The sequence below is a fragment of the Notothenia coriiceps genome, unplaced genomic scaffold, assembly GCF_000735185.1.
Source record: "Notothenia coriiceps isolate Sejong01 unplaced genomic scaffold, NC01 NC01_scaffold00018250, whole genome shotgun sequence".
NCBI classification, from domain to species: Eukaryota; Metazoa; Chordata; class Actinopteri; order Perciformes; family Nototheniidae; genus Notothenia; species Notothenia coriiceps.
In genome coordinates, this window is record NW_011350951.1 from 1 (window position 1) to 72,089 (window position 72,089).

Here is a 72,089-nt window from a genome sequence, read left to right on the forward strand (position 1 = left end):
TTTTACCATTTTGAAAAGTGATCGTGTTTCGATCTAATGTTGCAGAAATTAGCTGATGAGGAATATTTAAACCTTTCATGCTCTTGTTATTCAGGTCCATGCCTCTGTGTCTATCTCCAGGCTGCATTGACCCTGACATTTATTCCAGGTCTGCGGCTCTCAGATTGGATCTCTCCTGGATCTATTCTACCAAACATTCTAAATCCTATTATATGCTATAATTACAAGACACTTCATATCATTACTGGACACAAAACAATTGTATCAAAAGATACTTCTGTTTGTCTGTAGGAATTTTCCCATGTCTTCTCCCTTTCCCACACTTACATCAGCCAGAGCTTCAGTCTCAAGTGATTTGTGGTCCCCGAGGCTGCTGTGGCGAGTGGCCCCAGGCACCGGTCTCAGAGGGTGGCCCTCAGGATAGGCCTTCCTTTCTGGGTAGTTGATGCTTCCTGAACTGCCAAAGGTGCCTATGCGCCTCTTTTCTGGGCTCTCAATACGCCCCTTGCTGATGGAAACCTTGTGGGGGCTGCTGGGACAGGCTGCAGCCCGTGGCGGGGTGTCGGCCCCTCTGGTTGGGCTGTGGGTCTCTGCACCACTCCGACGACGAGGGATTGCAGCTCCATCTGACCGTAGTCTTACCCTGCAGAGTGATCAGATTACAAGGTCAAACCAGAAATCTTTTCAATAGCACTCAAAAGAACGTTGGGAACAATTTTTCATTTAATTTAATCGCTTATTTGGCAGGGACAATGCACAGTAATAAACACTTAAAACATTCAAATGTGTCAAGTGTAACAGTGCCAGATTTAGCTTTGAGCTAATTTCCATCCGCAGTCCCTCACATAAAACATTTAAGAAAATTACATTTTACAAACATAGCAAAAACAAAATACATGATATGCAAAAAGTGCAAAAGAGCAAGAGCAGCATACACGAGTATTTACCACATGGCAGTACAATATAGCAGCAACGACATATAACAAAATAACAAATAGGGAACAAATAGGTTTTACTCTTAATGTATCTACCTCCCCATGACTCCACCAAAGTTGTAATCAGGTGATGGTTCACAGGGTGAAGGGGCATCATTTTTGAATGAGCCCTTATCATCCAGCAGTGGTCCACTGCTCGCTTCACTATCCGCTTTCTGGCTGAGGTTATCAGAGAAAGCATCATCCCTGAAAGAGCAGAGGCATTGATAGTGAGTATAAGATACACACATAAAGAACAGAAAAACCAATTAAAATAATTCAATAAAGGAACAGTATCTTAATCAAAGCCAAGAGTTTTGTGAAGTGAGAAGATTACATGACACAAGATAAACACAGTACAAAAACACATTCTGCCATTACTCACAGATCTTGTACCACAATGTACTGATGTGGGATGAGGCCATCCACACCATTGTGGCGTCCCTCCCACCAGTCTTCAGACGCTCTGTGGTACAGAAGCAGAGATGCTCCCTTCTTGAAGGACAGCTCCCTGGGAGTGCGTCCCACGTAATCAAATTTAGCGATGGCCTCAATCTGTTCAACCTCTGAAAACATAAAATCCATACAAACCTAATCAACTTCTTGACAGACCCCAACATGGCTTACTCAACAACACAATTCAAAATCCTGGACCTTACAGTACATATATTACTCAAACATTAAGACATAAGATGTTTGCTTTTAATTTCAATCTTTGCCGCATGTCACTCTGCACTGTAAATCAGACATACTACAGAGCCACAAAGCTGCATTTTAACATGGGAGTAATAATAATTGTACTAATGATTGCATGACAAACGGTTTTTAAGTGATTTAAGTCTGAAAAAATTAGTATTTTTGTGATTATATTACAAAAGAAAGCTCTTATCTTCAGTGTATTTCACCATACCAGCCAGCAGGGGTCAGTAAGAGTAAACTGTACAGTTGACAACATTCAGTTATCTTAAACACACAGTTTTGTTTTTGGGCACAAAGATGTATAAGAGAACAGTGATTGAAGATAAAAAGCGTATTTCTTTCCAAACTTGGTATGAGTTTGAGAGTTATTAAAATAGAAAAGGTAGAGTGTGGTTGCTTGGTTTTAAATCTGACACCAACTTATTTTTTCTTCCATGACAACTAAAGCTAAGGACATCGACCGCTAAAGAAACTACAGTGAAACACAGAAGCCCATGATTGCTTTTTCAAATAAGAGCACAAAAAAAAGCAAGGGTCAGCACTCAATACAAAAGCAACCAACAGCACAAGCTAAGCTCAAAGATAGTGTGACCCCAGTCCGACCTCACACACTCCATACTTCTTAGACCAGTCCACTGACTGTTCACATGCGGCAAAGGAGATATTATTCTGTGTATTACCCTTGATTTGGCTTTTGGGCCTGGCCCAGTTATGCATTCAAAGCTCAGAGGAGAATTGGGTAAATCCCGCACAAAGGAGAAAGTCTCAGGAGAATTGCTGACTAACACTGAACAAAGAGCGAGCAGGGGAGGAGAGAGGAGAGAGACTCACACACACAGAAAGACGGATCAAAGAGGCAGTGCTGCATGCCAACACTGTTTACTCAACTTGCCTCCAGCTTCAAACATCACATAAGCCATTGCAATCATAAGCTGTTGCAGCAGAAACCTCACTCACCTCTCAGACAAAAGCACTTCATAAAAAAGGTCAGGTTGTATTGCTTTCTTATCTACGAAGGCTTCTAAAATCAGGTCATATATATTCTCTTGTGAATAACATGTGAGACTATTTGCAAAGATTCAAACTTCTCTTTGTTTATTTTTTGTATTTTGTATGCAAAGTAGTATAGTAATACAAACGGTTACACTTCTCAGTGAATGCTGTAGAATCAGAGCAAATAATCCTAATATATTCACTGGTATTGACTGCACAGTTAAGACCTAGAGTTCAGATGGCTACTAACATTGGACAGAATAAATCAGAAACATGGCTTGTTGACCTGACGATGGCAAATTGCCAGCAAATTCAGTTAATCTCCAAAGTTGTAACAATTTATTCTTAGAGGAAAACCTGAATATCTGTACCAACTTTAATGGAAATCCATCTATTTGATAGAAAACTTAGCTCCAAACCACAAATGTCAACTTACAGGTCGGACAAGAGGTCCAATCCATCCGGAAGTTGAAGAGTTAAGTCTATACCACAAAGACCAACATTTCCATTCCCTGGCTGTAACTGGGTAATAACGAGGCCCATTCATAGGAAATAGATACAAAATGGCTACTATGATATGCTGACCTTCATCACTGGTGTGCGGTTCAGTTCCATTGTCAGCCTCGTCAATAGTTCCTGGTTCACTGTGTGGGCTGTCACTGTGAGAGCAAAGGGAAAGTAAAAAGACAACTTAGACATTGGAAGATGACAAAATGTGTTTTCTGAGCATAATTCAAGATCTAAGAGAAATCTAGTCTCAAATGAATTGTACTAACCAGTACTCCTCCCCCCCACTCATGCACTTCTCGTAGACGGGGCCGTCCAGCTCACGTTGATTGGGAAAGATGAGTTCCTGGTGCATGATGATGGTCTTGACGACCTCGTTGACATGTGCCTGGTACGATACAGGATCATATCCGTCCGGGATTGGCATCAGGGTTGGACCAAAGCAAATTGCCAAATTGTATGGATCCATCATGTTCTCGTCGCTGTACTGGGAGAGACTGAGTGGACAGGAGAGGAGAACATTGTGTGTTGAATGATGAAAGCGAGCTTAAACATCACATAAAATAAAGTTTGTTTAAATGAAGTTGCCTTCTATCGGTAGTCTGTGTTAGAAGACTATAGTTAATCAATTTGAAAGTTTATATTTTGTGATTGGGCAATCCTTTTGTTTACTTTTAAAATATGTATATCAATATCATAAAGCACTTATTATTACCCTGCTACAATGAATGTATTGTTGGTAACTTGTGGACAGTGCAAACAAGCAGCAAACCCAATAAGGACATTTATTATGATGCATGAGTAAACAGTATCTTTATACATTTAGCAGACCAAGATCAACATTACCATCTAACTGGGTTCATGTGTTTGGGCACCTGGAGAAATTACATTGAAGATCCCCTCTTTTTGGTTTGGTTTTTGGTATTAAAAAAGAGTTCAGGGAAATATCTGTCTCTTTTGCAGCTAAATGCTCCCCTACTGTATGTTCACCAGATAGTTGCTAAATGTGGTGTTTGTGTCTGGCCACGTTGCGTACGTCTTCTTAGCTGAAAACCACAGCCTTCTGCGGCCGAAAACAAGACTGAACCAGAAAAGAAAGGGGGAGCCAAATAACAGTAAAAAAGCTACAGAGAGCTGAGGAAAACTGAGACGCTGTTTTTATCCAAGCAGTCACGTAATCCATTGTTAAAAATACTGAAAAGAGTTGCTTTAAGTGATCAATCCTGCCTTAAGCAGAACTATAGAGCAGTCAAATCCAATAGAGAGTCAGAGTTTGGTGTCACATAAATTCCGCTTTGACGTACAGTGTTACATGCTTTATTGCAGAGCTTAGTTAGAAATGTGCTTGAAAATCTCCCTGATCAGTCTTCGCCTATCTGGAAATGACTAGCGCATGCCACAGCCCACTATGGGTAACCAAATCATTCAATGCTGTAAGAGGAAGTCATAATCAGTCCTTGCACATTATCAACAAGCTGAGGCTGAGCAGTAAAACCACAGCTGGAACAGCTCCAGCAGTGAAGGGGGGTACAGAAGAGCAGAGTAAAACCTTGTGTTCCAAATCAAACTCTTTGTTCTGCAGGCAACCCCAGTAAAAAGGACCATTTAAAACATCCATTATAAGAGGACAGGTATACTACTTCAGTGAGACATGAGTTTCCGAGCCCATAAATAACTCCTAAATCGCTGCAGACAGACGTAGCAATAAATTACGTGTGTTATTTTCCCAACTATATTTTCGAATACTATTCTTGATTGAAATAGATTTTCCCATTTTTAAGTACATTTACATGTAAGTTAAGTTTATGATGTATTAACTGTTAAGCACTGATGTCTGTCCAACAATACACTCATCTACATGCTTGTCTGTACATACCAGGACCTGTGGATTCAAATAAAATGTGAATTTGTACAAACTTACTGATTGAGAAAAGCAAAAAGGTATCTCATGACGATGATGATGGTGCGGGAAAGCGTCACAGTAATCTGTTGGATGTGATGAGCTCTCTCAGCTCCAGTCTCAAGCTCTGAAACAAAAAAAGGGATAGAAAGGTTAACAACAAGGCTTTCCACAGCAATAAAAGAAACAAACATAGCTTTTAAACTTTTATATATACAGTAGGTACCAAGCCTTTTACAATACTGTACACCGAAAGACCATACTAAACCTTAGCATGTAGAATTGATCAAAGTAAGCAGAAGGAAAAGGCAGGGAAGTTAGAAGTCTGTTATTCGACACTTTAATAGTTGCCCTCTCCTGCCTTTCACCAGACCCCTAAAGCACACTGTGTGATCAAACTATTACTGTAGAAACAGCGGGGAAATGATTCTGTGGTGAACTCGCACACGGCAGACTGATGCGGCCCACACTCTCCTCTTCCTACTGGCTTTCTGTTAAATATCAGGCAAAGGGCAATGGTGTTGAGATTGCTTCCATGTGCTGCCCTGCATGCCTTTTGCTTTTTCAGTAAAGCTGAGTTTCTGCAAAGTGTGTTTTCTCTTTTCCATTTACCAGGCACAATCATGACGGCAATGGCTTTAAATATGTTCTGCTGTGTGTGACTCACTGATAGTAGAGATGAAGTCCAGGAAGCGCTCCTTTGGGAAGATGGGGTTCTCCAGTCCCCTGAAGTAGAGCTTCAGCACCCCTGCCACTGAGTTGATATCATGGTCATTCTGGTCATCAACCAAGGGATCTTCACCTGATTTGGAAAAATATGCATGCTTTCATTGTGACATTAGATGGGTTTATGCTGTACATGATTTGTGACCTTAAAAAAGTGTATGTGAACGCTGTCTTCCTTTGACTCACCCCTCTCAAATGAGTTCTTAATGTCATTGACTTCCACCTGTGAACCCGGCACACGAAATATGCCTTGCTGCTGCAAGCCTGAAAGAAATACAACCCAGAAATTGGGGATTCAGGGTTACGCAAGCTACCATTATCTTCAAACCCCAGTGCCAGCTTCATGAAAGCCCACTGGAAACACATAACACAGAGCAGGAAATGTAATCTAGTCATAAAGGGAGATGCGTATTTTTCCACCAGAGGGCCCCTTAGTGAGGCTGCAGCATATGGTTTCAGTTAAAGGGTTCCTAATCAGTTTTCTGTAGTTTCATTAGGTCCAGATCCAGGGGAAAGGCCTCCAGGCCACAGCAATGAGCTGAAGACAGATGTGAAGGTAGACAGGGAGGAGTTATAAAAAGGGTTGAGGGGGGTGGGGGGTGAAATAACTAAACCAAGACCAATGGGACTTTCAAAACTCTCTGTGTGTGATCTATTGTTATAAGCTTGTCACTTCACTGGGAGGCAGCTGAGCACCTCAGAGGCTGGAGGTGCAGAGCAGGTCAGGCTCTGTACCTATTTGTGGAAATAGATTGCCTCATCCAACAGCTGCTGTCACTTCTTATCAGGCTGAAGGAGGACTTTATATCTTGCTTTCCTTTCTGCCCTTTCGCTCGAAAGTAAAGTCACAGCAAAATAATGTAAAACTCACCGTATAGGTTGATGTGTCTTACACAGCTTTCAACAACCAGTGGGATTGGTTGACCAGAATCCTGAAATGAAATATTGTATACAAAATTAAAAAAACAAGCAAAAAGCAGGACAAAGTAAAGCAAAACATATATTATTTTGTGAAAACTTTATACAGCGCAATTTTTTGACTGTACGATTTCGGAATGTTCTATATTTAGACACTGAATAATTAATCATGTCACAATATTCACTTATCTATGCATGGAAATCACAAATCCCATGTTCTAGTTCATATTAAAGATATACAAGTATCTTGCTCCATTTAATCACAAACTTGTTTAACATTTATTAAGCAAATCCTGAGCACTGTTAAACAAAGAAAAATAAATATCCAAAATACAAGCAACTGTTATTAATATTAAATGTTTGAATAAAACCCGAAGCAGTATGATAGAGCAGCCCAAGCAGAAGCCAGTATATATATCTACTATTAGTCTAAAAGTTTAGTGCCCTTGTGTCCTGACCTATACTCTCTAACAGCAGCGGTACCTGAATGCGGGCGCGGGCATTCCTTCTTCCTCTGGGACATAAAGCCGCAAAGCACAGAGTAGCAGAGGAAGAGAGGGCAGAGAAGCAAAGAGTTAGAAAAGCTCAGATAACAAATGACCCCTCTGGAGGTTAAAGAAGGCTAAGCACAGCGAGCGGCAATAGGAAAGCTACAGAGATGCAGTAAAGGGTTGGTGGGTGCAGTGAGGGGCAGAGCAGATCCACTGCTGCCTCTCAATCGTCTAGAGAGAGTCAGGGGTCTAGAAATAAAGTATGAGATGGTGAGTTGTTCTGGAAGGGAATAAAGAGAGAGCTGACTGTCGCTGCATTGCCACAACCATGAAGGAACGAGGAGGATTAGAGGTTAAACAGAGGCGTTATATCATAATCAAGGGCAGCTGGAAGAGGGAGGGATATAAGGCCAAAGTTAGGAAGAGAATAAGATGAAATCATCTTGCTGCCTTCCCCTCCTGCTCCACAGTCATACACTACCACCAGAGGTACCTCAATGAAGGTCTCCATATTGCCGTTAAACAGCTTATGGTTATACGAAGAGCGTGGCCTAGGCTTCCGCAATTTCTGTGGTTTAGGGGGAAGTGTGGGCGGCCTGTGAAATGGTGGACAAAGGGTACAAAAACACCAAATACTTTGTGAAAAACTTTAAAACCATGGAGGTTCAAACTCAGGTATTACAAATCTCCAAAACCGTCACTCAAACAGAGCAGTAAAACAACCCTCTGTTTTATGAAATTAGTGAAAGAAAGGTAAGAAACTTTTGAAAAACAATCGCTTTTTAGCTTTTACTAGAGATTTAACCAGTATAAAATCATGAGGGCATATGTAAACTCTCTTTCTTTCTTTTGAAAAATTCAGTGTGACGTTTTTGGAACCACAATAGCATTATGTTGATGTATAAGCAAACATGTCATTTTTTTAAAGTGAAAGTAAAATTATTTTTTTATTTTTTTGTCTGTAAACAAACTGAGCATGGCCTTTGTTTGGAGATGTTGCTTGATATGTATTGACTGCAATGTTGCTATTAGATTTAGTTAAATATTTAAAAAAATTATAATTATTGATGTTTTTAAATTATTTATATAATTATTTAAATATGTGTATATCGATTGGAGTGTTCAAACAACAGCTGACAAGCTTTTGTCTTCCTTTCTTATATGTTCTAGCTATCTGAAGAAATGCTACAGATGCTGTGTGAGTGAAAGGCAAAGGACACCATACCTTGTAGTTCCACACTCAGCCCTTTCCCCTGTGGAAAAAACAAGACAAGAGGGACATGTTTGTCACTGTGGTACATATTATACAGACTCCAGTGTCCACTGTCACTGAATGGTTTGATGGTACACAACATGACTATTGAGAGAGAGATGAATGGAGCAGTGCTAACACCATTCATTGGACAAAGCTATTGAGCAGTCGTCGCTGAATCCACAGGGGACCGAGAGGACCCTGTGGGGTTAGAGGCCTCCTCGCAGAGCGAAGGAAAGGGGGGGTTGCGGCTGCAGTGTCTATTTGTTGGGGAAGTCTGCACTGGTTCACCGAGTCTTTTGTTATCAGTTTCCAACAATACACGCACATGTTATAGGCATATGTATAGAGAAAACTCTGATACAGTCTGAGGTCATAATTAAATCCAGCTATATTGTTCTTCACTTATTTAGGAATATGTCAAAAATATGTTTCAACTGATAACACAGTCCTTTGGTCTTAGGTTAATTGAAAGATGACCTAGCTTGTCTTTATGAACTCAGAGTAGGAGTGTGTCTTTGTCCGGCAGTGACAACTGGATTATGAACTGGAAGGCAGTCAATGTACAAAAAAGCACTCCAACATAATTTCATCTCTTATCCATCTACCAATGGACAGAAAGAGCAAAGGCGAACCCATTTCTCAACACATCATTCTGGCAGATGGGACAGGGTCTCTGAAGCATTCATGTGGAGAAACAACAGCACATTTCCCAGGCACCATTCCTTTGAGTGATAGCCTCTGTCTACGTCTGGCCAACCAACCTCAAAATTACACACACATTTTCTCAAGCATGATCCAAAAAGTCTATGTTGATTTTCCCCTAATTTCATCAAATAAAGTGCCTCAATGATAGAGAAATACGTATTATATAAACTTAAAATATGTACAAATAAATGTCGCTGAACAAAGGGAAATGGTGATTCCTTATTTGGAAACAAGGCCTGGCATATATCCTAGCCCCATCTTGACTGGTGCCAGTGATTTATATAATGTTTTTATTAATACATGCAGCAAGATGTGAACGCCATGTGGCACTCACCAGTCATATCTTGTTCCCTCTGTCATGCTCACAAACAACCACACGCATACTCTAACGCTATTTTGGGTGTGAAACGACAAGCTAATGAGCACAACACAACCCTGATTGATCATCTGAATAATTAAACATGGGTGGTACCTAGAGACGCCATATGCCTTGTTTATGCACTCTATCACCTGCTCCACTGCGGACATACAAATAGAGCTGTCCAGAGATTTATAATGTGAGTTTTACGAGTGCAAAAAGCATTCAGTTGGTAGTTTACTACAGAGTGAATAAAGGAAAATAAATAATTAAGTAAAGACTTGAATTCATTAATCCAAGGTGTGAAATGTAGAAGTATTCATTAGTGTCACAAGGCCTCAGCTGTCTGTGCCTGATGCCCTTTTCTATAAGGTGAACCCCTGATGCAGGAGCAGCTGCAGAAACGGGCCTGGGTTTGGTCCTGCTGATTGATTGGGCGTAAACTGTTCACGGCTGAGGTGACAAGGGGACCCCTGGGGAAGGGAGGGGCCAAGGGAAGCCCTTCTCTCAGAGGCTGGAAATGGAAACCCTCCCTGCGGCTTTACCATCAAGACACTAACCGGATAATACTTCAACCAATGGAGATAAGTAGAAGGGGGAATGGATAGCTCAAAGTAGATGTAGCCTGCTTTTGGTGTGATAGTTTCCCATTTGAATATCAGCTCTCATTTCCTCTCTCCTTCCTGCTTCCCTAAAAAATGTTGTCTTTGAAGCCTCCCACACCTCATTCCCTGCTGATGTTTAGATAAGACCTGCACCACTATAACCCTGAAGGCATTGATTTAACAGAGCTGTGTGATTCTGAGGGTCATAGAGGAAGACAAATGGAGAATATTCCCTACCTTCGCCCAGCGTCTGCTTCAGTAAGTCATGCTTGGCCTGCAACTTAATGATGAGGTTACTGCCGTTGAGGTACTCCTTGAATTTCTGCAGAGACCGATAAAGGCAACAATCAGCGAGCAGCACTAATCCAGTGTTACATTAGCCCAGTTAAACAATTCAATTCAGCATAAATTCAATCTGTTCCAGCTTTAATTTAATTCCTATTTTTAAACATGTTGAAATGATGACTGATGGCTTGATTTTTAAAAGTGCCGCAAAGCTGTAGTTCATAGCAGGCCGGCGGACATTAACAGTTCGGAAGGATAAACAGATCGAAATCCACTTGAACTCACAGAAAAGTAAAACATTTCAGTCTCGTGTTGGTTCGACCTCCTCTTGGCTACATTCAGCTTGCTCATGTAGGACTCGGAGGCCACGGACTTAATGGATTCAGTGGAGCGGCTGTGTTGGAAGGCATCCGACACGTCAAAGTCCTCTACCGTCAGCATGTCCTGCAGCGTCTGCATGGTGGCATCCAAGGTCTTTCTCACCTGCACAGATGGGGGGGAAATAGAAAGGGACGAAGATGACAAATGGTCATCATATCTTACCAATATGTCTTGCTCATATTTCCCTTTTTGTAGCTATTTATTCACAAGCCTTGATGGAACCAAAGAAACTGATGATCCTTTCAAGGGCAAGAGTGAGTGATTTACAGCACTAGCATATTTATATCAAAGACAAATTGTCCCCAGAACAACAAATGACCTTGAATTACACTGAAATGACATCAAGCAGCCTTCAAATATCACTCCAGAGCAACCTGCACATCAGGCATACATCAGACTAAGACATAAAAATGAAGCGTGCCTGGCACAGAAACAAATTGTATGTGAAATTACTGAAGGAGGCTTTTTGTTTAGGGCTGAGATTGATAAAGCTCATTCACAGTAATGGCAGCGCTCGTCCATTATCCTCCGAAGCACAAAACACGGGGAGACAGGGAAGAGGCAGAGCCATTGGCACAGAAGACTCTACATGGCCAGGTTATTATAACATCCATTTGCATATTTGTCTCTGCGGCTTTTAATGAAAAAGTCCCATTTTCATTACAAAACAGACAGTTTTATATATAACTTCATAGAAAACATAACATTGGTGCTGTGATGATCTTAATATATTCTTGCCTCCCGCAGAGCAAAGGTCATTGGAGAGTAATTGCAAAGAGAACAGATGGTGATGTGGCCCTCCTACTTGGCTCTGGGGGAAATGAGCTGGGCTTTTTTGTTTTTTGGGGGGTGGGGCTGAAGGAAGTGCTGGATTGGACGCTGGACAAACACAGGGACATCATAAATCCTCACCTCCTCATTCTCAATCTTCAGCGTAGTTAAGCGAGACTGCAGCTGGTGGTAGCGCATTAGGAGTTCAGTCTGGACCGGCTGCTGGGCGCTCACCTGGCACACCTGAGGAGGAAGAGGAGGGTTACAAGAGACATAACTGATCCATCTGAGACCTGAATAGACACTTTTTAAAAGTCAATATTAAGATAAGATAAGATTGACCTTTATTAATCCCCGTGGAGAAATTAATCAGTTTAAACAGCAACAGGGTAAGATTGTATAACAGGACGGCACAGATTCACACAAGATCAAAGATTAATCAAATTAAAGATCAAATTAAAATGAAATACAGTTAAGTAACTTTAAAATAAGAAATAAATTAAATGAACATAATTATATACATATTTGGGCCATATATACATATTCAATATATTTACATGTACATACGTGTGCCGGTAAAGTTATTGTGAAAAACAGTGTATATTTGATGTTTATGTGTTACATTGTTGACCCTTTTTTGTGCAGCCTGATGGCTAAAGAATCTCACCTCATCTCCCATGTGTGGCAGGTAGTCAAAGCGCATTGGAGGGCAGAACACCTGGTTATGCATATCCATGATCTTGTGCTTGTCACTGCGGTTATCCAGGTTGTCCACCGCATTCTCTATGATATCCAGTCCCTCATGGCGTGATGTCTCCAAGTTGTACTCGGCAGATAAGTAGGTCCTGAGAGTGCGTGCAAGGCTAGCATGGTAGCCCAGGTCACAGCACTGTGGAGATAAAGCAAAAATCGTTATAAATATTTCAGGGAATGTGGAAGAATGTGCACAGGTTAAGTTGAAAAGTATGTTAGCTTGAGCACTTTCCATCATGTTCAGACCTATTTAATGAACTAAATTCCAAATTACATCCTGCTACTTGTTACCGTTCTAAAATAGAAGTAGAGTTCACAGAATTACAGGAGCTAGCACAGTAGGACAGTAGGGATAATTACAGAGTCTTATCACACAGAGCTGGATGAAGTAACCTCATTAGGCAGAAGATGGTAGTGAGGAGGTTCAGAGCGAGCTTGAGGCAGCTGACAGCTCTGTGAATGACTAAGTAAACACTCTTTAACACTCCAGAGGACCGAGGAAGAAGTCTCTCTACTTTGGTGCACAAGCATCATTGCACCACTCAGTCAATAGACTAAAGACTAAAGGCAGCCAATTAGCTTCTTTTAAACAAGTACAATTTGTCAAAACACATTCATAACTGCAGTGGCTGCCTGAAGGAAGCGGGGAGATTAGATGCACTCTTGAATCAAAATACTGTTGACCAATTTCCTTTTTTTTTTTAATATGTCTTTTCTTTCTCATTAGAGCTATGCAAACATATTATATTCTGGCTGCATGTTATTACTTGCAAATATGTGTCATTTGTTTAACATGCTTCTTATTCATGTTTAAATTAAGGGCTGTCTCTAATTTGGTTAATAAAGTTATATACAAGTTATTTCACCCTCAGCAAAAAAAACTCAAACATGATACAATTACTACATTTAAACGCAGTTGGACAGTTGGCCCCACAATAGATGATATGCATGCAAAACCAAAATGTACTGAATTATTGTGTTGTTCTTTTTTCGTTGCTGTATACCTTAGTCTACCTCATGGTGCTGCAAGAATTACATTTCTCAATGGAGGTAATTAAAGTCATGTTAAGCTTATTTCCAAGCAGAATTTTAAATAATGTATCAAGCTGACACCACTGACCAAACTCCCTCTTCACAGCATTCATCAGCTCCCGGCAGTAAAGAATAAGCTCCACATGTTGTCCAAATTACACTTTAACAGTTTAAAAGTCTCTGATGCTGACTGACAAATCTGACTTCTTGCTGCGTGAGCGTCTGGTTTGATGTGTGGTGTGCAGTTACTCTGACACGACAAACCTCTGCACCGCTTGTGGCAGCCAAACCAGTCAAGCTCACAATCCTATTCCCTGCAGCTCAGCAGGATTTGGAACGACATGGACCTTTCAGTTTCAAGAGACTGGATCCATCACAGCTGCTCAGCAAAGAGGCAGGGAAATCTTTGTATGTCCACTTACAAAACAACATACCACCATCACACTGCATACATCAGAGACATACTCTCCATCCTATTTCAACTGCAATTTGTTTCGAATAGCGTTCATTAAAATGTAGAATTCTCACTAAAATCATATCTTATCATGCCTGACCTGGAAAATGTCATCATTGTGACTCCGTATGGTGGTTGGCCCTCAAGCAAAAATGTGAGAACCAGGCGGGAAACATTAAAGGGCTGAAAGGTTTATATTGATAGAAATCTTAGTGTTGTGTTTGGTATTGTCAGCAACAAAGCCCACACATACTGCCATGTGTCATTTAAACTCTGCGACATAGGCCTGATATGAAAGATTGTCTTCATGTGGAAAATAACACAGAAAATGTAATTTTATAAAAAAACGAATTTGCTTCACAACTAACAAATCCAATTACAGCGTCTACAATAGCTAGCAGCACAACCCAAACAGTAAATAAGGAAAACATCAGTTTGGGATGGGAAAAACTCAATAGAAAGCAGTCAACAGTGGGTGCCCTTTTTTGTTGCACAACAAAAGCAGACAACATACTGTATGTATTGAGAATAGGATTAAATAGCAAATTAAGTCCCAAAGTCCAACCTCCCTGAAGAGAGATATGTGCACGAAAAAAATAAATACAGAATGTTAAAAAAATGTAAATGGTCAATAAAGGCTTTCCCATCTTAATGTTCATCTGTTTGTCGGCAGGGTAGCAGGTCACCTGGGGCTGAGAGCTCTGTGCCAGCCACATTAACCGCATTCATGGCTGCATTAACACAGCCTCTGCTCACCAGCTGACTCTGATCGACTTCCAACCATTAGTGGTTTTCTCAACATTCACCCTATTAAATCCTGGTAATCAGACCTTCCAGCTGTGCCACTGGTTCATCATTTGAATAATAGTGACTTCATTTATTTATAGGTTCTCTGGACAAACACAAATGGGGACATTATTGAAAGTTATATTGAAGGGAATATTATAGTGTCATAGTTACAAAGGCTGTTCCTCTACTCTGATCCATGAAAGGAGAGACAACAGAAGGCCAAATAATAGAGACAGACTGCGTGTGTCATGGGCCGTGTTTTTTACTTGGTGACAATCAGAGGCAGACAATCACAAGGACATGCTGTGTTTGTCCCGGCAAAGCTCCCGAAAGCAGCATCGACAAAAATAAATGAATGAGTATGAGACGAAGGTGTCAACACTGATGGAGTCCCTCGAAATAATTTGTCAAATATAATCTTCCTGGAGCTGTGTGTTACTGCAGATTGCTGAACTAATATTCATGAGAAACAGCAGTCAGTCGGTGTTTAGTTTGTTTTGCAGAACTTAATAATGAAAAAATGATGGCATAACATTCAGTGGGGCGACAGAGCAGCTTGAAAACAAACAGCTAACAGGCTGAGAGCGAATGAGACTCAGGAACAGATGGTGAGAAAAGCGACAGGGCTGCAGAGTTAAATCAACATTAGAAATCCCAGCTGAGAGATGTAAACAAACACATGTGCCCAGCGCATACTTACATCAATCATATCAGAGACGTCATGGATGTAATATTTCGCCACAACAGCATTTGTTGCTGCGAGGTTCAACAAATAGTCATTCCGGGCTTTTGTGCATTTCAGCTTGTTCTCGGAATACTTTGCTTGCCTCTGGGGAGGAGAGAAGAGACGGAGCAGATGAGAAGACAGAACATCAGTGTAGGAAGGGGGGGGGGGTTTGAGTGTGTGCTCAGTCAGCTGCATCTTTGGGACCATCAGACAGGTAGAGATGGCAGGGAAAGTTTGGAGAAACAGGCTGTGGAGAAAGTCCCTCTAGATAGTAAGTGTTAAGTGCCACAGCCAGGCTTTTAGTCATTATTCCGTCTCCAAACACTTAAGTAGCACAGACTGCAGACTGTGGATGCTCACAGAGGAGCACTTAAAGAGACTCTGGCTTCACTAAGTGAAATGAAGCTGGGGCCAGCAGCTGATTAGCTTAGCTTTCATAAAGAGAGTGAAACAGCTAGCCTGCCTTTTTTTTTTAATGGTAATAGAATCCAGCTACCAACTTCTCAAACATTCAGTTATTAACATGTCAGAAAAAAACAATTGTAAAAACAACAATATTGTGTTTGGACTCATGCTAGTTAAACCCCTCCCCTCTTTATGATAGGCTTAAGGTAACCATCTGCCGGTTAGCACAATTTGTTTCTTCAACTCTAACTCTTAATTTATGGTTGGCTAAATGTGGGACTGTATCTCTAGTTTGAATTTAGAAATGCATTTGCACAATTGTACTTCTCTTGTTATCTAGAATAAGGACAAATGACAGCATTTTCCATTAAGTAACTATTGCTCTGAATAGAACAAAACATATTGATTTTGCAAATGTGTGCTTAACAGTTTTGACAAAGTAGTTTCCCTTTAGCAACTCAACAATTTAGTGACTCAGAAAGGCAATACTGTAGTTTGTAATACAACACAAGCATAATCATTTTTGAGCAGAGAGAGACATTTTGCCCATTATTTGAATAGTTTGTTTGTTCATTTCATTCCACATGGTCATTTTGTTTCCAATTTAAAAGAGCCATTATGATGCAAATGTCAGCAGTGGTTGAGAGGAATATAGATTAACTTTTATTTCTTGCTATTTCTACTCTAACCTGTTTGAAGGCAGAGTACTGAGACAGAAGCTTGGAAACGAGAAGCAGGAAACAACTTTCATTGCCACTTTGCATTATAAATAGTGTTCAGTTCAGCCTGCGGCGGGAGAGATGCCGTCTTCCTGACAGCCTTTTCATTTCCTGCACCTGAGAGATGATGGGGGCTTCATTTGCATAGAAAAATTCTGGGAGAAGATCCAAAGTAAAACATGCATCGGAGCATCTGAAGTACATTATGCTCCAGAGGCCACCAGCCTTACACTACTGGAAGAGAAGATTTTAAACAAGTGGAAATCTCCATAAGATGAAAAGACAGTTGGATTGTTTGCTGCTATTTTCTCAGTGTGTATCTGGCTGCAGTCCTTCAGGATCCTACTGAGACTTTCTGAAATGTTATTGCTGCCTGTTCGTGACGTATCCTCCACTCACTCTGTCCAAATAACCTTAACGGCCCCTACACACGGCGGCACGCGTGGACGCTTCAACGCTTCTGCTTCAACGCTTCTGCTTCAACGCTTCTGCCCATTCACTTTGAATGGGGTGACGTCACGCTTTGCCGAACTGCATTGTGGGAGCAAAGCATAGCTTTGTTCGCTTCAAAAGTAGAGCAATGTTCTACTTTTGAAGCTTCGACGGAAGCGTCAGCCAATCGAATCATATGCCAGTACAAGCTCTAGCCAATCAAACCGTTGCTTGTGTGTCCGGGGCGGGAGATTCAGGTGATTGGTTGTTGGTCTAGCTTCAGACATGCTCGCCGGCAAGCGTCAACGCACGCCGCCGTGTGTAGGGGCCATAAGAAAGAGCTCCATTTACAGAAGTAAAGTCCTCACACCTACTAATTTGGCTTTGAGAAGGAGCTGCTTAACATGCAACAAACTAAAATAACACTTACATATTTACATACTTAAAGTTGATATGCTCAACTTGTTAGCATGTTCCAGCAGACATGGTGCAACATTGTCATTCATCCTCTGTCCAGTTTCTGACCACTTGGCAAATGCAATTCCCATATTCACTCTCCAGTTAGCTCTGCTCTAGGCCTTTACTAACTCCTGAGGGCAATATCTGACTCTTTTATCAATACAGCTGCCTGCTTTGGCCAAAAATGACAGTATGAGAGTAGTGACAGTGTTAAGGGCCTGAAAACCAAACAATTAGCGAACATAACCAAGCTGAGAGAAACTGCAGATTCACTGTTAATTCCCTGTGGGTTCCCCCTTTCACATTTCAATTAAATACCCATTTAATGGTTCAGTATTTTAAAATTGAAGCTGAATTAACGAAAACCTTAACATCCCTTAGACTCACCTTCTCTTTTATTTTTTCTATTTTCCTGACAAAGCTGCGTCTTGGTTGGCGGTCCTCGTGGCGCAGGAGGTTAACGTTGAGATCTCCGGACTTGCTGAACTGCTTCTCCTCCTGCTTCTCAGCATCCTTCAGCTTGCTCTCTGCACTGATGCTCTCAGTGTGGTACATGTGGTATGTTTTCATCACCTGCAGCAGGAGGATAACAGACATTCAGATTGACCAATAACAGGGCTGATGATCATCACATTAATAACAGATGCTTTTCAGTTGCAGTCAGTTTGCATGTTAGCTTAAAGTGGACCTATCATGCTATATTTGAAACATATGTTGTAGGGCCATACCTATACAAAATATGTCTGTGAAGTTTTTTTTTCAAAATACCAAACAGACCACCCATTGTAGCCATGCCTCATACTGCTCAAACCCCTCTTTTGAAGCCCTGTTAGAGAAACGCGGATCTTGGGTCCTTAGCTTGAAAAAAAGAAAAGAAGAGGGGGCGGAGCTAATGCCTGATCAGAATTCTACCGGAGATAAAGTTAAATTCTGCTGTGATAAAACGCCATCCTGTTTAAACCACGTCAATGATTATTTCTGAAATAGTATGGATCTCAAAGGCTTTTTCTCTTGCGGGTTTATCACAAGGTGAGTTCTTTTTTTATGTCCTGCTTTTTAAACACTGCTCTTCAGGACAGGTTAGCTCTGAGTGTTAGCGAGGCTTGCCAATGNTTTTCTCTTGCGGGTTTATCACAAGGTGAGTTCTTTTTTTATGTCCTGCTTTTTAAACACTGCTCTTCAGTACAGGTTAGCTCTGAGTGTTAGCGAGGCTTGCTAATGTAAACAAATAGACGTCCAAAACACGTCAGGCATTGTTTCTGATAGCAACTTTCTGTTGGTCCGCTGCCGATTTGACGTCAGTTCGGATGGAATCTGTATCCGCTTGTTGTACACCCGTTTTAAAAAGATTTGGGTAAGGAGGGAAAGAGAGAGGGTTTTATTTTCTGACGCTGCGTGAGTTCCCCGACGCACCGGGGACATATATGTATGTCTAAAAGACATCACAAAGTGCATTTTGCATTATAGGTCCCCTTTCAGACATAATCAGAGGACATATTGGTTTTAAAAAAGTACATTGAGTAGCCCACAGGCTGAGAAAAGTGAAAATACTGTACGGGAAACAATTGCTTAGTGTGGTACATTGAAATCAATGCTGTATATCAAAAAAAGAGCTGCAACAATAAAGTAATGCTGATAAGTCGAATTGAACATTAATACATTGGGAACTATTTTGATAATCTATTCATCATTTCAGTCATTTTTCAATCAGAAATTCCAAACGTTCTTGGGTTTCTACTCATCAAATGTAAGTATTTATGGCTTTTATTTCTCATATATAGTATGACGTTATAAGATTTGGGTTTTGAACAGTTAATCAGACAAAACAGGTTAATTGAAGACATCACCAGGGGCTCTAAACAAATTCAGAATGTGATTTTATTTCACTGGTAAAACAAACACTAATATAAGTTAATAAATAAGTATAGACTCGGGATATGTGCACAGAAGAAGGGTTTGATTGCTGAAATCATAAGAAGAAAGCCAACACCAGTATTAAGTCCTTAATCTGTGTAACAACTGAAACCAACAGAAACATTAAGAATATACTTCAATATAAAGAATATATTGTTTCTTTCCAGGACAAAGCGCCCTAATTGAGTAACAACAGCATTACTGTTTGTGTTAATAATGCCATATTCCCTTCAGCATGCAACCAACATAAGGAGATACAAATAAAAGATCATATTTTCCACGTCTAGTGTCATTTCCTTTAAAAAACTGGCTTGGCTTGAGCGTTTTCATGGTGGCCTGGTGGATCAATTTGGGCGTCGATGCAGCGCTAACACAGATGTCACTACATGTGGAATATTTTAAGTTAATCCAAGGGCCCAGGGCTGTGTGTGGTGAAGCCTTGGCTGTCAAATCTTCAACTCACCACCTCATCCCCTCCTCACTCTGGCATTCCAGAGCCTCTACATCATACCTACTGCAACTCATCTTCACAACAGAGTTCTTCATCTTCATCTTTTTTGTGTGCAGCAAAGTGACAGTAGTATTTTCGGTTTTCTCTGCAGTTACCTCTCCACTTTGATCTCTACGTACACACTGAACGTGAAATTCAGCCCCCCTACCACACTCCAACATTATGATGACAAGACTGTGGTGACTGAAAACCTTCATTATAGAAAACAGAAGCACCGTGCGTCTTTAACCCATCCCAGATGCTCATTGCGAGTTTTTCCTTTTGGAAGCCCAGTCTTAAGCCTCGTAAAGGACTGTCCAGATGTGAGCACGTCTTCAAATGCCTCAAACATTCAGAAATCTCATTGAACACCTCAGGATGTTGGACAGTCAACATAAACAGTAATTTATGTGTTTCCTGTGTTCAAGTAAGTAATGCTCACTTGGTGCTAAACTTAAGCAGTGGGGTTCCTTTTAACTCTGAGAGCTACTCATCAACATCAGGTGTTTGCCGTCACAACTATAATCTTCCACAGACCTGCAACCCTGCGACAGTATATTTATCAGTGCTGCCACTTTAAGAGGCTCTATTTATTCCCCTTTGTGTCATGTGTGAATAAATAGTTTTCCTCTCCAGGCAGTGCAGGAAATCTTAGAAAAACAAGAACAACAGAGTGACAAAGAGCTGCTAGGCAAACACCTGAAAGTAAAATAAATAGATAAAATGAAAGCCAGTGGTCTATTCTGAGAGAGACAAAGCTCAACATCGTTGTTGCTACTCCGCCAAGAGAGAAACTAGGCTAACACCCTGTTCCTCCCCAGGCTTTAGCACCGTTTCTTTTACATTTCTCTTAAAATGTGCTGCATTTACATTGAACCATCTGACTACAGGACCGGCAGCTAGAGACACAAACTCATTTGCAGGAAGACTGAGCTTCAGCTGTGTCTACAGGAGGTGTGTGAATAGTTGAGTCATCTGCTTAGGGCTATTTAACTCCTGCAGTCTGTGAGCTGGTAAAAGAGACCCAACAGTGAAAGGATGCCTGGAGTTTTTCATAATGAATGCAAGCAGGGGCGGCGGGTACTGTAGGGAAGGCTAAGCCTTCCCAAATATGTGTTTCACTGCATCCTGGTAAAATACAAATATAATGTTTAGTGTCTTTGACATTAGCGCTGCTATGCAGCCACCTGTGCCCTGTACTACGAAGCCAGTTCAACAGACCCTAGATATCTTTGAGTTATCTAAACTAACCCTAACAAACGAGATCTCGCTAAGCGGTCCTACGACGCTGGTTAGTCGGTAAATCAAGCCAGGGTTTCTCTCTCCAGCTGAGAGCGCGTTCACGTGAAAGGGGCGGGGTTAGCACATTTTGACCAATCACAAATAGGGACAACGCAGCGTCATACTTCATTAATGAAAAGTAAACTAATATTAGATAAATATGAACTTTAAACNCCAGGATACAAGCCACATAGTTGCACCTGCAAGGTGAATATAGAAAAACTGGTTAAAAAATAACTACAGAGTGTTTGAAAGCGTACAACAGTTTTATGATATCACTGCCCCATTTAAGACACGAGTGGATCTGACTTTAATTACATTTGAGTTGAGTATTTAGTCAACTTAATGTGTTGCTTAAAATAATACTTCTGCATACAGTATGTGACAATGTAGGTGATGCACGGCCAGATACGGCTCGAGAAGCTGACTCATAAGGAAATGTGATATATTATGATATTATATGAATGATAAAGTGCGACACGTCGGCGTCTTCTCTGCATAAGGCAGTTTAAACTGTATTTCCTTTATCCTGTGATATCTGATATGACTTGATAGATTTAAACTCCGCACACTGAGCTCTGATTGGTCAGCAGGCGGTGCTTTCACTGAGTTGATCTCTTTTCTATAGACGCGCAGGAGGCGGGCAGCGTCAGGTAAAAACAGTTATTTAGCATTCCCAAACCTGAGCCTCACACGCCGCAAAAAGCACATAGGCCTACTTCTATTTTACTGATATCCAAATATTCTAGGGAAGTCCATGAGTAATCACTAATTCGCTCGTTTGCGTTTGACTGGACCTTTGTTGTCTTTCCTTATTTGTATTCTTCTCTCTTAATTACACTTAATTAAAAAGGGTTTGTATTTTAACAATGTCATGTACAAATATGCAACTTAAATATAAAAAACTGACCGATACATTAAGATTAATATTTGAAAAAAGCGAGATGCAACAAGGTGATTTCCAAATGTCACAACATAATCTGTAGGCCTATAGTAGCCTATATCGTGAAGCATTAGCAAGGATGAAAACAATTGGAAAACGTAAATGTAAGAAGAGACCAACAATGCATCAAATACATCTGTGATGTTGTTTTTCCCAAATATGCAACAGCTTCAAACATTTTGTGTTTTTTTCAGCACTAACATGGTGTGAGTAAATGTTGTTAAATATATCCCTGAGGAATTAAGTACAACTGACTAAATTAATGCATTTAACCAGCACCAGCCCTTAGAGAGAGGTTGTTGATATTGTTATTAACAAAAGAAAAAGCGTGTATAAGACTGAGGAGCAAACAACCAACACAAGGTGGGGGACCAGAAAGATAAGATAAGCTTTATTGATCCCAGTGAGGATATTAAGGCAGTGTAGCAGGAAATTAAAACAGCTTCAAGCTAAGAAAACTGAATTTCACATTGATATATGTTGCTGGAAGCAGGAAGTGACGGGCTTTAGCTCCTATTTCTCATCTCAGGTTTGCTATTATTGACAAGCCGAAACAATGAAAACATGCTCTGCAATTTCAAGAATACTCACGCTACAGCGCCATACTTTAATCTACGTTTGAACAATAGCTTCAGCCCACAGTTTACCTCTCACTGAGCAGACTGGGATCCTAATGGGACTTCACAGTTTTCCTTGAATAGAATTGGTTGGCAGCCTGTGAAAACAATTACAAAATACCACAAGGCAACCACCATGAGGCCAGGCTATTGATTCAGCTATTTCTGCACAAATACTAACAAGGTTGAAGTCATGAAAAACAATCCTTCATTCCCCTCAGACAATGAATGTCACTGCTGCCTGAGGGTCATTTGTGAAATAACTTTTCTGCCGCCTGTGCATTGTTAAACCTTGTCAGAGGTTATGATGGAAACTAATGCTTAAAAACAGAAGTTAATAAACGGAATAAAAGTCTGAGAAAGTGTCAAAATGTACAGTTGGTGCTTTTTTGTCCAACCTGAAGCTTGTAATTTGAGGAAGTGATTTTTGTGTTGTTGCAACCATCATCATTTTCTTTTCTTAGCTGTGAAGATTCCCACAATTCACACAATCCTCATGTTCAGAGAGAATTTTAGATTTTTAATTTTCAGCCAGATTGCGGCTGAGGCCAAGTATAGCATGATAAGAGGGACCATCTGAGTTTCATTATGCAGCATCGTCCTCAGCCGGAGCCGGAGAGGGCAGAATGGGTGAAACAGACATTTTAAAAAAGTATAAAAAGGTGAATAATAACAATATATTTCCACAGGATTTCATAAACCTGAAACCCTAAACCAAACTTTCTGTCAGACGTAGCCTTCAGAAACAATACTTGCATTTTATAATTGATATACAGTTAAGACATAAAGTCAAGTATAGCAACCTCGGTATTTATACCTTTATATTATTATACCTGGCTGTCCATAACACTTACCTATTGCAACTTCAAAATGTACAGATTGCAAGCTCGGGAAGAATTGCCATCAGTGGCCTTTAACAGTTAAACTCTCCTTACATTGCTAAGATGATTTAGTAATATAAAGCAGCCATGCCATCTCTTGTGTTTCACCTCAGGGAGCAGAAGATTGCTGAAGTTGCCTGGGGTTTGTCCAGTAAGTGGGCATGAACCCTCCTTCCTACTCATCCTACCAGCACCAGTACATTATGTCCTAATTCCCAACATATGTTCATCTATCTGCAAGGCTTACTGCAGGAAATCCCATTATTAACAATTCAGTTTTGAATTAGTGTTAAATAGAACATTTTGAAGGGTTTTAGAAATAGTTTCAGAAAGTAAAAATAAATCGGGGATACAATGATGCTGCTTTTCCATTAAAAAACCCAACTGAGAAAATGTGGGTTGGGAGACATGCTGCCTTTAAATACTGCCCTCTAAAAGTGTTATATACTGTAGATGTTTTGAAAACCAAACATCTTGGTTATAAAGCATGACGGGAATCATCCATACATACATTCAATCCGCTATTTTTGTATATTAAAATGTATGGGCAGCAGCTGCAGGATGCCTGAGAGTTATTGCTGAAAATAAGGGAAAAGGCTATTTGGGCTGCGAGAAATCTGAGAAAAAAAAATCTGCTGTGTTGTGCTGATGTTTTTTTCTCCATCTCAAAATGAAGCGGAAGGAGATTTAACCAAAAAATAAAGAAAACAAATTGTACCAGTAAAGAAACTTCTCCCTATAGTAACTCTCCGAAGAGGAAAGCATAGTGGTGACATCCAATGCAACAAAGCAGCAGAGCTATAGCAGGTGACCTAAAATGAATAATAACTGCAAACACACTCTGACAGGACGATACCTTCATGTATTAAGGCATGCAGGTATTTCACAGGCCTCCATAGACACAACCAGTCATCTGACCCTTTAACAGGACTAGAGCTGAAGAACCCACCAGATGTTGAAGTGACTCAAAGCCCAGAAACTGTCCAACTTGGAGAGAAAGTAATGTTCCATTTCATCATTTACAACAGCCTCTATCATTCTCTCACTTAACAACATAAATCATCATCCTAACCCCCTGTGTGCTCAGCAGCTATAGAGTACATTTAAACAAACTATCTTTATAAGAAGTCCCTTTCAAATATCTTATGTAAAACTCTCTCATGAGCTTCTCCTCTCAGTTTAACAGAAAAGAGTGTGACAGCACCACAAATGACATGCTTCAAAATGACCATGAGGTTGCACACTTAAGATTTATTTAAAGGCAGTTACATTTGTCTGCATTCATTTCAGTTAGTTGTACCTAATAAACTGTAAACTTGGTATATATCACAAATAGGTGGTCTGATGGCAGTGGTGTTTTAATGAGACTTAATCTAAAGATACTCTTGGTACTGGTGCTTCCAGAGCTAAACATAGCCATATTGGCCGTGACAGTGGGCCTCGTATTTGCTTTACTTGGTAGGCTCACCCAAGCCAAAGTCTAATGTTGAAAAGAAAATACTCATTCATTCAAGAAATAGTTCATAACATGCAAAGCAAGGTAATAAAAGAGAACAGAAAAAGAGAGACGTGAAATAAAATGTGAGAAAGACAGAGAGAGCAATAATACCTGGATGAGCTTTGTGCCGCGATAAAGTGAGTGATCAATCAGGAGGAGACACGTGTGTTACTTACAGTGTAGAGTTCATTCGTCACCTTCACCAGCTCCTCGTGCATCTGGATCCCAATGTCCTTGCTCTGAAACACAGCAGGAGGAAAGGACAAGGGTGAGCCAACAAACAAAGCTTGAGCCTTCAGCTGCGACCAGCAAACCCAAGTGGTTCTGCTGACACTGTGACTTTAGTGAGCCATAGTGAAGTCTCTCAGCAGCTAATGGATGGATCGCCACACAATCTGATAGTTATTCAAAGACATCCAAGGATGAATCCCAAATACTTTGATCAGAATTTTTACTAGACGACCACTTCAGATTAAGGCTGTCACGATATAACATAAGTATTCCACAGTGATGATATCAGGGCAATATCGATTCTCACTTTTGGTTATTTTGTATTTGCTATAGAAATACAGTTTGACTTGATTTTAATATCTTTCAAAACATTAAAAAAGACAACATGTTACATGCTCTTGAAAAATAAACACACCGTGTGTTGAGGTTTCACTGTTCTCTACAAAAGATTCATAAAAATTGATGATATAGCATGCTAGTGGATAACAAGCCATATTTCCCCAGGGAAAATATTGCTTATCCTTTCTTTCTACCTTCAATATGTTTTGCAAATTTAATTCTACTCTTGACAACTGTACACTCAGTCATCTCACTGCACAGCAAGCCTTGTAATAAAAAAAACTCTAGACACACCTGGACTTTAGATGACAGAGAGAATCTAATAATGTCTGTTGTGTGGGAGAGAAGCGCAAAGCCTTTATTTGAAGACAGTGAGGTGAGAAAATGCACCAACAGCACACGCATGTCTCAGTGTGACTGTCTGACACATTCAAAAAAACAGAAGCAACACCTCTCACAACTTCCCAGAGCTATAGGAAGATATGGTTGAGATCGAATTTTTAAATGTTAACTATTTAGTCTTCTAATACATTTATACAGGTTCATATTTTCTCTTTATTGTTACCATGAGTTGTGGTTAACTTTGAAATGCTATTTCTAATGTAAAAGTGCTCATAATTTGTATTCTATAACAAATGTGTTCTTCTCTTCTCTACATTTAAGAAGTTAGCTTATTCTTCTAATGTATGCCTCTTTATACCTGCTATGCCACTTTTTGCTGTAACACTGTAAATGTCCCCGCTCTGGGACTAATAAAGGATTTCTGATTCTGATTCTGAAAAGTGTTGCTCTGCAGCTAAGCTCTATAATCTTTTGTTTTTGTTCTGTTTCCCTCAGAGGTGTACAGCCCAAGACAATATACACTTTATGGAGAAATAACACAAGCAGCAGAGGACATTAAAGAGGTTACTGACAGTCAAATGCTGTATAACACTGTATTATAAAAAAGTGAACCCCATTGTTAGCATGCTAGCCATGCTAACTCTGGCACATTATTTACAACCCTTCCCATGTTATTTTCTCTCTCTGCTTTTAGTCAAACCATGCAGGTACATATTTCTATATTATGGTCTTATTTCACTTTGAGTCTTTAGCAGAGCCTGTAACCCTGCATTGGAGAAAAAAAAAAAGAGGAAGATTTTAAGGGTCTTTACGGGCGACGGACAGGAAAAGAGAAACTGTTGAGTTAAAAGTAAAAAGGTCAACGCAATTGATGCCATGTTTATGAGTGATAAGTGTCAGTTTCAACAACGTCAACAGCTGACTCGTCACTCCTGGTATCATAGTGACTCAGCAAGATGCATAATGGTAATTTCAAACATGAATCATTTTATAATATAATATCATTTTTATTTTCTTACAGGTTCATTAAACAAGGAGTAGCTTCTTTGAAAGAAAAACACACACACACAAAACATGTTGTCCGCACCCTGATGTGAATAACTCTAACTGTGCTTGAAATAACATGTTACTAGTGAGTCATAAATGTAACGATTCATCCAAAAAATAACAATCATCAAATGGAATCTTGCACCAACAGGTCTTCACTAAGCTACATAATAAAACTAGAAGCACATTCAGAGAGCACAGACCTCCGCCAAGGCTATGCCATATCACGCAATGGTAATGAAAGTGAAAGATAATTTATGTATTTGTCCTGTGATTAAGATCTTCTGCAAAACTGAATTGGTTCTTTTCCCTATGCCCAGGTGTCGTGTAAATTAAGCCAGTGGTTTTCCATAATCCTGCTGTTAGACAAACAAAACCAAAACAAGAACATTCTTGGCATAAGAAAGGCATGGACACATAAAAACTAAATAACCTTAATATCACAGAAGGGGTTTTATGTTGTTACTCTGTGTGTATTGAGGTTTTAAGTCCTAGTCGAACAAGCATTGGACTGAATGTGATAAATGGGAATATCCTCAAAGGGCTTTGGCAGCTGGTGAATGGCATCTGTATGCATCGGTGGCTCTGAAGTGAGACAGACTGCAGCATGCACTGCAGAGAGAGGGAGAGCAGGGAGGGTTCAACCAGCAAGTGAAGCACCATGATGCAACACACTGTAAGAGATGTGACGGGTGGTATTGTAGCAGCTCTTACAGAAATGCCTGTTAGTAAACATTCTTATAATCTTCCCTATATGAAAAGGCGAAAAGAAGCAGAGTTGCACCTGCTATAGTTTATGTTACGATGTTATCTTTGCAATTAACTTATACTGAGAGTCATAAAACAGGCTTACATTTGACACTCCTACATTCATTGCATTAATATTTAGTCATTTTAATGTTTGTCATTTATATGCTAAACAGGCCCTGGATACATTTTTTGACGAAAGCTCTACCTTTTTGTCCTTGATCTCCTTGTCATGTCCAATATGACAAGCTATTTCAGTTATTTACATTTAACCTTTTTTAAATGTTTTGCAGTGCACCATGATGTTTTTCATGCATTATGTATTGCCTTGCCTTATGTCTGCCAGCTATGAGCAGCAAAGCCATCAATTCATACTTTCAAGTATTGAAAACATATCTGAGGACACTGAGGACTTAAACCAACGGAGTGGTAATATCTGAATGGAGCCCAGTAAGCAGAGTGCAGCTCCCCTACAGGAAAAGCCTGCAAGGTGAAAACAGGGTTCTGGTGTTTGGATAAGACCTCAGTCATCCCTGCTATGTGCTGACATTGAGCCAGATGTTGCTCACACTTATAGGGGGTACAGGGTGTTGGGTGAGGGGTTTTCAGCTTCACTATTCCCCATGCTGTTGTGCAGGCCAAATACAACTCATACACCTTCTACTAAATGAAAATGTGCTGGGACAAAGCTCAACGCACCACATTTATTTGGGCTAGCATCAGTTTGTATGCTTTGGATACATTTAAGCACAAAAGTAGAGAAGTAGATTTTAAAAACAAAGCGTTAAAACAAGTCTAAAAGCTAACAAAAAGGGAAAGATGAAAACCACAAACAATGTATTTAAGCATTTTGCTTGGCATGCTTGTTGTATCTGACCTTTTGAGCACTGGTAATAAGAGAGCAGCAGAAAACAAATGCAGAAGGATGATAGTTGTTCTGACCTTCTTGAACAGGCGGATGATGTCCTCGCTGATCTGTGCAAAGCGGAGGATGACGTTGTTAGTGTAGATGTCGCTGAGGGTGGCATGGTCACGGCTCTCTCGCCTCGTCTGGTTCAGCACCAGGTACCAGCAGTTTACTGAGGACAGCAGGTGCTGGTCTTTCCTGAAGAAAAAGAATCCAAACAAGAAAAATACCGGACTGTTAGAAACTGTATGTAAAGGTGGTTATACATGTTTAGTTTATATAGTATTATCCTAATTTAAAGATGAATAAGAGTCAACAGCATAAGGAGGATAAAATCAGACACAGCCGTGTTTTGAAATGCTAAAATCAGCATGCTATCATGCTAACAATGACAATGCTAGGATGCTAATGTGAAGTGACCATCTTAGCATACGGCGAAAGTATACATATAAGGTTTAACCAAAGTATTGGAGAATGTAAACTTTTTAACAGATTTTGATGCCCGATGAACGAATTGTTAGGAAATCAACAAAGTTAATACAGTACAATTCATACTGATGTGGGTGATAAATGACTATATCAAACTTATTTTCTTTACTAAGTGAATGTCCTCCTTCCTCACTTCATAATTTCCTGCAACCACACTCAAAGACAACGCCTATAAGGCATCAACTTGTTGTAAATATATAAATTAATGCTGGTGACCATAATGACCAGAGAATCATGGGCTCTGATTGCTGCATAATCAGTTTAAATTGTCTCCGCCTCTGGTGATTTCCAATAAAAAGAGCAAGGCTGAGACAAGGAAGCTGACACATACACAATCCCCTTAAACCCCATACCCTTGTCTGGATGGATCCTATCTGAGCGTTAATCGATCAACCAACCCTGAGGAGGGAGAAAAAGAAAGATGGGAAATGAAAGCAAAGGAGGGAGCGAGCCAGGGCAAGGGTTGGGAGATAGTGTTTCACTGTGGAGCAGAAAGAGGAGATGAGCAGCACCAACATCAAAGAGCCGTCCTTCAGAGAGCTTCCTTAATGCTAATCACATCTAATGAAGTTGATATCCAGCTACTCCAGAGTGCTTTACCCATTATTCCTTAACTCAACTCTGCCCATAAACGCACTTACTGTACATCAGGCTGAAAGGACACAAACACCAACACATGGTTCTCCAGGCATCAGTGCACGGCAGTAAGCTGGAGGCAGGATGGCAAAACATCTTATGTACATTTATTACTGGGCCTGCTATATTAGATAGAGAAGTTGTCCTGAGATGCCTTTTGCAAGTCAATTAATTGGCTATTATGGAAAATCCAGCACGCCCCATTAAAGCCTTGCAATAATAAATTGATTAAATTGAACATTAATTTGCTGTATTAAAAATGAGCTGCACCAGACTTGCTGGAAATCATGGGTTTAGAGAACCAGATTCTCCTTCACTACTCTTGGATGGCCTAATGTCTCTGTTCTGCTTGACTGACATATCTTCCTGTAAGCAACACAGCTCCTCTGTGTTTAATTGCTGTTTGTGGTTGAAAGGTTTAAGGAAAAAAAGCACCTCTGCTCTCTGCTAATCCCTAAAAGTGGTCAGAGATGCTTCATCACATCACTAAGCAGGCTCCAATTTGTGTCTCTTTTTATCCTCTTCAGTATCAGTACTTCAATCTTCTTCTTTTTTATCAGCAGGAACTACACAAACACATAGCATAAGTATGTTCATAATGCATCAAACAAAACCATGAGTCTATAGACATGATGTGCCTTTGGATAACATAAGGGAGCTTTAAGCTAACTGCTAACATTAGCGTGCTTGCATGCTGATAATAACAATACTACCAAGCTGATGATCAGCAGGTCTAATGTTGATTGTGGTCCCCATCTTAGTTTAGTGTGTTATTATGTTCACATCAGCTGTTTCAGCAGTCATTAATTAGCAAAAAAACACATTATATAAACCACAGAAGCAGACCGATTAAAGTAGTAAAAACGGGTTGAAATATCAGAGGATCATCAAAGTTCATCCTAATTGGGCATGAATGTACCAAAAGTAAATCACAATCCATCCTATGGTTTTATGGTGGTTTAATTCAAGGTCACATCTCAATCTCTTGGCGGCACTAGAGGGGAAAAAACTGCGGATTACTTAGTTATTTTTGATGTATCATCTGGGGACTATGACTATGTCTGTACACATGGAAATCTATTTAACTATTGTTGAGGTAGTTTAGTTCAGTCTGGACCAAAGCGATGAATTTGGCAGAAAATATTTAAAATGATGGTAATAAATAACAAGGTCTGAAAATGTAAAAACGTACATATTCCTAATGCTAAGGGTTAAAGCGTGAAGACAGAAATAGACAAAGGACGCCAAACCTCTCTTCCCAAGTCGCTGTCCTCATTTCGCAGGAATTAGGAGCAGAAGGTCGGTAATTAGGCCTGTGTACTAGCAGCATGTCTGGGAGTATTTTAACACTGCAATAAATGTAGCTCCTGTACTCGTTTTACGGGAAAGAGACAATACTTTTTTTGTACCAGCTCTTTAAACAGAGGTCAATCTATCACAAAATATTGACTTCAGCATGCAGCAAAACTTGAGCAAAACTCATTAATCTCTACTCTGTAACCACTTCTCCTTGCCGATTTCCTGTAAAAGGCTGTGTATCAATCGTGAAGCCCGCGGGTCAATTAATATAGAGGGCTTCAAAAGGGTTGGATTTGGATAGCTCCATGCCCTCGGTATTTATACACAGGATATCATTAACATACAGGAGGCAAACAATGAACTCTGAGAGTCTCTAGAGAAGTGAGAAGGAGGTGAGACGAGTGCAGCTTTCTGGCATCCTATTACATCCGTCTCATTCTGCAAAGCACTGCCTGGGTGTCTCTATGGTTTTAACAACTTCTGCACTGCATCACTGTCTCTGTGAGGCAGACACATACATGCAGTATCATCTGTGAATGCATGATGAAGCATGAAGAAGATCAGACAGAGACAGTGAAAAGAGAAACAATGAAAGAGTGTAGGGTTGGACAATATTGCTCTAATCCTTTGATTCAAGGACAAAATGATGGCAAGCTGTCCCCATAATGTGCATACCCTGGACAAGTGAGCATTATATGGAATAGTGCATCTGCTTTAGTCATGGCTGCAGTGGATGCCACCATCTAATCACCCAGGGCCTATGATGTGTCTGAGCCAGGATTTCCAGAAGGAAGTGTGTATTTATCAAACCAGGACTCGGCTCTGTGAAGGCCTTTAATCCCCTCCACGCTGCCTGCCTGCTGCTTATCAATGAAACAGCTAAGGAGAGGAGAAGGAGCCAAACACAGTTTCAAAAGACAAGGGGAACGTGGGCACATGCAGCCAGCTTTGCTATTGAAATTCATTTTGCCCCTGTTTTCAAGCAGGGCTTTAGTGCTGATCTGCACATCATTTAGCACATTTTTGTGTGAGCAGACATACTGCCAACACTTGATAACGCACAGCTGCACAGACACAGGAACCAGAGCAGAGTGGAGCAAAGCACGGCTTCAATGAAGAGTTGACAAGATCTGAAAAACATTTACTGATGTTGTGCATGCTGACTTACATCAACTTGATTTGTCAAGCTGACAAGAGCATGGACTGTAATGCTGTGTTGAAATAAATCAAGTCTTAAAAAAATATATAGTTTAATATTTTTTGCCTTTGGCCCCTAAGAGCAGCCATGGTTCAACTGCATTCACACATTAGGTCAAAAGCTAGTAGTAGTTGGAATACAGCTATACTGCCAGTGCACAAAACATCATCCGGTACTATCCTACTGCAGCAGACATCATTCATCATAATCACATCATAACTAAAGCATTCACACTTTTCATGGTGGCCCTTTAAAGACAAATGCGTTCTGGACACAGGCTGCATAACTCTTAACTGCTTTTAAAAGAAGCAAGCTGAAGTATCCATTGATGGTTTTCAAAGCTGTACCCTGCTGACCATGAAATGAACAGAGACATCACTTAGAAATAAGAAAAAGTAGCTTCAAAACTAAAATATACCGTACAAAGATCTGGCACTGTACGGATACACAACACTTTTCTCCCCCAGCTCCTCCAAAACCAATCACTTGGATACACACAAAGAGATTAACAAACACACACACACAGACACACACCAATCTGGGCATTGCAACAAGCCCAGTCTTATCTCTACCAGACAGGTTATTGTCCATATCAATATTGCATGAGATGTCTTTTTAATGGTGCTATTTTATGTCTGAATATGTCTGTATGTATGACAGATGGATCATACCAATCGACTCTAATTTGATGTGCTACATTATAAATCACACACATTATATACCCTGAAATGTCTACCCCATAGTTATAATCAAGTTATCTGTTGTCTCTCAGGAATTGTGAACCAGAAAGAGAAAGGAAGTGGTGCACTATTGGGCGTAGCAACTGCAGCATGGAGCAGCTCAGTAACCCTTCAGTGTTTCTTTTCACTGTGGCAAATGAGGTAAAGGGGAAAAGCAAAAATGATCCTTGGTCAGGTTGCTGCGGTGCAGCTGAAGCTGCAGTAGCTGTAAATCACTGTGGCATTCAGCTTGCTAATGAATCTGCACTGGGAGGGTTCAGCCAACAGACTGTAACTGTGATCCAGCACATATGGAAGTCTGCCCTGGTCAAAATGACTCAAGTTTAACGCTCAGTTTTGATAGCTCTCTAAAACATATACTGTAAGTTTAACTGGCACAAGATGCTATGATGTTCTGAAGTACTCCTGGGACGATGTGAAATGTCTTGTTGTAATTATTCTAAAATAATGTGGTTTACAAGATTATCTTAATAATCATCAAAATATATTTAAAACTCTTAAAATGCCACTAAACCTATTGGAGTAATTCTTTTTTATATTTTCCTAATTTTATTTAATCACAAGACATGGGAACATCCTTTTAGTGAAAACCAATACCAAGCAAAAGATCATTAATATCAATCAAATCAATAAAGGGATCAAATCCAAAAGGCTTAAAGGCCTACAAACTTTTGTTTTTTACTGTTTTTGATTGTGCTTATGGTTGGGATTTATGCACAGAGAGTGTTTTTTTTTGAAAAACCCACAAATTGTGTTCTAGCAAAGTTCCATTTTTGGTGGCTTGCTATAAACTAAACTTCACTAAAGTGGGAGGGAGGGCACAGTACAGGGTGTGTCACAGCTGATTACAAGGATTAGTGGTTGCCTGTCTGCTCACAGGAGTGCACAGTACAAGGTGCAAACACGTTATGAGCATAAAAATACTCTCTTTGGATAAAATATTAGTCAGTTTGATACTAATGCATTCTGTAAAGAGTGTGTGTTGTACGAAGGACAGGCAACACAGATGTTAAGTGTGACTGATTACATCATCTATATATGTCAAGTATGGGTGGTAGCCTCTCACCCACGTTTCCTCTGTGGTTTCACAGGTCCAGTTTAGACCTTTAGCACATATTGTTCAACTGTGTGCATGCGTGTGTATGTTTGAACTATGTGTGAACTTGGACAATTATTGGCTTCGGTTTTTATTTTATTTGCCATGATCTCGGATAAAGGGTAATATATTTTTATATGCGGTATTTTTCTATAACACCTGCCGCCAGTGATTGGATACAAATCTACTGTGCAGTCCAAAGGTTTAGCCAGTGTGTTGCAGCACAGCTCTGTCTAATATCAGCCATACTACAAGATTAAGACAGCACAGTGAAGCGCCTCAAACACATCTGGACTCAATTACGAATTCAAATCCTCATCCACTTCACACACAGCTCTGCTGCGTACTGTACATTTACGTTCTATACACACACTTCTACCGTTCCTTATTCTGTGTCAGAGCGCCAATGAGCCCTTGGTGTGTAACTCCAGTAAAAGTTTTTAATAATCATCATAAGTAAACTCACAGAGAAGCTCTACTGGCGTTGTCCAAACTCTCCAAATAAGAGCAGAAAAGTACTGCATGCATACACTATGCTGCACAACCATATGTAGTAGTTTGCACTACCCCCTAATGTAATTAAACGTACCAATTGTTGATTCATTTACTCTATTTTATTGAATAACATACAGGAATTATGTTCCTTCTGTTTTACATTACTGTAGTATTCATATGGTACATGCATTTACTGTATCAGACTAAAAAGTCTGTTCACACCTGATAACAAAATGTGTTAACATATTATTTTGTTTTCATTTGAGCATGCTGGTTATAATATTGTCGTGCCGCATAACCATGAGCATTTAAGAGTTGGATAGATGTCTTCATATTACATACTTTAAGATTCAAAATATTAAATGTGAGGATCGCAGTCCTGCCAGTTCCATTTTCAAAATCAGAACGTAGACTAAATAAAGGTCAATGTAGATTATTGTCTAAGATCTGCTGCCAGGTCACAGTTGGGTAAGTGTCCCGTTTCCAGAGTAAACTAACAGAAATAAACTTGCCTGCTCGCCCCAGGTGCTGGACTGTTGGAACTGCAGTGCTTCATTTCATGCCCCGTGTGAGTCATGGTACCAAAGTGGTGGTTTCTGTGCAAAAGACATCTCTTTTTTTGCACCAGCGTATTTCAGTGTTTCTAGAGCTGAAAGTCTTAACAGTCTTTAACCTCTTTGATAAACTGCATCCTCAGCATCGCCCCAGAACCAACCAGCTGAACTTTGAAGACACCTTAAAGATCTTGACTGTAATAATGGACATTCTCTTACAGTACATGATCATGTTGGAGTAGTGTGTTGTATAGTTCTGCACTGTAATCAAACAAGGCACTGTGATTAGCAGCAGGGCTGGGTCCTACAGCCAGGTTATAAATAGAGAAGTGTTGAGAGGGGGATAAAGTCACTTTCCTGTGGTCTACAGTACAGTACATGTTGAAAGGAGAAAGGATAGTAGCTTTATGAACATCAATCAGATATTATATTTGAAATATAGCAGCTGAGTACAGTGTTTTTGTGGAGATGCACATAGAAGAGGATGCGTATGAGGTCAGTATTTTTATGTTTTTTGTAGACCATTCAATTAACCAACCCGACGCCCTTGCACACACACAGCACCTGTAACAGTTTCAGCAGCAATTGGCTGCATCTCCAGCCTGCAGGGAGGGACACTCACTTGAACTGTTGGTGCTCCCTGGAGCTGCGGATCTTGGAGGAGAACCTCTCGGCCAGTTTGTCTAAGCTGCGGGAGTATTCCAGTTCAATCTCTGACTTGCGGCGGAAGAACTCCTGCAGGTCCTGCAGCAGCTGGATCCGAGACTCGGACTGTTGCTCCAAACATTTGAACTGCTCCACCAGCTGGTTACGGATCTCTGTGCATCGAAACACCAAACAAAGAGCATATTAGAGGACTGTTTGTACTGCTGTCACAACATTGCACAACATTCTCAAAAACATATCATGATGAGACATCATTATTTTTCTCAGATATTCTTCTTCGACAAACCAATTTCAAGCTGTACATTTTTTTCTACATTGACACATACTGAAAGTGTTTGATTGAAGACAAATATGTTAAGAGGGATTAAACACTACAGGTTATATAAATATAAAGATAGTAGAAACACTCGTTAACACTATGAAGCAATCCAAAAAAATTGTTCAAAACACAACATGATGACTCATCTTTAGAAACCTGCTGCCTTAAGACTTACATACATAGTTAGTTAATATCAGTTTTGATACACTCATTAGGATGGGACTTTTTGCACTACTCAAAATGTGCACTAATAATATTTAAAGGGAAAATACATGTAAAGCATGACTTGTATGTGATGTCACTCCGAGCAGTCCTGCAATCATCTACAATCTTCACACACTTTTGGTGAATGCAGTGAATCATCATGAAATGCAATGTTCAGAGCTTTGTTCATTATACTTCTTCAGACCATCAGCAGCACAAAGCCTCTTGCTGAGCGTGGGAATGACCACTGAAACTCCATGCCAGGCTGTAAAGGGACGGTTGAGTGTAGGTCTGTGAGATCAAACTGATTTATTGAGAACCTAATGCACTCCCCCACTTGGAGCGAGTATAAGGGTTACATTTCGCCTTAAGAAGACGCTGCCAGGCAGACTACAGATCCTTCATGCCAGTAGAAACCCAGGAGAGAAACCCGATTCGTCTTTGTAGTGCTGTCATCAGCATGCCTTCACTCAGGAAGAGAGAAAGGCCTATTTTGCAGAACAGAAATGCAACCTGATGGAAGAGGCTACAGCAAACAGGATGAGTGGTGTCACTTCCCATGGGAAGGAAAACTCCCACTAATGAGCATCTCTTATTAGAAACCAAAATGTTGTTTGATCATCTCATATAAAAGAGGTTTTGTTGTCACATACAAACACTGCCTCAGTGCAGTTACTGTGTCAAGTGTAAAAGAAAACTACAAGAATCCAAGATTACAGTACACCGAGCGGCGCTTCATCAAAGCACCTTCATGCTTTCAGTGTTTTTCTTGGTATCTTTTGGAATTATTCATGCAAACTTTGTGATGATAAAAGTGTGTATATCGTATGTGTGAGTCCTTCATTTAAAGTAATAGGAATACACAATCGTGTTCTGTGCTGCAGAGAATTTATTTCCACTATTCCTAAATATTTGTTTGTATTGTCTTCAAAAAGGTCTTCATGGCCATGCACTTGAAAGCGCCAGTTGAAAAATGGACTTCCTAAATCTAAGTCATTGCATGTTGTAACATCCTTGAGTTACATTCATGAGTCATTGAAAGGACTAAGGATAGATTTATACATGAGCCATGGCAGCACCACTCTGCCAGGCAGATGAGCCGCTGACTGAATGGTGAAACCACTGCAGCGACACAGACTGTGTTTCCATAATGTCGGGGGTGTGATTTGGTCAGCCTTAAAGATGATGCATGCAGACTCACACTGCCATCACTTTGAATTGCAACAGTGATGCTGTGGGGGCAAGCCTTTTTTCTCCCTGTGATGTCGTGCCGCCTGTTCTCTGCCTCGAGCGGCATGCTTCACTCTGTGGTTAACCATTGTCCCAGCCCTCCCCTTCACCCGGGGGCCTCCCTTTCCCTCTCAGCTCTGAGGGCTTAAAGCTCAGTTTTTAGTGGGACATACCACTTAACTTCTTCAATCCTGACAGAAATACTTTCCCAAAAATGCAGTTCCTTGTTTGATATGTTTTTTTTCGAGAAAAAAAGTGTGCCAAAACAGACGAGCCAAGAGAAATGCCCCAGGAAAATGTGACACCGATGTGCATGAGTGAAAAGGAGGACTTTTGAAAACACTCTTTCACAAAAGGGGAACTCTGAACCACCAGCTGCAGCTCTGCATTTGACAGATGAGTTGGAAAAATAGGTCATGCACACCAGCAGTGTGCCCTTCCCTCTCAGGAACCAAGAGAAACTGGAGAATTATTCCCTAAGTACTCCCAGCTCTTTGAGTGGGTTCAATGGCTGTGGTTTAAACAAAGTGAGGGACCCCTCTGTGGCTCTTTTACATCTGTGAGGAGAATGTTTATGTAGTCCTGAAGTGAAAGTGAAAAAGACTGATGTTCATAATTGCCTTTCCTTGATTTGCCATGTAAACAAATACAATGACCACGGTTTATGGCATAGATAAAACTCTCAGTTAGGATTCTGATACTCAAACATTATTAGTGGGGCAAACCACAAAACATAAAGTGCTTCAAAAGATTAATGTTTGATATTTAAGATCTTTCATTTTCTATATTATCTGTATAATACATATCCTTAGCATAAAGGTCTTTGTATCTGCACCCACAGCCTCATTCCTTGCTTCCTTTCTGACATGTATGTAGCAAGGCTTTGAACCACAAATTAAAATGCTACAGTAAACATGGATGCCCCACTTTCAGTTTAGCGGCTCCCTTAGATGAATCTAGATAGGTCACATAATAAAATCCCATATGCGAACATCACTGAATGTATGCAATGAAAAATAACTAGCAGCCAGTTAGACTATTACAATATTAGTGAGTCATGTATTAAAGAGCAAAACAGTAAATGTATTAAAGTTATTGACCCCATTATTTCAAACTGTGTCTGAGAACAATCTGAGTTGATTTCAAGGCAAATTCTCAAAGTCCAGGTGGGATTATTTGTGCATCCTACCAAAGAAACTATGTATTTGATTCAAAGTGATGAAATTAAACATTCATGTTGTTGCTTGATTACACATGAAGCTATAATTGGTGGCAGACCTACTGCGTTTTGCCTCTATGTCTTTCTATTTAAAGATGAAGCCATCTGCTTTTTTTTTTTTGTGGAGAACCGAGTTGGGGGTTATCTTCAGATAAAAAGGCCGATGGAGAAAAGGGGGATGAGGAGCAGCAGAAATATGTTCAAAGTCTGGTGGGATCATCCAAAACAAGACCACAATTATTTGTCTGGATGATGATTTAATCATTTCAAGCTTTATAATAGGCTATAATTGAAGGACCTTGTGAGAGTATCATATAATTAGATTGTGTCTTGTGTAATTGAGCTTATTGAGGACCTTTTGCTTCTCGTTCTGTTATATGAAATGGAAAATGGGTTTTCTGTGTCATTCTAGTCGTTTCCCATAAAAAGAAAAAACAGCTTCTGGGCTGTTTATTATTAGGCTATAATTATAAAGTCCACTGCCACTCCCTTGCAATACTGTTTAGTAAAAGCAAAAGTAAGTCCCAAAAGCTGAAATAATCAAAATACAAATTAGTAATCAGTGTCTTTCTGTGATACTAAACTAATGATGGAGCAATATATTTGCAAGAGTTGTCTGCCGACCACTGGGATTTAGTCCGAACGTTTTTTTGTGTGCATATACATATTCATGCTAATTGTATCATCAATTTAAGATCTTAGGCGAGTCTGATTATCTCGCTGAGGTCAATAGTCATAATGTTCTGCACAGTGGTTCATTACTGCTGCTCTGTAAATTATAGCTTCATTATGAAATGTACTGTATATGACATGTTATGAGAGCACACAGTATTAATTCATGAATTCCCGACCTCGAGTCCATACATCACCGTTATAGCCCTAACCCTTCCACTGGACACCTGCTTTACAATATAATTGCCCTACACCGTTTAAGGACAGGAATTGAAAGCTCAGTGAACACTTGTCTCCTCACAGCACAGGAAACCCTCTGAAGACAATACTAGGATGTTGGAGATCCCTAAACTTTTACCCTTAGAGACAAAATCCTGTATTGGCAGCTGTGTTACCGCCTAGGATGGTGGTGTTTCGAGGATGAATAACTGAAAACTCTCTACTGTTGCACTCCACCCAATATCATATGTGAGCTGAGCTCCTTCAAAAATGTCTGTATAACATTTGATTAACAGAGCAAGTAAGCTTCAATCATTAATATGCACTATGGAAGTATTAAGAGACATTTTTGAATGATGAATAGAACTACATGTTTTTTGGCTTAGGCTTTTTTTGGACCTATTTACCAAGCACAGAACAGTCCTTCTCCAGCTGTGAAAGTTCAGAGAATCTGTGTTTGGCTGGAGTTTAGGGTTGTTTTTATTGAGTGATTCCATATATTGGTTATTCTAAATGAAAAAAGCAAAACTCTTGGAGCTCTCAGAGTGCTTTGTCAGATCTTACGTTTACAAAAGTACAATTATTTTGCATCTGAAATGTAAAGTTCTCTTTCTGGCCCATGCTACATCCTGCCCATAAGTCTCATGAAAATCAGGAAAGACATTTTCTGTGATGGTGCAGACAAACAAACAAACAAGAAACCTAACCTAAGATTTAACAAAGGCGGTGTGCCATATTTTGTCAAAAGAAAATAGCATTTGGAAAGTTGGACAGGCAAAAAAAGCCTCTGCTATACAAACAAAAAAACATGTTATAATCTACAAAGAGTTTTGCCTCCTCTGTTCAACTTAATTTGTAATATGTTTTTTTAAAATAATTTTTTGTTTGCCTTTATCTAAATGAATGTCCTTTTTCTCAGTGCTTAAAAAGTTATAATTGCCTCTGATGTACGACAGACAGATTTATGGGCTGAGAACAAGACGTCGCTTATGAGGTTATACAAATAAAATCTGTGCCTCCTTCTGGAGTCAATCCAGGACACTAGTGGTGAAGCACTGTTGCAGCATTTTCCTGCAAGTCTGCTGTTTAAGAGGGCCATGTGATGTCTTGACGCAATGAAGTCAAGATAACATGGAGTGCAGTGAGTAAGAGGGATTTTCTGCAGAGCATCCCGGGGGCAGCGGGGGAAGCCAGGCTGCCAGAGGAGGAGCAGGAAAGATGGATTGTTTTACTGCAGCGCAATGAGGGTAAAATATAATCTCGCAAATAGTGGGGTTTCAGTGGAATTTTGTGCCTTCTTTACGAATAATTGCAGCCATGTCTAGCATACCACATAATGTATGATGTCCTTTATTGTTTTGTGTTTCATGTGGAACCTATATGCTGCAGGTCTCCCTTGAAAAATAGATATATGATCTCAAGGGACCAATCTGATTAAATAAAGGTTTGAAATTAAATGAAATACCTTCGAGTGATTGAATGACTCAACAAGAAGCTGTCATTCCTCTTCGTGTTTTAAGATATTGGTGCAGTCAGAGTGGAGGAAAGAACTTCATGTCGCAGTGTAATGGAGATCAATTATAAATCAAAACCAGCCTCACAAGGTATTAAACACTTTGATAATCACGTCCTTGGGCATTCACATCAGCATGCAGTAACACACGCATACACACCACCAGACACAAGCCCTTCAGAGCCAAATATTTCCTAACCTAATCCCCAACTCAGCTCTGCAGTATCTGGGCTCTACACTGCAGAGACACATACAAACATAACCCTTATCCAGACCTTTATTCATCCCCTCTGTCCCTCACATTAGACTCATAATACAAGTTCCAGTCGTTAAATGAATCCCCCATTTCTTGGTTCGTTTTAAGTCCCCTAATGATTAATGCATTTTTTTTATTCACAAGGGCACGTCCCCGATGTCAGTGCAGGCTCTTCTCTGTCTGTCTTTATCTCGCCTGTTACCTCCTTACCCCTGACTGCTGCAGCACATGTACTGAAAGATAAGACAACAGGATCTGCAACCAATCAATGGCTGAGCAGAGGTGAACCAACGGAGCGTCTGACAGCAAGATGTCAGCTGTCAGTCTCTGGGTCGTCCCTCACTCTTAATCCTCCCCTCCTAATTATCTGCTGGTTTATCCGATTTTCTACTAGATGTTCTGTCAGACAAAAAATCAATCAAATGAGCTTATCTAATGCATAGTTTTCCCTCACTTGCCTCTAAATGGAAATGAAAGCTATTTAGGTAACTGCTTCTTGTCATGAAAAACAATCTGTTGCAATGAGCTTGTTGATAAAGAGCTCTTTTGTACGAGCCTCGAAAACAATGATAAACGCTAAACCCCCACTGCTTTGAAGGAAACTTCCAACTCATGATGACAGTGAAATAAACTTTAACGATCAGTTGTTGCTCTGCTTCACAGTGCAAATTATCGCTGGCTGAAATTGATTTCCTCTCTGGTGCCTGTGTCGCCGTCACGTGTCTGCACATTATACGAGTCTGATGCCTCAGAGAAGCACAAGCGTTTCAACTACATCCGGAAACATGCCCTTTCCGAGTCTAGCTGTCCATCATCGCCGTTTCCAGGATCCATCTCTGCAGGACCAGGGTGAATGGTGTCTCCATGGCAACACAGGCGTGAACCAGTCCCCGAGGAGCAGCTTATTGGAGGAGAGGCGGAGTCTGATGGATGTGGACAGGTGGCAGCATTGAGTGAGGATGCACGTACGACATGGTTTACGTATGTAAAGCTGATGAGGTTCCCACTGATGAAAGCGATCAAACTGATTTCACTATTTCCTCCTGAACACTAATTGCATTGAATTCAAATAAAATACTTCCAGCGCATATGGTTATCAGAAATACAATGGAAGTTTTAAATGACTCAATTGATCCTATTAATTATAAAGCAGTGTGTGATCCAAGATCACCACAAGGACAGCTCTTCACTTTCTCAAAGTAGGTGAAATAGAGTAAAGCTCAGTTGAAATAAGATTGAGAGAGAATAAGGCCTCTCCTTATGCTCTGCACATTCCGGGGGACACCATCATTACAGTCAACTGTGAAATAGAAATAAACCTATACTGTTTATCATAAAGAATAAATAGCATAGGGTTGCTGTTTATTTTTATGTTATTTTTTTACACCTTGGGCTTTAAGGAAAATGAATCATTAGTTGATGTTCTACAGTAACTAAATCAATAAAGTAACAAAATTCCACAGTTGTGTCTAAAATAATGAACCTGTGCAATATGCTTCTATTTCTACCATCAGTGGTGGGTGAGAGGGATTTGTGAGCTGCAAATAGGTACGCTTTTTAATTATCTAAAGTCTATAGTGGGACCTGTGAATCATGGGTGCATAATAAAGTTAATTTAGCAGGTCCCATGCCTGCACTAGAAGAGCTTAACTAATTAGCATATCAAATAGTCACTTTTTCAAACTCCCTTTGAGTTATTTTTGCACAAATGCCCTGTTTCCTCTGTTTCCAAGGTTACAGTCTCTCAGCAGGAAGTATGTTTTAATTTGTTTCTTTCCTGTATCAACTATTGCTTCATCTCACCATGAATGCTTGTTGGGTAATAAAGTCAAATAATGTCATAATTCCCTTTAACTTTTAGATTTTATTTTATTCCCTTCATTTGTGTTATTCAAAGCTGGTAAGTCGTAGGCATTGTGGTACTTTATTGTCCTTGAGACCCAATGGATTTCTTGAGATACACTTATGAAACTTTATTTTGAATGCTTAAAAAAACAAAACACGAATAGAGCCATAATCACTTTCAAATGAGGTCAAAGTAATTTCTCGCACACAGAGCATGATGGCAATATTTACCAGGTTAATTTTCTGCCGTTTGTGTCAATATCCAATTGCGAACATTATATCTTCACAACTAAAGCCAAAATACATTTAGGAGAACATTTAGTCCCCCTGCAAACAGCAGTGCATTACTCGACTCATAACACAGGACAGCTACACTTCTCCAGACAGCATTCTTTCAGCAAACAAGACTGAAAGCAAAGAGAAATGAAATCATGCACTGTCTGGCACCAAATAACTAATAAAAGGAAACTGTTTTTCTGTCTCAATGAACCCTTGTCTACTTCATCAATGCCAGCACACAAACAAAAAAACTATTCTGAGCCTGCTTTAAATGATAATCCATGGCTGGCAGATCACCCGTTTTATGAAAGGCTGATTATCTACTGAGTTCTTGTGAAATGGACAGAACAAACTCTCAATTTCTTAAGTGACAGCTGCATCCACCATTCTGAGATTACAGACACCAAAACAGAGACAGCAAAGTCAGGAGGACTGATACAAAACTATATATTAAATGATTGTATAGTGCATAATGTGGTACAGTATGGCAGGAAAGTGTTTGAAGGGTTACGATAACAGGTGATGTCTACACTTGTTGCCACATTTGCTAATATATTGTACATCTTTGATAGAGACAAAAGAAGAATTAACATAAGATAATGAAGACTTGTTGGCTCTTATATTACCATGAGAAATATACATTTTGTTCCTTTTAATAAAACATAATGAGGTCCATAAAGAATAGTTAAATGTGCTTATTCACTTTCTCGCAGAGATTTGATGAGAGGATTGATCCCAACCTTATATGTGTACTTTAAGTATTAGGCTAACTTAGCTTAGCAAAAAGACTACAAACAGGAAAGAGGGGCAACAAAAAGGTATTGTGTGAATAGTTATAACGTGTTTTTTAGTGACCTTTATATGCAGAAAGGACAGAGCGAGGCTAGCTTTCCTCGTGTTTCAAAACTAACACACCAGATATGTTTAAACATTCTCATCTATCCATCGGCATGAAAGTGAATATGAGTTTTATTCAAACTTCTCCTTTAAGACCAAGTGTATATAAATAGAATGAAATCACGCAATTTTAACTGAGTCAGCAACTTCAGCTGCCAGTTGATTCGACCAAAGCACACAAACAAAACCAACCCAGTATATAACACAACATGTATTGGATCGTAAAATAAACAAGCTGTTGCAGAACATATTATTCTGTCTAAATAGCTTGAGGATTTCAGCGCAAATGTTCTCTCACTCAGCAGCAGGTTTGCCAAACAAGCTATCGGTGAGTCAGTGCCACCACTTCTCTCCTACACTGTTTTTTACACGGACAGCTTCATGCTGCCCAGCAGGATGCTAATAGCTACCTAACATCACACCATGATGGTACATCTGATGTCTTTTGATGCCATTTAGACACATTTTCAGCCTCTCATAACCAACATATTCAGTGCCAGTAATAAGCCTATCATAAGGTATTTCTTCAATGTTGGAAAGTTCAAATAGACACCATGATCAGTAATCATTGGTGCTTTGCCAAATAAAATAAAAGAACTGTAATTAGTTTTAAGCGTTAACCTCAATCAGCAGATCTGTCTGTAGCCTGGAGCATCAACAAACAGACCAACCTGGTGTCTCACGTAAATCTAATCAGCATTTAACCAAACTGACAACACTTTTTTCAGGTCTTTAGAAGGATCATTATATAACACGACACACACAGTATGTTCATTTTGATGTAAGTGATGACAGGTATGGTTTTAGACCACACTAGGTACACACTCCATGCAGAGCACTTACATATTGATGGAAATCAAGTCAAATTTCTTTCAGGTTTTTATTTAGGTTGGCTTAGAAGGTCAAATTTGTTTTCATTTAGTCTGGCAGAAAAAGGAACTGGCATAGACCAGCAAAAGAAAAAACCTAAACCCAGAGGTGTAAAGCCCACCCTTCCTTCTCAGTATCACCTCAAGTTTGTGTACATGTGTCAGTGCGTGTGCGTGTGTGTTTTCTGGAGGACACTAAAAGAAAATATATCGAAGCAGTTGCCTGCAATCATTTCCAAGATCTGAGCTGTACAAGCTTGGAGGAAAACCAAGGAAAGGCAAATTAATGCTGGTGTAATTTTCCTACATCAAGCCAACACGTGTTATCATTGATCAAACATTTATCTGCAAAATGCTACAGGAAAAATACAACTTCTAAGGATCCGGTAAGACAGAAAACTGTGCTGCACTCGTGCAATGAATAAGAAATCTTTGCAGAGGGGGATTCAGGGAACACAGCCAACAGAACAGGCCACCTGCTGTACCTCACGTCAAAGTACAGTACGGCACAAATATGTAAACAAAAGACCAATTTAATACAACTGAGCTGTGTGGAAGACAATGGAGTCAGAGTTATAGCCCGTGCATGTCATCACTGCCTCTCCCCACCGCTATCATCCTCTCTGTTTCTGAAGCGCCAACCAGTTAACTTATGGTCGCTGTTTGATATAATAAAACGTGATGGTTCATTTCATCGTCGCTCTACTGATGTGGGAGTTTGAGTTTATACTAAAGGCATATTTCAGCCTCAGAATCTGGAGTGTAAATGTTAAACAGCTGCTGATGGTTGAGCCCAGAGGGCATCACTTCACAAGCTGCCTATTAAACTGGCAAACAGGAGGAGGCAGAGCTGCAGTCCAGCAACCACATGGTGGTAAGTTACAAAACAGAGTTTAAGCTCCTCAGTCAGGCTCTCTCTGTTCAGCGTACGAGCCCTCTCTTTTCACATGCTAATGCAGGTTCTGCCAGCTGAACAGCTTGAATAAAGTGAACACCATCTCCCAAGGTCCTTCAGAGACCTCGGCTTTGGCAGCCAGCCTCAAGGGTCGTCCAGAATTCATTAATAGCTGTGTGTTAAGATTTAAGCAGTGGTTTGTTACACTGTAATAGAGGAAATATAACATTGTGCTTCCACACCTGCAGCCAATACATTTAAGGACACCTTTATTAATGTGAGTATATGTATTAAAATAGCATATTGACTGGCAGCGTTTCTTTGTTATTAAACTGCTGCTGAAACCAAGTGTTTTTTTTTTTTATTGGATTTATTAGCCCTCATGCATAATAAAGCAACCCTGCAAACTTGTTATGACCCAATCAATGACACACTGATGATTTGGCCCCTTGTGCCATGTACACATTAACCATAAAGCAATAACTCACTGGAAGACAGGTGCAATTTCCAATCCGAATGTCATTACGGTTTGCTCACTGCCTGCTTCAATTCATAATATTTCCATTGTTGTGAGGTGGGGGATTGTGGGAGCAGAGCCCTCTGTGTCTGTAGGCAATGCAACACACCAGCTGTGAATGAGAAACAAGCAGCGTTCTCCATAAATTAACATTAACTTGGTCCTCACACACTTCAAGGGCCTCGACTAATGCAAAGAGGCAGCACACAGGGCCTAGCTCAATGAAACAAGAGTAATTCTCCCATGACACAGTTGTATCAAAGATGAATAATTGATGCCTGAATTACCAAAAGATGGCCTGGAGTAAAGTGGAAAGCAGCAAAATAAGATAGCCATTGATGCGGTAGAAATGAGGCAATTTTCTGAATGACCAGTGCTCGCCACAAGACAGAACTGAGGTTATAGAGCCACAGAAAGTCTAGGAGGTAGCAGCGTATATACAAAGAAGAATGTGCCTATAGAGGAATCCTATAAAGCCAAACGCTCTGAGCATCTAAAGGACCGGACTGGAACATGACTCGGGGGATGATCAGCTGAAGCCCCAGAGGCGTAACATTAGTGAAACCACAGAGAGTAAAGAGTGCTATAATGGGGCCTTCAAACTGAACCCTTGGAGAAATGACTGGTCATAACCCTCATAACCAGTCTACTCTGCTTGTATGTGCAGTATGCCATTTTACTTTCAAACTAGACAGAAGAATTCATTTAATGCATATTTGTATTCAGCTTAAAAGCATTCTGAAATCTTGTCACAGGTAAAGGAGTCTATGAAGATACAAGTCACAGAATGTTTGATCCATGTTGCCAGGTGGAGACAGTCAATCACTATGAATCAAAGGCAGAACGTGAGTGGAGTGTAATCAGCTGAATTAAACCACATTGAAATCACACAAGCCATTACAGGACACTGAATATTAATTGAATGCATTAAATCTAGCACCCTACATTTGACCAACATCTCATACCAAATGTAAAACAATTAGTTTCACTGCACTGATTTAAAACAGGGATCATTTTGCCCAGCAATAAAGCTGCATGACAATGAAGCTAACACTCATTGTGATAAATCAACATCAGCACAAAGAAATCCCTTTGGCTGATGTTGAATTAATGACAATCCTTTTCACACGAGATACAGAAAAATAAGGGCTAGGTTTTCCCCTAGCTCTGATCCTCTTGTCATTGGGTTGACTGTCACGGTTTACCTATCACATTGGGGAGAGTCAATCAATGCATGCTCTCTGGTTTAACGCTAATCCAGAGATGGAAAGCAGTATATTACAGGAATAAAAAGAACAAAACAAACACAGGGAAGTCAGGCTGACAAACAGGCTGTTGGATGGGCAGCCTATGCAGAGACAATGCACACAGAGCGGACACACACATCACATCCACACCGCACCTTTCACTTGGGTCTCATAGTCCGCTATGATCTCCTTATCCTTCTTGTATTTCGTAGAAGACATCCTGCCTCGGGTTTTAGGGTTACACCCTGTTTGTCGAGGACTGTCTTGGGTCTGAGGTGATGATCCCGGACTTGTAACGTTGCAGCGCTTTCCTCGTATTCTGTTCTAGTGGCCGTGCATTGAAGAAAACAAAAGCAATAATGTGTTGTATTTCCGCAGTCCGTTCAAACCACCCTATCAGTACAGAAATAACACACGAGCAAAGTCCAATGTTGCATTATTGTCTTTTTCTGCTCGGGTTTTCCCTCAGGCAGGGGAACCAAGTCCTCCTCCTCCTCCTCCTCCTGGTACCAGTCCACTCAGTAGCTTCAGCCGGAAAAACAAAAGACACAAGCGAGCTCACAACTGTAATAACATCATGATGAAGAGAGCCGGGCGAACCATGGAGGTTTTCAAGCAGTCAAGACCCTGATTGTAGTAGATATTGTTAACAGAACATTAAGTAACATGCGCACGAGCATCGAGGCAAGCAGACACCATTCGCTCTGACAAATTGCGCTGCAGGGGAACAGGAATTTAAAAGATCGTCACGTGAGCCTCCTCATATTGTCAACCACCCCTTCTTTCCCCCGCCCNTCTCTCTCTCTCTCTCTCTCTCTCTCTCTCTCACACACACACACACACACACACACACACACACACACACACACACACACACACACACACACACACACATAGACATTTAATATGTATAATATACATATTAAATGTATAATATAAATGTAATCGTCGTCACATCATCATCATCATCATCATCATCATCATCATCATCATCATCATCATCATCATCATCATCATCATATTACTACCTGTAGGCCTGTCATATTTATGTTTCCGGAGTTAAATAATCCTGACCATATAAGAACTTCCCCCTCTTCTGACTGCATTGCCATGGGAACCACACATTTTTACCTCTACATTTCCCCCCTTCTGTTCATGAGATGTGGAACATCGTAGCAGAGGTTGTGAAGGATAATCTCTGAAGCTCAGGTATGACACACCACTGATCCATTTTAGCCTATGAATGCACTGCTATGGTATCTGCGTTGTTTTTTTAAAGGTTTAAAGGTAAATTGTCCTTTGTACCACCATTCATTGTTGCAAACAGGTATGTTGACATGCCTTCATTGCACCCTTTGTTTACCTATTCTTCTCTGTTGGTAGAGCTGAGGCTTCCTATCATAGATGATTAGCAAGAATATCATGGGCAGAAACATTTCTTTAGCCTTGTACGCATTTAAAAGAGAATAAAAACGTCTCATTTTACACACTGTTGCAAATTATTGATGTGAAATATGAGCACAACCAAGATTAATCCATGACAATAATACTCTCAAAGTACTGTAAAGATATGCATTTGTATTTTATTTGTTAAATGGTTTGTGTCAAAAAATGAATCTGGCTTGTTCAGCTCTAGATGTGTTTCTTGCAGGGAAAAAGCAGATTTAAATGCATATCATGAAGCAGATTTTCAAAGTGTTGTACTGACGGGGGCTGAGCGTGTTTCCTGACAGATACTGTCATCTGGGTGCTTCATCGTGTTTTCAACAGTCCATGGGACTCGGTTTGTGCCTGTCACCTCAGTTTTTCTCAGCTCAAGAGGGAACAGGCTTTTGACTCACAGTGAGGTGACTCCAACCTGCAAACTGCCACACTGTAGAAGCCCTCTGCACTTCATTTCCATCTGCACCACAAAATATCATGCATATTTCAAGCTGACAGGTGGGATGGCATTTTTGACAGCTCTAACGTCTATATTCTGCCACATACAAAAAACATAAAAGGGATTCATAAAAAAATCAAACCAGGATTAATCACCACTTACACTTTATAAAAGCTTTAGGTTTTCAGTAATGGCTGCAAATGGCTTGTCATTATTTTTGTGATTGATGGATTACATAAATTAACACATATTACGGCACTATCACCAAAAAGAGAGGATAACCACTGGCTTATACAGTAGTTCCAGTCATGAGTCTATTATGAGTTGTACTGTTAAGTTAGACAAAACAATGAAGATATTACATTGCACAAATTAGGTGGAACAAGACAATCTGAGGGTCTCAATTAACATTTACAAAGATGAGAAAGATGTCTACAGTGATTATTTCAATCTAGGAATATCCATTCACACAAAGGTAGGTTATACCCTCATGTTTTACCAGTAATGTCATGAGAAATCAGCTTTGATATCTTTGCTGGGCTTGTGATGTACAAATATATTTTCCGGCCATTGAACACAGCATGCACAGCTGTCTTCTCAGGAGTAAAAGCCCCAAAGGAGTTTTTAGATGGTCACTATAGCGTGTGTTTGTATCTGTGTTGTGTTCAGCAAGTCTTGATATGAAAGAGAGACAGCGAAAGGGTTAGTGACTTCCTGTGTTATCACTCATGTATCACCCGCACATCTGAGGAGAGCAGACACTTGTGACACATCAGCTGTGACGGAGAGGCCTGCTGGAGGGCCAGAGTGAAGCTAGGGTGGATTCGGCTTTTGTTTGTGTTTACCACAGAGAAGTCAGTGGAGGTAACCTTTCTGCTGTCCCTTCATCCCTCCCACCGTCCCTCTGTTCCTCACCCTTACCTCTCTCATCAGGCATCTCAGGGGGGAAAGCCTGGGAACTGTGACTTCACTGTATTAATGGTACAAAGGTCCATTGTGAGATCCTTTTACTATTTATTTCTATAGAACAAGAGTGGGAACTGCTCTTGTTTCCAGACTCAATGTGTAAAACAAATCCACCCTGTGATACAGTCTGCATGGGCCTGAATGCTGTCATAGAATAGATAATCATTTATTAGGGGTGAGGCATGCAAATGAATGGAATATAGGAAAGCAACAGATTTGACATCACTTTATTAGATGTCAATGGCTACAGTTCACTTTTCACCTTCAAATTAAACATTGCATGTGGAAGTGTCTAGAGTTCATGCTGTGTTAAGAAAAAACACATTAGTGAGATTTAATTTGAAGGTGATCCACTAAGTGTTTATCAACGCTGTGGGAAATAAGACAGAAGATAAGCCTTTAGGGCGGCTCGTTTCTGATATTGTCCTTCTTCTTCAAACAGAGGAATCTTTGTACAGACATGTGCAACCCGTTCCAATAAATCTCATAATTGCACCCTTTTAAATTTAAAAGATCTTTGGCCTGTGGGAATCTTGAAATAGGCAGCATGTGAGACAGGTTCAGCACTGATACAGAAATATGTAATTGCAGCCGAATGGGACATACTTTCCATTATGCGATATAATTATGGAATAATAAAGTCAGCAAACTAAGAACATATACAACAAATGAGTGCTCTTTGGGATCCCCATTAAAGTTGTGTAGTTCGATCGGCTCTACTTTCTGATAGCTGTAGTGATACATGTATTAGAAGCATCATAAAATGGCTTGAATGGCACATGACTGTGGACTAAGATGAAGTGGATTTCAGGTTGTGTTCACTGTTATGTTTTCTTTCCTGTCAGTTAAAGGTTCTGAATACAGTATTTTGTAATAACTGATTGAAATTAAGAACTATGAAATGCAAAACACTGAAAAGCGCAGTCTTTATATTCTTTGGATGCCGTTTTACACTGTGGTTATTCAACAATTGAGCACTCACGCTGAGAAAGAGATGTCTAATTGATATGCACATTTCTTTCCAGAGAGGTATGCTCCTATCGCTGCATATGTACTTCGATCCTAATAAGTATTACCACACTGAGAGAAGGATCTGAAGAATAATCTCAGTGAGGGTCCTCTCAACATTCAGGGAACATCCCTGTGTGAAATCCCACAGGGTTTATCATACCTGACAGCTTTGAGGATATTCCCCCATTATTCCCAGAATATCTTTTCTCTACATTGCATGTTACTACAGCTGAGGTACATAGAAGCATCTCCCCACTTCTACCTGTATGGATAACACCTGAATTACACATAAATCAAACCGGACTGTGTCTGTTTGATATTCTGTCAAAGCAGCAAACCAAGGAATAGCTCTACTTTTTACTTTGAATTTATTTTCATTGTCAGCCACTGTCTTTGCTTATTTTCTGTGTTGCTAATGTGTTTATCATTGAGTCCTCAATAGTTTCGAAGAGGCTGCTCTGTGCAACCCTGGCCATCTGTTATGCAATACTTTTTGTTCCCTGACATGAACACACGCCCACGTGTCTGCCATACTTCGCACTTACTAATCGGTTGGAAAGAATGAAGAAGTTGACCTGAATAAATTTAGAAAAATTACATTTTCAATAAAAATAAGTAGTTTGTGTACAGTGTGGAGACATAACTCAAGAAAAGCTATGTTGTTCCTTGTCAGAAGAAGACCTGTAGATAAAACATTTAAGAAATATCCTTTAATCCTAATTAAGTGCTTTGAATTTAATTTAACCACAGCGGATTAGAAAACTGGTAAATATAAAAGCTTTTCTCATTATTTTATCCACAGGTGTTTGCTAATAGATAGAAAATACAAAATGAAAGCGGTTTCTTCCACTAACCAGAGGTTCAATTAATCACCCAAGGAAATGTAACACAGAGGAAAATACATGTTTTCTTATCAACACTCTTATATAAACCAATCACAAATGGATATTATGGGAGACAATTAAATAGCCAAGATGCCTGAACTGCAAACGTGAGAGACTGCACTTTGTTTCATCTAAAATAACATCAATCACAGTTTATTTCGCTATAACTACTATTATACACAATTCAATAGTCACAATCTAGTTGCAAATAGTCACTATGAATAGACTTACTGATGTGATATAAATTAAATCTCCTATAGTAACAAGTGACAGGAACATTATTTGCTATTATTTCCAGACTGGATGAATTAAAGGGTATAAAAATCATTAATTTGAATATCAGGAGTCTATTGCCCAAAATTGATTTACTTCGGATATGGGTTGTCCTACATAAACCTAAAATCATCACACTCAGTGAAACTTGGCTTAATAGTAACTTTTCCGATAGTGAACTACAAATTATTTGCTTTACAGATCTGATAGATGCAGCAGGGGTGGAGGAGTGGCTATTTATGTCTCCTCTGACCTTGTGACTGAGCTAATTGCTACTTCTATAGAGCCTCTACATTTTGAATGCATTTTTCTTAAAATAATTTTTCATGAAAATAAATGCTTAACTATTGGTAGCATCTATAGGCCACCTTCTTCACCTGCAGAGTCTTTTAACCACATAATTGACACTATCAACTCCATTTCCTGCGGAAATGAAATAATCTTGCTTGGTGATTTCAACAAAAATTGGTTGGATAAATCATCTGATAGAGAGAAAAAACTTTTCAGTAGACTAAATGTTAAACAGCTAATTAATGAGCCAACTCGTATCACTCTTAGAACCCAATCTCTGCTTGACTGCATACTGGTGTCACATCCTGACAGAATCTTAAAAGCTGGTGTCATGTCGGATTGCTTCAGCGATCATTGATCGCTGAAGCAATCCGACATGACACCAGCTTTTAAGATTCTGTCAGGATGTGACACCAGTATGCAGTCAAGCAGAGATTGGGTTCTAAGAGTGATNTTGCCTGCCCCACCACCACCCCAGCTTCCACCCCAGCTTCCACCTGTAGGCTCGGGGGTTAGTTATTTAATCATCACTCATCGTGCTATGTATATCTGTGGAGTGATGATGCCCGAGCCTAGACGCCCAACTCAACTATATGCTGCTTCTAATAAACATGTTAAAGAAACACGTGAGTTGTCTGACTGAACTGTAGCCTGAGAAAAACGTTTTGCACTCAATGGCTTTGGGTTTTAATGTGTAACTCTCTGGAAACTTCGGTTCCTCTCTGCGGGTGACCACTCGACCCCACACCACTCTGCATTTTCCAGAGTGATGTTACCTCTCTGACAGGCCTGTGTGAATAATGAATGAAGTTCTGAAGTAGTCATGTCTCTGTCTCCTTGAGAGTGACCGCTCACCTTTTTAAATGTCAATCTTTGTGTTCCACAGTCTTTAACCCTGTTAAACCAATGGGTGCAGAATATAAGCAAAGTCAGATAAGTAAAAAAGGACATTTTGAAGGTCTGTCGACAGAGATACTATGCAGCGGGAGTGTGTGTGCATGTGTAACATAGTGTGTTGCCCCAGCTGGCTTACGTGATAAGCTAATGTAGCGTGCAAAATCACCTCTCTCCATGGAAACTTGAGGGCAACGAAGGCGCTACAGACAATTGACCACCTCCTCCTGAAACCATCTGCTACAGCCAGAGAGGAAACATCCGTGCCCTGATTAAATGGATTGATATGCTGTCATGTATTATTTTTACCCACTCAACTCACAATGTACAAATGCACAGTATAATCATGATATCCCAAATAGTATACTAAGAAGATTGCCACAAACAAAAATTAACTCCATGTTTTAGAAATCCCAAATCATTTCTAGTTTACCTTCACAATTACATTAATGTGTTTAGAAGAAAACTATCAACACCGCTTATTGATTTTCGACCAATTGGGGCAGTAGCTGTAAACAAACCACTATTACACTACAGACTTGTGGCATTTCATTGACTACCTAAACATCCAGCAGATGAAGACTTGCCATTAATACAGCGCCTCAGCATCTTAAAGTTAAAGTCAAATATATATATATATATATATATGAAACTGACGTCAATGCAACGAGAAAGCTCTGATTGCAACACAAGTCTTTGAAGTCTGAGACAAATCATTTCAGCTTAGCAAATAGAGTGCATGTGGATCGCTCTCTCGCCACCACACAAACAATTTAATCCTCCTCTCTGCAGTTTGGCAGATTTATTTGATCGATTAGCAGCCACTCTGGTGAACGTTTTACATCCTTAGATACATTTCTATTCATGTGTTTCCACAAGCCGATCAAACGACATCAAAGGCATGTAATAAATCAATGATGCTGATGTCTCTCTCCGGTTAGAACAGAGTCTGTGTGGTTCTGATTGCACGAGGTCAGATATTCAGCTCCAAAAAGAAGAACAAGCTAAAAATAAATCACGGCATGCTAGAACTTGAAAAGTTGTGTCATTAAGACGGTCTTTCAGTAATTGGTGTCGATTAAACCAAGTACGAATCTATTTATTCCATGAATATAGCTACTTTATATACAGTTTTGATGCATCAATGTATGAAGAGGAACTTGTCAGTCTTAGTCAACAATAAAAAGTGAAGTAAGATGAAGTGAGTAAGAAGATGGCTATCTCTGTACATTTAGATGAATAAAACCAACACATATAGAGACTTCTTTCTACCGTTAGAAAAGGATAATGACAGCTGCTGATATGGTTAGTGGGACTTGAATAATGACAGGAGGGAAACCAGTAGCCTGGATACAAGATGATAGGAGACCAAGGCAGAGACAGAGATACTTTGCTTGCCTACGTAATGTACAGTACAGTCAACGTGACTCTGTGTATGCTCACTTAATGATATATTATGTTACTGCTATCCGTCTTGCTGCTGGGAAACTGGGAGACATTGATTTATTGTTTTTCACAACTCACCTAAGCACAACGGAAGAGTTGTTGTCAACCAGCATCAGCCCTTATAACATGTCATAATATACACTGTGTTGGATGTAGCAGGGCTATTAGCAGTACATACAGACACAGACGCTGACAGTAAGAGAAAGGTGGGGAGGGAAGGAGAGACAGAGGAAACTCTCATCCCCAGTGTTTGAAGCCACAGTTAAAAATAACAGCAGAGGAGATCAAATCGTCTTGACTGTATTGCTGCATCTCCTTTGGTCCCCTGCACTCCTGGTGACACAGCACTGGAGGTTAGCTTGACTGACCGCTCCTAGCCCTCACGCACAGCTCTCAGCACTCTCACACGTCTAATGACTGGGCAGTGTGCGCCCTCAATCCCAGAATAGTTCTGACTGAGTTTGCCATCGATTTCCTCCTATTCATACGAGAGAATCGCCCCTGCCATGCCGCATGGGGTTTATCGTTCAGCAGGTAACTAAGCACACACAGAGCCATTGCCAGTGTGAGCCATCTCCACAAACAACAAAGTGCTTACAGTGAAGTCAATCGGGCATATCTGATGTGCGGTAAGAAGTGCAGTTAGCAGCCTCAAGTCACGGCAGTCTCTGACTCGCTTAGAGGAAAAGTTTCCATGCAATTAGTTCAAACAGCCTCTGCCAAAAAGAACAGAGTGTCAGTTTTTATAGCTCAGTATCCTATCTGGCCCAAAGCTTCAGCGGGGTAGAAAACGCTGCAAGGTTCAGGGAGACAGGAATTTGAATTCCCAGTGTAGAAGTGTCAAAAAGTCTGTAAGTGAAATTCTGTCAAACTTAAGTAACTTTACAGTCAGAACATGCTCCTTTTGTGTCTCTTACTTATCAGCATGGTCAGTCAACTTGCAAAGGATGTATATTCATGAGCTTTGGTGTTGACTTTAAAATATGCAGAGCAGTACTTTGTGTTTTCAATGTTTCACAACAACCTTCAACCCATCCAATGCCTGGAACAGATTATTAATGAAATGATGAGTACTTTGTGTAGGTGTGTGTATGCGCAAGTGTGTGTGTGTATATTTGTTGAGTGTTAAATTAAGCTAAATCCTGATCGCTTCCTTCTCGCTGTGGTATGAGCTGATTGATGAACCGTTTTCAGGATGTTTATAGAAAGCCCGTTTTAGAGTTTCCAGCAATGTCCGTGCTAATGCTAAACATCTGGAAGTGTGATTTATACGCTGACTATGCTCTCTATGGTGAGCTGCACCTCAGGGACATTGAGCAACGGAGGCATGCTTAGACATGTTGTATTACATATACTGGTTTCACTCACAGCCCACTTACCCTTTCCTCCCACTGGGCCGCACACTGAAAATGACGACAGCTGCATTCAGCACACACTGTTCTGTATCAACACGAGCTTATCTTTTATGGATGAATTATTACCTGCACCCCCCCCTCAGTTTCCAGGAGTCCATATTATGCTGCTGAATAATTTGGTGGGCAGACCGATGGTAGAAATGCAGACTCATGTGGGTATAAAACTATTCAGTGACACCTCAACACTCCCAGGCAGAACGACAGACCATCAAGCGCCGCACACATAGTGTCCTTCACCGCTTCCGTGACATGAGGAATAGCTTCTCCCAGAGAGCAAGTGCAGGTGCTTGTGTTTGCTTTTTGTGCAGGTTGAAGTTAAGGTGACGATTGGAGCTAGAGACATTCAGGATCACACCTTCTCTCTCCGGCATCAAGTCAAGTCTTATTAATGTGCAATTAAAATGTCTTCTCAGCTCTGAAAAATAAATGAAGCGCAATATGTGTTTGGGAACAAGCCATTTCACCGATGCAACTCTTCAATTAGGCATCAGGAACAAGACTGCATTTAAAGGCCAATGAACCTCAATTTGACTTGTTTTTCTGTGGCATGTGGGAAAACTAAACCACAAGGAAATGGCCCTATTTATCAAACAACAGACACATACATATCCTTTCTAACGCTCCAAAGTGTCTTGGACCCTTAATTGTACACACCGTGCAGCTCTTGTGTGTTCTGCTGAGGGCGAGAGTCTGCACGCTTCTATGACCACGAGAGGAGAACATCAATTGTTATTCTATATCTCTGTTGAACTGTGTAAAGAATTTGGAGCTGAATGATGCAGCCTCAGGGAAGGAGAGGCATGAGCTGAACTGTACAACAATGTATTTATGGAACCTAGAGGCACTTTGAAAGGTGGACATTTGGCTTGATGTGATTTATTTAAAAAATGATGTATAATAATAAGTTTACAAAATATTGCATACAAGCAAAATAGAGTCAATTAGGCATTATTGATGTGCCATGGAATATGTTGTAAGCCGTATACATTTGCAAAATAAATATTGTTACATGAGAAAAGTTATTATTATATGGTCATCATTTCCTGTAAGCTCGGTGAACAGCATCAGAGCCGAGTTAATATTCAAATTCTAAACTTATGTTTGCTCATGTAGTCTCTAACCTTTTAAGGACGCCTGAGAACAGCCAAATAAAAGAAGGTATTCAAACACAGATTATAGTTTAAGCATTTAGGAAAAACCTGAGTATTACTAAACTAGTGATTAAAAAGAAAAAAGCAGCCAACAAGATAAGAGATGATATAATATCTAATCATATAATGTCATATCATCATTTCAAGATTGGGTCATCTGCATCAAAATGAGTCTGCATTAGAACACATTATGTCATTAATAAACACTGGAAAGGACCCAGAATACACCTTTAAATAACCCCACTGTCACTTTCATTTGGAGTTTTTTTATTTCACTAGTTATAACGAAATTAATAAACTTTGATCAAAATTGAAACATTGACTGACTTGTTATATAAAAAACAATGACCAAAAATATCAAAACCCCTTTGGCGTTCCTATAGTTGGGACTTTAGTTTTTCTCTCTAAAGTTAAAATGACTTAGTTATAATCGTCAAAGGGCAGTGGCTGTCTGTGGCAGGCTGAACATTGCAGAGCCATTGTATCAAACTGAAGTAGGTTTCTAGCTGGAGGAAAACGGAACCAAGTCAACGCAGAAAAGACCTTCATATCAGCGATTATTACACAGAGAGAGTTCCTTGGCATGAATACCAAGAGACCTGCTGTTGCTGTAGAAAATTAATAAAGAGCTTTGGCATTTCAAGGTCAAAGATTGAGCAGGTTCCTTCCAATGGATCAGCTGAGTAAATTATGCAGGAGCCCCTGTTCAAGGAGGTGTTTGAAGTAATGATTTGCACATTTCTCTGCTTACAAATTGACATGCTAACTGGAAGCATAGCACATCATTTTTTTAACTTTCCTTTTTCCTTCTCTCTGGTAAATATAGAGTGACTGCAAAGGTCAACATCTCTTAATGTGAATATTCCCCAAATAGTTGTTGAAATGGCCAAATGCAATTATTTGACATTTCTTATTGAATTTGGACCTAATCACTTATTTTAGTCAGTCCACTTTAAAATGCTGTTAGCATGACATTATCCATTGATCCAGCGAGGTGAAGCGCACTTGTCCCTGGAGTGAGTCTATTAATGAGCCGGATGATTGAAGGCTGGACTGGAAATAAGGCAGGGGTGGCTAATGAAGACAATAGGGGGTGACTGCTGAAGGGAGGAGAGGGTAGGGTTGTCATGTGATGGTCTAAAAATATATATTCTGTGTGGTATAGTTGCCTGCAGTCGGTATGTGGATTACACACTAACAATAAGTGTCATTCTTCACATCCTCTGGTGTTGCCAATGACAAAACAAACAAGCATTCGATAATAACCCCAAGAGACGGTCCCTGCTCATGAACAATTATCTGACTAAAACCAATGAAGGGGGACAAAAAAAGACTGTCATCTTATCACCAACAAAAAAGGGTTGAAATTGACTCGCCAGAAAAAACAGCAGCCTAGTCTTTTGTTCTCACACCTAATTAATATTATGGATGTTACATTGAACTTTCCCTCTGAGCACAACAACATCATTCTTATGCTCTCCCTCCTGTACTCAAAAGTGATGGATTAAAAGCACTGGGTCAGCACATCAGATCAAGCTATTTCAAAAAGCCTCCAGATATTAAACTAATTTCTTAAAACAACTTTTATTGTTTTATATATAGCACCAAACTCAGCATAACAACCTTCCCTTCAGTTCTGAAAACCCTGGTTTAAACTGTTAAGTAACATAGGCCTGTTGGTTGAATGCCAATGTTGCCCTCTCTCAGGTTACCCACTACTTTCACTGTATCTGCCCTGCTTGTCTGGCTGTGTTGCACATTACCTTAGCAGCGAATGATGAGCTGGGCTTCTCCATGAGGTCCCACAGCTTCTGCCTGGTTTCGGAACAGCATGTGGTCGTAAACTCCTCTCCGACCCTTTCTCTCATGCTCTCCGCTTCTCTTTTCAGCTCTTCGTTCATCTGCTCCTTTTTCTGGTGGTACCTGGCCTGGCAGCAGGACTCCAGGTAGATCTCGTCGATGCCCCAGAAGTCCAGCTCTTGGCTGAAGGACAGGGCGCACATCTCCTCCATCATGTGCAACTTCCCGGTGCGGTAGAAGTTCAGAATCGAGGTGAAGGCACCGGGGTGTCTGTCGAAAAAGTACTCGTTGTTCTCCGTGCTGTAGTCGTCACATATCTCCATCATGCCGTCGTGGGTGTTGCAGTCTCTCAGTTTGCCCAGTCTCGTGCGGGGCAGCCTGTCCAGTGTCCTCCACAGGACTTCATGGAGGAGACCCCCGACGTTGAGTCTCACCCGGCGGGCCAGGGTCTTGCTGCGGATGATGTCCATGGCATCCGGCAGCGAGGACTGCGAGTGAGACCCCTCTTTGTTCATCTTCACTCAAGTTCCTCGGTCACTTGAAAAGACTGTCGGATAGAGTCCGGCAGTTTAAGAAGACATGGTCCTGTAGATGACCGCATCAGGGTCCCTCCTCAATTCTCCTTGTGACTGTAATAAAATAAAAATAAATAAATATTTTAGGCACAGTAAAGCAGGCAGTGTCCTACAGTAGCAATGCCAGGTTGTTTATCCACTCATCAGATAACCTAATAGATATTTGAATCTGCTTTAAGAGACACAGCCGATGTTCTTGCTGACAAGGGTGGAGAGCAGGGCCAATGATAAACTGGACTTCACTCGTGAGCGCTGTCCGGTGCTGAAAGGCCGGTCCGTCACTCAGCAGCCCGTTGCCGGTCCGTCGCTGCTCGCGGTGCTGAAACGCCTCAGCTCCGGTGGGAGAGCGAACAGCACGTGAACTGTTCTCAGGAGAGGAGGGATATTAAGACTAAGACTATGATCAGTTACGGGCTTTGATTTAAAGCCCGTAACGCATCCAGTCTGATGTCTATCCTTGCAAGTGGTGCAGTTTACCCAGGTTGGACAAACAATTATAAAAATTTATAACGTAAATTGGTTGAGGCAAACATGCCATAATAACTATTCCGTTCATATCTGAGTTATGCAACACCACTGTATTTTGGGGAAATGTGATTTATACCTACGAGATCTGGCAGGTAAATTAGTGCATATTGTAATGATGGTCAGCTACGCCAAATAGAGAGAGAGCACAAAGTGAAACCAAGTGGGCTATAAATCGCGATAGTATATGAAATCTGACATGAACACAACAAAAGAATAAGATACATACGTGTCTCATTTTCATCCCGAATCACCACATGGACGGATATCAGCAACATTTCAAGAGTAAACCCGTAAAAACTTGTATTGTCCGCGCAGGTCTCCGGTGCTCTGCTGGGAGCTGGTGGAGGCATCATGAGCTACGTGGCGACATGTTGAAAAATATAATTGTTTTACACAAATGTCTCCGTATCCTCCCTGATCACCCCCTACTGTGGCGAATCAACAAGTTCTGTTCAGAGAGCAGCGGGGGGCACTCTGGCCGCTCCGCTGTGACTGAGTGCTGCCGGCGGCTGTGACTGTGGTCGGCATCCTTCAGGGGGCTGATTCACTCCGGCTCCTCCAGCGGCTGCAGCCTGAGAGTTTAACCCTCACAGAGCCAGCGAGCCTCTGCTCAGAGAGCTATACTGTGTATGCTGTTTCTGTGCAGCAGTGCTAACAGTGTTACAGGAACCCTGGACACAACTGAAACAAACCCTTCTAAGGAGTGTTAAATGTAAAAAGTTGTACGTTTCTAAGTTATGCTATGATTCTTTATTTTAACAGGGGAAGTGCACAAACAACATATCCTTATATTAAATAAGGAGGGATGTAATTCACCAGGATTTAGCATGTTTTTGTTATTCCCATAGTAGGGGGAAAGCAACATATAAAATAGTTTGAAATAATATACATAATAAAAATAAACATTATAAGAAGACACGATCAAATTAAGATTAGACAATAACAGACAACCAATTACAGTATTAACACAGTCAGTGTACGTGACTTCCAAGTAAGGACATTAAGCACACGTTATATCCCTATGGGAATAAGGGATTATCAAACTTTCAGCCTAGAGGCAGACATACTGTCAGGCCTCCCAGGCACATCTTAGTTATCCTCCCTGGACAGTCACCTGCTAATGCTTTCTAAACTGGAAAGTGAGTGGTGAGAAATTCAATAACAGCAGAATCGGTCTCCGCAGACTGGCATACAGTCAGGCTCAGAGGAAAATGTAGCCATTAGTTCCTACAGAATGATTCAACACTTAGGCCCAAGAAAGTGGTGTTTCCTAACGGGATTGATTTTGTTAATGTCCGAGCCCTAACTTTGTAAAGTTTGTGTTTTCCAGGGTCAACGTGTTGTATCTCTGAGCAGAGTAAGTGCATGTTGTTTGTTGTTCCTCTGCAACAGTACCTTACTATCTGTGTCCACGGTGGATCTGCTCCTGCTAAGTAATCAGTTGCTTTCCAAACAACATATCAATCTAAAGTTTCCACTAAGCCTCACTCTGCAAACAGAGAGCATGTGTAAGTGTGACAGATGTGTGGCCGGCTCTGTTTACAGTACAGGCCGTCCCACATTACGCTTGTAGTCTTTATTTAACATACTGCTCCCAAGCAACACTTCCCACAGCTCCTTAAAAACATACCTTATGAAGACACATTTCAACGTCTTATTAATAGTCTTACCAGAAAATAGTAATGTGGGATAAAGCACAAACATGTATGATTGTGATGGACTCAGCAATAATTTTACCCAAAAACTCATAGAAATTTGACAACACAATATGGTACACAATGCATTATTTACATTTATTGATAAATAACAAAATAATGATATACTATATTATATAAATAAAAGATACAAAAGTACAAAGGGGCATATTGACATATAAACAATGTGAATTTGTTGAAATGTGCTTTAAAGATCCGTGTTTTGATTGCTTTTATATTCCTAGTGTGTATTTCTAGGTCTGTATCGGACAAGCAAGTCTCTTTCTGGTTGAAGCATCCCAAATCCATAACGACTGGCATTTACCTCCGGTATCTGAGAATTTGGATCAGAGAGCTCCAAATCGTAGTTCGTCAACACCATGTAAACAAACCTGAAGAGTAAAACATGAAATTAGGACTTTCAATATGACATTGATGGTAACAAACTCATCCAATGAGAAACATTTTGAGGTCTTAATGGATCGTAAAATAACATGGTGACTTATAGGACACTCACTGTCTGATGGTGTTGATGGCAAACTTCTTTCCCACGCAGCCATTGGCCCCTGCGCCCCATGGCATGGTGTAATATTTTAGCCTTCTCCCGCCTTTATAAAAATCTCTCTTCACGGAGCCATCTTTATTCAGGAAGCGATCGTACTTATATTTCTGGAAAGGAAACACATTTAGAGATGCAACCGGTTAGAAAGAGCAGATTGTATTCAGTTAGATCAGAGTTAGCTAGATACTGTAGTTTTAGCTAGGTACTAGTTTCTGGTTTGTTTCATTTCTACTGGACAGTGTGTCAATGATTAGTGTTAGTGCAGCCTGCAATGTCCTTCCCACGCCTATTAGCTGTGTTTCTGTTCCCGTGCTTAGCTAATCCCTCAAAAGGTTCACAGCTCTGGTTTAACCCCCCCCCCCCGGGCAGGGTCAGCGTTATGTAGGCATTGATTCCACCTTACATAAACCACTACACTAATTACACTTAGCTCTGCCTCCAACTAGTCAAGACAATTACTGCTATTCCTGTTGGCAGCACAGTAAGCTTTGGATAGAGCGAGGAGGTTGGACACAGGCAATATGTTACTTTAACAAGATAGGACAACCAACCTGTGGCTCGTGGTGAATCTCTGGGTCCTTCTGAGGGCTGTTGAAGGGGAACAAACACACCCGGTCTCCTTTCCTTAGCAGGTACTGTTGGCCATCAGCCATGTTGAGGGTTTTTTCCTGCACTACCTCTCTGGTGATGAAGGGGGCAGCAGTGAGTCTAAGGGTTTCCTCTAAGGCGCTATCTGCAAGAGGCAGAAAGAAATGTTGTTAATAACAAAAGAGCAGAGGTTTTATTTGCAATATTTCTCTACTTATGAATTAGGCTTTATTTATCCATTTGACTTTTTTCTGTTCACCATAATCTACTTTTCTTAGCTGCAATATTATCTTATTTGTGTTGCCCTATACATCGGTATAAATCCATTCATCTTTCAAATGTGATTCCAGACTACCTGACGAAAAGGAGCAAGCTACTCCCAACAAATGTCTTTCTTTCTGTTTACACTAAGCCCTCACCAAACACAGGGGTGTTCACAGGTGTGTCCAGTAATGAGGTCTCTGAGGTCTCCATCGTTGAGATAGCGCTGAACTCGTTCTTCACCGCTGTCAGAGCTTCAGGGTTTGTCAATAAGTAGCCCAACAGCCAAAATGCAGCCGGACCAACATTGCCCTGAAAACAAACAAAGACTCACATGATGACAATGATAGGGTTTTTAGTTTCACTCTGGCGTTGCATAGTGACAGCGCAGGTGGTTGTTTGCTAATAGCAAATAAGAACATCACATCCCTAGTGCTCATGTCTATTGTTTGTTAGAGTTGTAATGAAGCACACATTTCAATAAAAGTCTGGTTCAACAAAAACTTCAAAGCATAATGACTATTGGGGGCGGCTGACTGGATAAAAAGGCAACAGCTTCCTTTCAGCTGTGAGGTATGAGAGGATCCGTGCTCTGGATAGTTTCACTTCTGACAAAGCTCAGCCTGGTAATGGTTTACTAAATAAGGAAAGCGCTTAGAAACCGGAGGTCCCCCGCCATCTGCCTGCATCCAAGGGCAGGACAAGCTCTGAAGCTATTTAGTTTTACAGCTTACTGTGGCGCTGACTGCCAAGAGAAGACACATCAAATAGTTCACATTATGTTAATGTAATACTGTGTATAAATGACCACAAAATGGCCTCTTAAGTCATTGCAAATACACGATTAGGTCTGTTAATGCGTAGTAAAATACATAAACACAACTGATCATAGAACTTCGGTATCCATTAAAAGATTTGTCATTATCCAAACATTTGGCAGATGTATCACAGACCTGTGTGTGTGAAAGTTTCCTTATTGACAGCAATATTTCAGTGTTAATAACACCATATATGACTGATATGACAATATTGTGTGTCATAACCATAATAACTGTCCAACAAGGTCTCTGTATTTCATGCAATATATTTGTTAACTTCTCTCAAAGGTTTTGTGGGAAACTAAGAATGTGACTCAGAGACAACCTAACGACATGATTCAAAGCTTGTAATCAAATGGTACATAAAGAGGATGAGTAAGCAGTCTGAAGGGGAACGCAAATGTTGAAGTTGCCATCTTATTTATATCTTTGATGCAATAAAGTTCTCCAGCAGGCTGTGGGCAACACTGTGAGTCAATAGCAAGTCCAGTTTTATGTGAGTGAGAAGTCAAGGTCAGTTCAAATCCATTCAAGACTAAAACCAATGCAACCAATTGCCTGCTTGTTTTGTTATAGTAGAAATAAAATGTCCCTTTAACATCGGAAGAGATGGAAGTATGTGCATACTAGCTGACCTTTAAACATCCTACAAACCAAGTGAAGAGATTTCTGACATTTACATTTTTTGAATGAGAAATATGTTTTACTTTGTTCTGTAATCAATGAGAGAATCAATCAAGTTACCATGTCAGTTAATTTGGTGTAAAAACACTGTGCTCCATCACAGTCATCTCTTATATTTGTTAAAAACTTGCATGGCTTTCCGATGCAAAGGCAGACTGCTGTGAAAGCAGAAGTGAACAGCACACTCATGTGTTAGATAAGAGTACTGCACAGTGGTCGAGGAAGTAGTTCATACCAGAATCAGAAAATAAAAGTACTCAAGTATTAAAAACTCTAATTAAATAAAGGATTATGAATCCTGAGGCAAATACATCATTTTTAACTGTTGATGGAGTAGCTGGTTCTGTTTAGGTAGTATTATCCAACATAAATAATGAATGTGAGGAGGCATGAAATAAGTCATGGTGTTGAAAAAAAAATGAACTAATTATTATGTTAATTATACACATTTCTAATATACTTAACTTTGTGTTATTTGTGAAGTATTAGATAATTTTACCTCTGAAGTTTTTGTTAGAGGCCATGCTAAAAAAGTCAGGAACCATTGGTTTAATCTTTTAAAATGTGTTGTATTTCAAAAGCTTATCATATTGTATTTAAGATCTCATTTCCAGCTGCAGTAACTATCCAAAGGCAGTTATCTAAAAGTAGCTAAGTAAAAAGTATATTATTTCCCTCTGAAATGTCGTGGAATAGAACGATTAAGTATCAGAATAATGGAAAAACTCATGTAAAGTATCTCAAACCTGTACTTAAGTGCAGTACTTCTTAATAAACGTTCTTGGATACTTTCCCACCACAGAGACTGAGAGTGTCATCAAGTTCAACCGACAGACAGCCTCTCTAATCTCGAGAGGTGATCACCAACTGAAACTCTCGCTTTGCACATTCTGAATAGGTCTTTCAACGTCTTGCTCACCTGTGTGGCCCACAGCTGCATCAGCACAGCTTTCCTCTGCGTCTCCTCGTCGGCCCCATCCTCCTGCAGGAGCCTCCTGTAGGCGTGGAGCCAGGGGCTGGCCCCCGAGTCCTGAGTCAGACCTGCTGGAGCCAGGAGCCCGCACAGTCTTTGCCGCACACTCTGGGCTGCCCTCTTCTCCTCTGAAAACAGATAAACATCACAGCGTCAGTGAGGGAGTGAGTCAGGCTAAACATAAGCAGTGGAGCCTAATCTGAATGAAAGGCCTGATATATAAACAGATCGTACGGATACCGAGGTTGGACAGGTTCGACTGGAGAGCAATGATATTGTAATTGGCCAACTTTTATGTGTGATACAGAACAAAAGCAAATCTAAACATTGATACAGCACGCAAGGAAAGACCTTTCTTCGAAGAGCTCGGGGGAATAAGGTGTAGCAGCTGGTACAAGTTGTATCAGGTCTGTGATGATACATTGGGAATCGTAAAAGTCTTCAAAAATGAAAACAAAGCTACTAGACATTACGTAAGCAACTGAGTGAGGGAAACTTGCCATGACAACTGCAAAATAGAAATGAGCTTATATCTATCGATGGTGTCAATCCATGTTAGTGATAAATGTTAACAGCGTAAACACAAGTTACGTCTTCTCCTGAGTCATGGAGTTTGATGTGCATCATAACTAACAGACTTCTGTCACTGCAGCCTTCCTGACTAAAGCTTCTGATACCCCGAAGGTTATCTGTAGGCCCAGTAAGTTCAGCATCACTACCTGGCTTCAGTGTGCCTCTCGCCATTTTAGTCAAGAGGCCATCAAACTTCTTGTACTCCTCATAGACGCTGGAGGGATCTGTGCCGTTGTTGTTCTGTTCCCCTCCGAACAGCGACAGGTACCCCGCCCTGCAGAGAAAGGACACATCAAAAGTGTGAGAACGTGTGGTACTCTATGGGGGATGAATGCAGACATTGTTTTGCCTTTGACAGAAAGATAACCAGCCCACGCAGGTATTTCATTTGACACAAGAGATCCCCTTTCAACTGGTAGGTTTCCATTGGCCAACACAAGGTGAAGCTTCTCCCCAGAGTGTATGTCACTGTGTCAAAGGGTAACATTACTACCTGATAGTGTTTTACATTCCTGATACTCTCTCCTTTGTTTACTAAGGATACTTCTTAACATGAAGGGCAGCTACGTTTATGTTCACATCCTGTCTCCTAAAATACTCAACCGGAAAGGTGACCTCAAACATTTGTGTCATGGTAATCATCCTACATTTTTCTTGCTGTGTTTACAAGCAGAGAACCGCAGGACTGACGGCTGTGTAAACTGTTTAGTGGAACATTTTGGCGTACATGCTTCTTTTAACATAGTCAAGAGTGTGTGTGGGCGAGACAGGGGCACAATTACTTGAAAAGTAGGCTGTAGGAGAGGTTGAATAGTCCCTGCTCTTTCCAGTCTTTCTGGTTCTGAGGCATCTCAGTTTTCAGCGAGGCCTGCAGGTGTCTGCTCATGGTGCTGTTCAGTGCGGCCAAATTCACTCCCATGAAGTGCCTGTGGACACAAAAAGGTTGAGATGACAAAGTAAATAAATGTTGAATGGCATTCCATTGAGGGTTAATCCTGTGAATCCTGTCACACTAATTGATGTGGTGACCTGACTTCCTAGCTAATTGTTGACTTAGGTTTAATATTTTCCCTGAGGTAATGAAAATGCTCCGAGTTTTATTTTTAGCACATTTGGGTAATTGTTAACATGATGAACGAAGAAAGGAGGGGTCGGCAGGACACACAACTTATCACTCAGACTGAGCTTCCAGAAAGCAGTGTGCCCATTGGTCAATCTTTTAAACCTTAACATTATAAAGATTGCTTTGATTTTATTTTGATGTCTGCCAGTATCTCAATACAATACTGTAGATGCCTGAGCAATAATGAAACAAGAAGATCTAAAAATGGATTTCCCAAAATAGTAAGGGAGTTTTCAGAAATATCCACAGTGATGCTATTCATGAGATTCGAGTGGTAGTTTTTCCACAAAAAATTTCGCTTCTCTATTTATATAAGAAATGAAAATGAAAATAGACAGTACAAGCTTTCAGTTTGGAGTTCATACTAATGAGGACTTACTTTTTCATCAAGGCTGAAACATTAGACGGCTGATGATGAGGGAGCCGCAGGTTGAAGATCCTCTCCATGAGCACCTGTGCATAGCGAGTGAAGTCCAGGGAGTCTGAGTCATTGATGACCGCGTCGTACGAGTGAGGATCCAGCAGCACCGTCACATAACGTCCAGCAGCACGCACCTGCACATCATCAGTGGAGAAAATTAAAAAGCAAGAAGAAAATGCAGCTAGAATTCTTTTTTCATGCATTTCTGTAACATTAAAAATTCTCCGAGCACTTTTTGTTGTGATTAGTGTTGTAATGTATGTTATTTCTTAAAGTTTTGAAGCAAACCAATTCGTTTTCTCATGAAGGGCAGTATTCCATTTATCTTTCAAATAAATGAAAAAGTATTTGCTTGTACAACTCAAATATAAAACTCTGTATTTTGTTTCAGGATAACTTAAAATCATGACATCATGGTATCCTGATGTAAACGTTTGGTGTTATCCGTAACATGCTGTTACATGAACATAAACATATTCTTAAATGTCTAACCATTAATCTACAGTATCATTTGGAGAGGCAGCATTTTTAAGCTGAATTGTTTTATAAGTATTAAGATCTTTAGGGGATCATATGTATTCATATCATATTTACAGAGGGGGCATCGGTGAATCAGATCATCATCTCTGTTGGTCTTTTCTACTCACTGTGAAAATGTCGCCATGTTTCTGCTTCATTCGGTCCAAGAACTTGGAAGCATCTTTTCCAAACTCAAGTGCATGGCCTAACCAGGGGATAATTCCTTTGTCTAGAGGAGGATCGCTCTTGGATCTAAAGGGAAAATGAAATACAAATATAAAGTTACATTGATTTATTGTATTTTCAACAACTTGCTATTTTGAAGATGATTGTCTTTCTTTATCTTACTGATAGTTTAAAAAGGTGGAGAGACACAACGTGACATGCAGCTCTGAACAATAACCAACATAGAGATGTGTTATTTTACACATGCATCTACTTTGTTGTCTGCCTCAACATTAGTTTGTGTCACTTATTTTACGTCACACCTATTATGACATGATCACTTAATATAACAATAAAAGGGATAGGTAAAATTGACTTGACAAATTATTCTTTCGTCATTTGTCATTGCCTCAATGGAAATTGAAACCTCGATGAAGTGGAAAGCTGCACAATAGGGACACTTATATTTAACACTGCAGTAGTTTAACTGCATTCCTTTGAATGGAGAAGCCAAACCAATAAAAAATAAAAATGTTGGCGTGTGCGTACATCACGAGAAAAATAGCATACACGGGTGGTAGACAAAATCGTTTGACAAATATGTCACCACACTTACTAGTCTTACATTTGCACCAGTTAACAAAAACACATATGAGAATATTTTTGACAAGGGCGTGCAAGATTCAATGTCAACAGGTGCATTTTTCATTAGCGTGTTTAGAGCACGAAGTAAGCAAAATACAAGTCAATAAAACAATAACTCACCTCGATCTGTGTGTGAGAAGGAAATAAAGCAGGACAGCTTGGAAAATCAGAAAAATAGTCCAGATCATCTCGTGTGTTTACCTTCCTCGCTGCTCTGAGTCAATGGAGTCCTGTCTGCTCTCACATGGCTTTATTATGAGCCAGAGCTACTACGTCACAGTCCTCTCCGTCATCATCTTTGTCACTGCATCTTTAAATTTCCCACGCTGTTGCATGTGCTCGCTTACGTAATCATGATTACACTTCTTTATTTAATACAAGGGAATACAACGATAATCATTTAATTATCCTTAAGGCTAGTTTACATGCAGTTGAGACACTCGTTTGTATTTATAGGGATTTAGCTAGAATGGGTAGGGACCCGGAAAAAAAAGTTGTTAGCATTATTCTGTAGTAAGGTATAGCATCAACCGCATAGGATGGGGAATTACCTGCACTCTGCCAGACTTTATGCATGTTCGTGCACAAACTACAGTTAAAAAGTTAATATGTATTATCCATGTTGCCGGTAGTTCAAACCGCAATTAAATCTAAATCAAATTTGTATTTCCTTTTTTTTTTTTACTGGATTTTGGCAAGATCTGCCTAAATTATGTTCCCTTGTTTGGGGAAATCCCTTTTGTTTGGCAATCGTTTATTGAAGAGCTTAAGGAAGTGTGATCCTGCATGCCAGTATTCACGCACACCGTAAGTTATTACTGTAAAAAAAACCTGAGTCATACAAGCTGGGCTTTATCCTTTTCTACTTAATATGAGCTCATGTTTCATCACCTAGTGTGTGCTCAGGTTGGCATATCAAATATGGAGAAACAGAGGAAAGTCACCCTGATTGTAGAGACGTGCTGAATTTCAGGTAGATATTAAAGATTTAAATACATAATAATAATAATACATATGATACATATACAAGTACATGGTTGCATTCTACTAAACAAACAATTGTAGATGTACCACAGATTTACCACTTGTAGTATGTGATGAATATTTACATTGACTTGAAGTATCAACTTTTTGTTTGAATCTTTATTAACCAGACCAATATGAAAATGTGCAGTCCCTGTAAAGTTGACACAGCGGGTCTGAGGCGTGCAGTGAAACAACTTTTAGCAGCTTTCTGAACTGCAATATGACAAATAAACTGCTTCACTCAAACAAAAGGTTTGGCGACTACTAAACTGCTGCTGAACATGAAAATAGCTTTTCTTTCTCCAGCGATCTTATTATCGCATCAAACCAAAGGAGAAATACAAAAATGATATGCAAAAACTTTTTGGCAAGACTAACAAGAGAACCTGTATTAACAAAAAATGTAAAATCGATAAAGGAATTATAAATAATGCTGAACCTACATGGCCTCAAATTTAAACTCAGAACTTCAAGGCAGGATGTGAATTAGGAGAGCTCCTTATCCCCCTTCTCTTCCCCCTCTGCTTTAACCGTTCCTCGTGATTCATAGACATCCTCCGGAGTTTGGCCAAACACGCCCGGGGTCCGCTTGAGGAGGTAGACGGCAGCATGTAAACCCCCGACATTGACCCAAACAGTGTGCAGCCTCCTCCACAGTCCTCCCATCCTCGAGATAGCCTGGAGACAACATTCATCTTGTTAGGGCAAACTAACAAATGAGACAGTTGTTTTGTGTGAAACACGATATCCAACTTAGACGAATACAGCTGTTTAAAGTCTTTTTCCATGACTCATGGGGGGCTTATTGGATTCTGCATGCATACCCTCTAAGTAGAGGACCATTTTAGATTGTTTAAAGTTGGATTAATCATGTCTTATAAAACCTACTGTAATACACAAATAATTATAAGTAATTGATTGTATGACAGGACAACAAATAAATAATTACTAAACACTGTTTTCATGTCATTAGAACCCAATTTGACTTCATT

General features: G+C 40.2%; 4 protein-coding genes across 6 annotated transcripts in view; all 4 read right to left on the reverse strand.

The window, feature by feature from the left end:
• Positions 1–1,027: 1,027 nt before the first annotated feature.
• LOC104950922 (SLIT-ROBO Rho GTPase-activating protein 3) lies at positions 1,028–48,642 on the reverse strand. 3 transcript variants are annotated; one of them, XM_010777521.1, is made up of 20 exons: positions 48,085–48,642; positions 35,705–35,900; positions 28,611–28,773; positions 25,139–25,201; positions 17,726–17,911; positions 15,297–15,425; positions 12,236–12,457; positions 11,710–11,811; positions 10,702–10,899; positions 10,369–10,453; positions 8,434–8,461; positions 7,702–7,804; positions 6,671–6,731; positions 5,986–6,063; positions 5,741–5,875; positions 5,095–5,200; positions 3,443–3,670; positions 3,252–3,325; positions 1,360–1,540; positions 1,028–1,181 (listed from the first exon to the last, which is right to left on the reverse strand). In XM_010777521.1, the coding sequence occupies exons 1-20, from the start codon at positions 48,146–48,148 to the stop codon at positions 1,028–1,030; spliced, it is 2,556 nt and encodes an 851-aa protein (XP_010775823.1). In that variant the 5' UTR covers positions 48,149–48,642. The 3 variants fall into 3 exon arrangements, with proteins under 3 accessions (XP_010775823.1, XP_010775825.1, XP_010775824.1); XM_010777523.1 differs by lacking the exons at positions 1,028–1,181; positions 1,360–1,540; positions 3,252–3,325; ... (2 more) ...; positions 5,741–5,875; positions 7,702–7,804 and having other exon boundaries at positions 5,987–6,063; XM_010777522.1 differs by lacking the exons at positions 1,028–1,181; positions 1,360–1,540; positions 3,252–3,325; ... (4 more) ...; positions 6,671–6,731; positions 7,702–7,804 and adding an exon at positions 6,743–7,231.
• Positions 48,643–59,863: 11,221 nt separating this feature from the next.
• Positions 59,864–61,328, reverse strand: LOC104950942 (potassium voltage-gated channel subfamily B member 1-like). Its single transcript, XM_010777552.1, has 2 exons — positions 61,272–61,328; positions 59,864–60,571 (listed from the first exon to the last, which is right to left on the reverse strand). The coding sequence occupies exon 2, from the start codon at positions 60,455–60,457 to the stop codon at positions 59,864–59,866; it is 594 nt and encodes a 197-aa protein (XP_010775854.1). The 5' UTR covers positions 60,458–60,571; positions 61,272–61,328.
• A 1,554-nt stretch (positions 61,329–62,882) lies between these two features.
• LOC104950923 (prostacyclin synthase-like) lies at positions 62,883–70,363 on the reverse strand. The gene is made up of 10 exons (XM_010777524.1): positions 70,192–70,363; positions 69,390–69,513; positions 68,701–68,876; positions 67,981–68,124; positions 67,345–67,472; positions 66,572–66,753; positions 64,309–64,462; positions 63,853–64,034; positions 63,257–63,408; positions 62,883–63,131 (listed from the first exon to the last, which is right to left on the reverse strand). The coding sequence occupies exons 1-10, from the start codon at positions 70,257–70,259 to the stop codon at positions 62,981–62,983; spliced, it is 1,461 nt and encodes a 486-aa protein (XP_010775826.1). The 5' UTR covers positions 70,260–70,363; the 3' UTR covers positions 62,883–62,980.
• Positions 70,364–71,148: 785 nt separating this feature from the next.
• The window catches only part of thumpd3 (THUMP domain containing 3), a 7,644-nt gene continuing 6,703 nt past the window's right edge, over positions 71,149–72,089 (reverse strand). The window contains exon 10 of the mRNA XM_010777525.1: positions 71,149–71,775. Within this exon, the coding sequence (XP_010775827.1) occupies positions 71,584–71,775 (192 nt within the window). The 3' untranslated portion in view covers positions 71,149–71,583. The remainder of the gene's footprint in view (positions 71,776–72,089) is intronic.

Bases quoted from the DNA above. Each gene is read 5' to 3' on its own strand.
- LOC104950923 (XM_010777524.1), bottom strand. From the start codon at position 70,259: ATGATCTGGACTATTTTTCTGATTTTCCAAGCTGTCCTGCTTTATTTC. The intron at 69,514-70,191 runs GTGAGTTATTGT...TTTTCCCTTTAG, and splicing joins CTTCTCACACACAGATCGAG to ATCCAAGAGCGATCCTCCTC. The intron at 63,132-63,256 runs GTGAGTGTCCTA...TTTACTCTTCAG, and splicing joins GCCATCAACACCATCAGACA to GTTTGTTTACATGGTGTTGA.
- LOC104950922 (XM_010777521.1), bottom strand. From the start codon at position 48,148: ATGTCTTCTACGAAATACAAGAAGGATAAGGAGATCATAGCGGACTAT. The intron at 17,912-25,138 runs GTAAGTAACACA...CTCCTGCTGCAG, and splicing joins TGACGAATGAACTCTACACT to GTGATGAAAACATACCACAT. The intron at 5,876-5,985 runs GTGAGTCAAAGG...TTTCCAAATCAG, and splicing joins TAAGAACTCATTTGAGAGGG to GTGAAGATCCCTTGGTTGAT.
- LOC104950942 (XM_010777552.1), bottom strand. From the start codon at position 60,457: ATGAACAAAGAGGGGTCTCACTCGCAGTCCTCGCTGCCGGATGCCATG.